The sequence below is a fragment of the Hyperoodon ampullatus genome, assembly GCF_949752795.1.
Source record: "Hyperoodon ampullatus genome assembly, chromosome: 19".
Taxonomy (NCBI): Eukaryota; Metazoa; Chordata; class Mammalia; order Artiodactyla; family Ziphiidae; genus Hyperoodon; species Hyperoodon ampullatus.
In genome coordinates, this window is record NC_136932.1 from 45,493,230 (window position 1) to 45,565,318 (window position 72,089).

The window sequence follows — 72,089 nt, forward strand, 5'->3', positions numbered from 1 at the left end:
AAAAATATTATAACCAGAGGTTTGTAGGAACCTTGTGTTTCCCTTAGGAGCAATGGTTTGATAGTCATTAATTCAGTGCTTGTGGCCACTTTATAGAATATAACTACCAAAAATAATGAGAATTGACTGTCTCATAGGGTTGTTATGGCAGGGCTTAACTGAAAACTATTGCGTGCAAGTGTTCAGCATTGTGCCCAGCACAAGGGACTTAGGGGACCAGTGCAGGGTTGGGGTGGGGGTGAGACTCTGGATATATTATTGTCAGTTTGACTCTGACACTTATCTAAGTACCACATGGTTCAAAGCAGGAGTATATTTGAGTGAAACACATGTTGATTTAGAGACTTCACAATGAAGCTCTGAGGCTAAGTCACTGGATTCCCCTTGAGAAGGCTTCAAATAGACCATCTTCTTGCAAATAACAGTTTACTTTCACAAAAACAGATGACCTAGCTGATGATCATAATTAGCCTTCTGGAATTAAATGACAATTGCAAATGAGTGAATATAGTTCTCTCTTTTCACTTTCCTAAACCAGCGGGTAGCTCCTACTCTTTTTCCTCAGAATGTGCATTTTAATAGTAAAAGTGCCACATTTTGTCAATTATTACATTACACATATGATTATGTAACATCATAAAAAGGGCAAGTATTTTACAGATGAAATATAATGAAATTTCACAAGAGGTTCAAGAAGGAACTCCATAATTCTCATTTCAAAGATGCTGAAAAAAGGCCTAGACATCAGGTTAAACAGCTAAGTGACAGATGTGATTAAGACCTGTGCTGCTGCCACCTGTGCGTTGTCTCATTGCATTGTGCTCTGTTCTCACTGGGATGAGGAAAAGTGGAGCCTAAACATGCCTTTCCATAGGAGATTGCACTGCTCTTGCAATTACTCCTAAGGCTTCAAGCTTTTTTCTGCCTCATGGCATTTGCATATGCCACTTTTGCTTCCTAGAATACTCTTCACCATTCTTCCCCTAACTCTTACTCATCTTTTGGCTGAAATGTCACTTACTCAGAGAGGTCATGTCTGACCACTCCCTTCTCCTACCCTAAAATACCCCTTCCCCCAATTCTCTTTCAAAACATTCTGAACTTTCCTCCATAGCACTCATCACAATTTGCAACTGCATGTCTATTAGTGTATGTATTTGTCTATCTTCTCCACTAGGCTCTCAGCCCTATGCAAGCAGAAATCTCACCTGTTTTGTTCTCCACTGTAAACCCAGTGCCTAGCACAGTGCTGCATGCATAATAGGCTCCTAAATAAATATTAACTGAAAGAATAAATGAATGAATGAAGTGTTGCTTATCGCATACTACTCTGGTAAAAGCTGAGGTGGAAATGGATGTTACTAACAATATTTAAAAGATTGGTGTTTGGTTTCATCATTCTGTACTCCCCACAACCTCTACCCTCAGCATCAAGGAGCATTTGTCTAAAACATCCGATCTCCTAGTGCCAGACCTAGACTCTCTAAGTTTGGAGACTGGTTTCTGGAACAGATACATGTACTAGGACTGATTCAATTTGTAGGATTTTAGGCTTAAAAGTTATTACTGAAATAAGGTTTGATTTCATATAATTTTGGAGTAACTCCAGGCATTCACCATTCAAAGTGAATAATTCAATATTATTCTGGAGTAACTCCAAGGCATTCACCATTCAGAGGAAAAGACATTTGTTTTGTTTTGCTAAAACTGAACCCAAGCTATATGAAAGACACTGCTGTATTTATAGATAATTTTGTGCCTTTTAGGTATCTAAGAATGGATACTGCTTTTGGAGTGTTATATTTTTCTATCTGTATTGCTATCCTACAAAATTTTACTATGTATTTTAATTTTAATTAATCTTTTTAATAATTGTAAAAGCAAGCATATTCTTTGTAGAAATTTTGGAAAATGCAGAAAAGCATGAGGGAGAAACAAAAAGTAGAAAGAAACAAACAAAAAAAATCACTCAAAATTCCACCACCTAGAGATAACCATAGTTGTTTTTTTTTTAATTTTATTATTTATTTATTTATTTATTTATTTTTGGCTGCATTGGGTCTTCACTGCTGCGCACGGGCTTTCTCTAGTTGTGGTGAGTGGGGGCTACTCTTCGTTGCAGTGCGCGGGCTTCTCATCACGGGGGCTTCTCTTGTTGCAGGGCACGGGCTCTAGGTGTGCGGACTTCAGTAGTTGTGGCACGTGGGCTCAGTAGTTGCGGCTCGCGTGCTCCAGAGGGCAGGCTCAGTGGTTGTGGCGCACGGGCTTAGTTGCTCCGCGGCATGTGGGATCTTCCCGGACCGGAGCTCGAACCCGTGTTTCCTGCATTGGCAGGCGGATTCTTAACCACTGTGCCACCAGGGAAGTCCCACCATAATTGTTTTTAATTGAAGTATAGTTGATTTACAAAGTTGTGTTAGTTTTAGAGATAACCGTTGTTAAAACTTCTGTATAGGGGCTTCCCTGGTGGCGCAGTGGTTGAGAGTCCGCCTGCCCGTGCAGGGGACACGGGTTCGTGCCCCGGTCCAGGAAGATCCCACATGCCACGGAGCGGCTAGGCCCGTGACCCATGGCCACTGAGCCTGTGCGTCCGGAGCCTGTGCTCCGCAACAGGAGAGGCCACAACAGTAAGAGGCCCACGTACCACCAAAAAAACCCAAAAAAACTTCTGTATAGTTTTTCTTGTCCCTATTTCTATGTGTATGTGTGCATAGGCACACATATACACGTTACATATGTATATTTGCATATATAATATGTATATGTAATATGTATGTATAATATATATTCTATGTGTATATACATATATATTATATATAAATAATATACACACATATATAATAGTTATCATTTACTGGGGTATGCCAGATATCTTGATTTCCTTTTTTTATACAGTTTTTCTCTTATAATCCTTTCAATAGTTCTATGAGAAGATACTATCATTCTTACTTTACAGATGAGCAAATTGAGGCTGAGAGTATTCATTTGTTTGCCTGAGGTCATTAGTTAGTAAATGGTAGATTTGAGATACAAACCTATATCCAATTCTAAAGTCTATCATCTCAACCATTATGACTGCCGGTACATTTCCATGTCTTAAATCAAATTGGAATTACTATAGAAATAATTTTGATTCTGCTTTTTGACTTTTTATTATATTTTCTATATAATATTTCACTATCCTCTACTAACCTAACTTTAATGGCTTTATGATATTCCATAAGATTATTGAAATAATCGATGAATGAATGAAATATTGTTTCTCACACACTGCTTTGGTAAAGAATGGATTGCTTAGATGCTCTGATGTTTCAGACTCTGTCATCTTATTTTCTTAATTCTTTTCATATTCTGAAACAATTTTCTCTTTTTCTTGTCTCTTACTATATGAACTATGTATTCTTTGCTTTTCAAATCCTGTGTCATGCTTTGGACGGTATACATCCTGTTTTTATTCTAAAAATGCTCACCTTTAGATTAAAGAAAAACACCTTATTTTCAATATCACAATGAAATTATATCTCTTCATTTCTCTTGTGCAAGATGGTGTGTTTAGCACACTATTTCTTTTTTTTTAAATTGGGGTATAGTTGTTTTACAATGCTGTGTTAGTTTCTACTGTACAGCGAAGTGAAGTAGAGTACCCTGTGCTACACAGCAGGTTCTCATTAGTTATCTACTTTATACATATTACGTCAATCCCAATCTACCAATTCATCCCACCTCCCCTTCCCCCCTTGGTATCCATTTGTTTGTTCTCTACATCTGTGTCTCTGTTTCTGCCTTGCAAACCAGTTCATCTGTACCATTTTTCTAGATTCCACATATATGTGTTAATATACAATATTTGTTTTTCTCTTTCTGGCTTACTTCATTCTGTATGACAGTCTCTAGGTCCATCCACGTCTCTGCAAATGACCCAATTTCGTTCCTTTTTATGGCTGAGTAATATTCCATTGTATATATGTACCACATCTTCTTTATCCATTCATCTGTCGATGGGCATTTAGGTTGCTCCCATGACCTGGCTATCGTAAATAGTGTTGCAATGAATATTGGGGTGCATGTGTCTTCTTGAATTATGGTTTTCTCTGGGTATATGCCCAGTAGTGGGATTGCTGGGTCATATGGTAATTCTATTTTTAGTTTTTTAAGGAACCTCCATACTGTTCTCCATAGTGGCTGTATCAATTTACATTCTCACCAACAATGCAGGAGGGTTTCCTTTTCTCCACACCCTCTCTAGCATTTATTGTTTGTAGATTTTTTGATGATGCCCATTCTAACTGGTGTGAGGTGATACCTCACTGTAGTTTTGATTTGCATTTCTCTAATAATTGTGATGTTGAGCATCTTTTCATGTGCCTCTTGGCCATCTGTATGTCTTCTTTGGAGAAATGTCTATTTAGGTCTTCCTCCCATTTTTTGATTGGGTTGTTTGTTTTTTTGATGTTGAGCTGCATGAGCTGTTTGTATATTTTGGAGATTAATCGTTTGTCCATTGATTCATTTGCAAATATTTTGTCCCATTTTGAGGGTTGTCTTCATCTTGTTTATGGTTTCCTTTGCTGTAGCACACTATTTCTCCTCATTCTTTACCACCCACTCCCCACATCCCCTCAGCTTGGTTTTTGTTTGTGCAATTTGGCCTTTTCTACCTTGATTATCCCTCTTGGAAAGATAAATTTCTTTTTCTACATTATGTATTTTCTCTTATGAGAGTTATTTTAGACAATTAAATAAAGTTCTTTTATGCATAAATTTTTTATGGTCTGACTTTCTTCTTCCTCACTCTTTTTTTTCGGCTGTGCCACACGGCGTATAAGATCCTAGTTCTCCGACCAGGGAATCAAACCCTCTCCCCCTGCAATGGAAGCATGGAGTCTCAGCCACTGGACCTCCAGGGAAGTCCCTTCTTCACTATTCTTGACTTCTCATTCAGCAGTACATGTTTGAGAAGTTTTTTCTTTCAGGGCAGATAACCTGGGTAGTGTCATTTTTGAGCCTTTGGATCTCAGTACTTATTTATGAGGCCTTCACAACTTCATGACAACTTTGCTGAGTGTAGAATTCTTAAATTATAAACATTTACTCTCAGAATTCTGAAGGATATACTTTATTGACTTGTGTCTTAGAGTGCTGAATTCTGAGGCCAGTTTGAGTTTAGTTCCTTTGGAGATAATCTGTTCCCTCCCACTCCCCTGCCTGGGTTCTCGAAGGCTTTTTGCTTTATCCCAGAAATATTAAAAAATGTCACCTGGCTAGTCTAGGTGTTGATTTCTTTTCATTCATTTTGCCAGTAGGCTTAAGTATTAGGAAAATTATTTAATTATTGCTTCTATTCCTATTCTGTTTCCGCCTTCTGAGATTCCTAATGTACTCAGTCAATTTATTCAACAACTATTCTATGCTAGGCACTAATTTAGGTACTGGGGATACATCATTAGGGAACATAAATGCTTACATTTTTGTTGATTGGATCTTCTGACTCTGCTCTCTATATCACCCACCTTTGTTCTGATTTTTCAAGGAAACCTCATCCTTTGAGCTGCAGCATATTTTCATAGTCCTATGGGTTTTTTCCGTTTGCTCATCTTAACATAGAGAGGTCTATATGTGTCCAGCTTTGGTTAATATTTAAGTAGGAATGGCAGAGGGTTCTGTCAGAGATTGAAGTGGGTCTGAGTGTGTGCCCTGACTAGCTCCCCATCTGCCTTCATCTAGTCTTTGACCTTGAGTAAGGGGATGCTCATGGAATTCTACTGGGGTGATAATATATTTTACAGAAGTGGAATATTGAACTGACCCTTCCTCCTAATTGAGCCCTTTTGCATTTTAACTAGAAGACATCCCTCCAAGTTTCTGGCATATGGAAGGTTTTTCCTCTATTTTTATTCCTTTGATCTTTTCTATGTGAATTTAGAATGAGGCAATTTAGAAGCCTGTCCTCACAAAGCCATTTTTATTTAAAAACGGCAAAGTAATATTTTTTCTCTATGTTAAGAAGGTTAAAAAAATGCTCAAGACTCATAATTATATGTAGTTTTGAAATTTTTCATAAAGGGTCTCAAACCCCTTGGGAAACTACATGGTCTAGAGAGAGTTGGGAGAATGGAGTCTGACTGTGATATGTAATTTCATTGTGGCTTTGAACAAACTATTTGAACTTCAGGTTCTCTAATCTCAGATCTTCTTACGTCATACCATGACAGGGAAAGAACCAGAAAAAAATAAATGTGGAAGCTCTTTGAACTGTTCAAAGATAGAAACTAAGGAAATCTGAGGACTTTTTGTTGTTGTTTGAATGCTATTATAGCTTTGAGTACTTTCAAGCTAGCCTAAAGAGTGTCTGCTTGAGGCGTAACAAATGAGGTCTGGTTGTTGGGAAGCCCAGGTATGCAAAGCAGTTCTGAAGTGTAGCCAAGAAGCGACACTGCTTTGGACACTGTCGTGTGGTGTAAGATGCAAGAGAGTGTTAACTGTGGACCCATTTTCCTGTTAGGTCAATTTACTATGCCTGGCTTATCTGAAATTAGTTTGCTTCTCCTCTTCATGGAAGTGAAGGCCTCTGGGTGGGTGAATCATGCCTTAATAAACAACTTTTGTACTTCTGGCCAGCATAGGCAGCAGATGTTGTCTATCTTTGTGAGATGACTTGGAAGTGTGCAAAAAAGAAACATCTGTATGGTTATTTCGGAAGCTTAAAGAAAATATCTTACTGCCTCAGGGCCAAATTTTCCAGGTTCTATCCCTTCCTACTATTAATCTTTCCTGTATTTTATGATTCAATTTCTTTTTGAAATTCCTATAAGATTCAATATTAAACTTCCCTAATCATGGGAAAAATATTGTCTATATTAAGATCCATGACACTGCAGCTGTTTCAGCACCGTGGAGATAAATAGCTCTCTATATCACTGGTCTCAGACAAGTGACTTTTTTTCAGTAATGGACATGAAATGGAGGAATAAGAATTTTTCCCTTTTGAGCAACGTAGTGCTAATGCATCATACTTATAACACATAGACCAAAACAGAATAGGGTACCTTAATTTAGTCAACAACTGATTAATCACCTGCTGTGTTTATGGGCAACACACTGCACAAGGAGCTAGATATACGTTAGTGAACAAGACACAGTTCCTGCCCTCATGTAGCCTCAAATCTAGTGGAGAAGACTAATCAAATATATTAATTGGGATAAGGTGTTATGAAGGAAATGTGTAGGATACAATAAATGCAAATAAGAGTAGGAGAGGAGATGATCAATTATATGAAAACAAATTGGACAACCTAGAAGAAATGGACAAGTTTCTAGAAACTTGCAGCCCACCAAGATCTCTTCTGAATCAAGAAGAAATAGATAATTTGAACAGAACAGTCACTAGAAGTGAAATAGAATCTGTAATTTAAAAAACCCCCTGCAAACAAAAGTCCAAGACCAGATGGCTTCACTGGGGAATTCTGCCAAACATACAAAGAACTTATACCAATCCTTATTAAACTCTTCCAAAAGATTGAAGAGGAGAGTACCCTCCCAAAGTCATTCTATGAAGCCACCATCACCCTGATACAAAAATCAGACAAAGAAATTATCAAAAAAGAAAATTACAGGCCAATATTTTTGATGAATGTAGATGCAAAAATTCTCAGCAAAGTATTAGCAAACCGCCAAGGCAGAGGGGGTTTTGGGGAGGGATGGACTGGAAGTTAGGAGTTAGTAGATGCAAACTATTACCTATAGAATGGAAAAACAACAAGGTCCTACTGTATAGCACAGGGAACTATATTCAATATCCTGGGATAAATCACAATGGAAAAGAATATAAAAAAGAATGCAGGGCTTCCCTGGTGGCACAGTGGTTGAGAGTCCACCTGCCGATGCAGGGGACATGGGTTTGTGCCCTGGTCCAGGAAGATCCCACATGCCACAGAGCGGCTGGGCCCGTGAGCCATGGCCGCTGAGCCTGCATGTCTGGAGCCTGTGCTCCGCAATGGGAGAGGCCACAACAGTGAGAGGCCCGCGTACCACAAAAAAAAAAAAAAAAAAAAGAATGTATATATGTGTATAACTGAGTCACTTTGCTGGACAGCAGAAATGAACATAACGTAAATCAACTATACTTCAATAAAAAATAAGTTTAAAAAATATTAGCAAAAAAAAAATATATATTAGCAAACCGAATCCAACAACACATAAAAAAGATCATATACCACGATCAAGTTGGATTCATCCCAGGATCACAAGGATGGTTCAACATACGCAAATCAATCAATGTGATACACCACATCAACAAAAGAAAAGGCAAAAACCACATGATCATCTCAACAGATGCAGAAAAAGCATTTGATAAAATCCAACATTCATTCATGATAAAAACTCTTACCAAAGTGGGTATAGAGGGCACATATCTCAACATAATAAAAGCTATGTTGTGACAAACCCGCAGCCAACATAATACTCAACAGCGGAAAGGTGGAAGCTTTCCCACTAACATCTGGAACAGGGATGCCCACTCTCACCTTTTCTATTCAACATAGTATTAGAAGTCCTAGCCACAGCAATCAGACAAGAAAAAGAAATAAAAGGTATCCAAATTGAAAGAGAAGAGGTAAAATTGTCATTATATGCAGATGAAATGATACTATATATAGAAAACCCTGAAGACTCCACACAAAAACTACTAGAACTGGTAAACAAATACATCAAGGTAGGAGGATACAAGATTAACATACAGAAATTGGCTGCATTTCTTTATACTAAGAAGGAAATATCAGGAAAAAAAATCTCTTTTAAAATCGCATTAAAAAACACACACACACACACAAAAACTTAGGAATAAACCTGACCAAAGAGGTGAAAAACTTATATGCTGAGAATTATAAAATGTTGATAAAGAAGATTGAAGATGATTCAAAGAAATGGAAAGACATTTTATGCTCTTGGATTGGAAGAATTAATATGTTAAAATGGCCACACTACCCAAAGCAATCTATAGATTTAATGCATCCCTATCAAACTACCCATGACATTTTTCACAGAACTAGAATAAATAATCCTAAAATTTATATGGAACCATAAAAGGCCCACCATTGCCAAAGCAATCCTGAGGAAAAAGAACAAAGCTGGAGGCATAACCCTCCCAGACTTCAGACAATACTACAAAGCTACAGTAATCAAAACAGTGTGGTATTGACACAAAAACAGACATATGGATCAATGGAACAGAATAGAGAGCCCAGAAATAAACCCACACACCTACAGTCAATTAATCTTCGACAAAGGAGACAAGAATATACAATGGAGAAAAGACAGTCTCTTCAGCAAGTGGTGTTGGGAAAACTGGACGCTACATGTAAAACAATGAAATTAGAACACATCCTCACACCACACACAGAGATAAATTCAAAATGGCTTAAAGACTTAAATATAAGACAGGACACCATAAAACTCCTAGAAGAGGGCTTTCCTGGTGGCACAGTGGTTAAGAATCTGCCTGTCAATGCAGGGGACATGGGCTCGAGCCCTGGTCCGGGAAGACCCCACATGTCGCAGAGCAACTAAGCCTGTGTGCCACAACTACTGAGTCTGCGCTCCAGAGCCCACGAGCCACAACTACTGAGCCCATGTGCTACAACTACTGAAGCCTGCGCGCCTAGAGCCTGAGCTCTTCAACAAGAGAAACCACCACAATGAGAACCTCGCACACCTCAATGAAGAGTAGCCCCCGCTCGCTGCAACTAGAGAAAGCCCACGCGCAGCAATGAAGACCCAATGCAGCCAAAAATAAATAAATAAATTTATTTTTTAAAAAACACAAACAGGGCTTCCCTGGTGGCGCACTGGTTGAGAGTCCGCCTGCCGATGCAGGGGACATGGGTTCGCGCCCCCGTCCAGGAAGATCTCACATGCTGCGGAGCGGCTAGGCCCGTGAGCCATGGCCACTGAGCCTGTGTGTCCGGAGCCTGTGCTCCGCAACGGGAGAGGCCACCACAGTGAGAGGCCCGCGTACCGCAAAAATAAAAATAAAAATAAAATAAACAAACAAAAATCTCCTAGAAGAGAACATAGGCAAACCATTCTCTGACATTAACTGTACCAATGTTTTCTTAGGTCAGGTCAGTCTCCCAAGGCAATAGAAATAAAAGTTAAAATAAACAAATGGAACCTAATCAAACTTATAAGCTTTTGCAGAGCAAAGGAAACCATAAACAAAATGAAAAGACAACCTATGGACTGGAAGAAAATATTTGCAAATGATGTGACCGACAAGGGCTTAACTTCCAAAATATATAAACAGCTCATGTGACTCAATAAAAAAACAAAAATAAACAAGCAACCCAATCAACAAATGGGCAGAAGACTTAAATAGACACTTCTCCAAAGAAGACATACAGATGGCCAATAGTCACATGGAAAGATGCTCAACATCACTAATTATTAGAGAAATGCAAATCAAAACTACAATGAGGTACCACTTCACACCAGTTATAATGGCCAACATTAAGAAGTCTACAAATAAATGCTGGAGAGGGTGTGGAGAAAAGGGAACCCTCCTACACTGCTAAATGGAATGTAAATTGGTGCAGCCACTTCGGAAAACAGTATGGAGTTTCCTTAAAAAACTAAAAATAGAGTTGCCATATGATCCTGCAATCCTACTCCTGGGCATATATCTGGAGAAAACTCTAATTCAACAAGGTACATGCACCCCAGTGTTCATAGCAGCACTATTTACAATAGCCAAGACACAGAAGCAACCTAAATGTCCATTGACAGATGAATGGATAAAGAAGATGTGATATATATATACACAATGGAATATTAGTCATAAAAAAGAATGAAATAATGCCATTTTCAGCAACATGGATGGACCTAGAGATTATCATACTAAGTGAAGTGAGTCAGACAGAGAAAGACAAATATCCTATGATATCACTTATATGTGGAATCTAAAATATGACACAAATGAACTTATTTACAAAACAGAAACAGACTCACAGACTTAGAAAACAAACTTATGGTTACCAAAGAGGAAAGGGGGGGGGAGGGGATAAATTAGGACTTCAGGATTAGCAGATACAAATTACTATATATAAATAAACAAGGCCCTATTGTACAGCACAGGGAACTATATTCAATATCTTGTAATAAGCCATAATGGAAAAGAATATGAAAAAGAATCACTTTTTCTGTACACCAGAAACTAACACAACATTGTAAATTAACTATACTTCGATCTTTAAAAAAAAGAGTAGGGCTTCCCTGGTGGCACAGTGGTTGGGAATCCGCCTGCCAGTGCAGGGGACACGGGTTCAAGCCCTGGTCCGGGAAGATACCACATGCCGCGGAGCAACTAAGCCCGTGCGCCACAACTACTGAGCCTGCGCTCTAGAGCCCGCGAGCCACAACTACTGAGCCCACGTGCTGCAACTACTGAAGCCCGTGCGCCTAGAGCCCGTGCTCTGCAACAAGAGAAGCCACCGCAACGAGAAGCCCACCCGCCGCAACGAAGAGTGGCCCCCGCTCGCCACAACCAGAGAAAGCCCGCGCGCAGCAACAAAGACCCAACGCAGCCTAAATAAATAAATAAATAAATTTATAAAAAAAAAAAAGAGTAGAAGTGGAGAGATCTACTTACTACATAGGGCAGGGAGGAAAAGAGTCTTTGAAGTGGCACTTACATTAAGTTTTTTTTTTTTACATTAAATTTTAAAATGAGAAGCAACATGCTTTGGAAAGAGCCGGGGAGAAGCATTACAGCAGAAGAAACAGAATGTGCTAAGGCTCGACTTGTACAGAGAACTGAAAGATACAGTGAATGGTTGTAACACAATGGTTGAGGAGAGGGTGACATGAAGTGAGTTTGGAGAGGAATGCCATGAAAGTAGAGAGACCAATAGCTTAGACTAGGAGGTAGTGGAGATGTAAAGAAGTCATCACAATTTGCATATATTTGTGGATACAGCTGATAGGACTTGTGAATGAAATAATTGTGGGGGATGAGAGAAAGAGGGGGGGTCCAAGAAGACTCCCAGGTTTCTGGATTAAGCCACTGGTGAATAGTAGTGTCATTGCAGACTGAGAAGATCAGGGAGAAAGAGGTTAGAAGAAAAACCAGTTTTGCTTTTGGGTATGATAAATCTGAAATGCCTATGATGTATCTAAGATAGAACAAGTAGGCAATTGAGAGTCTGGAGCTCAGAGGAGAGGACTGAGGACATATATTAGAAATAACACTGTAGGGATGATATTTTATTTAATTAATTTATTTATTATTTTATAAATTTATTTATTTACTAATTATTTAATTTTGGCTGTGTTGGGTCTTTGTTGCTGTGTGCCGGCCTTCTCTAGCTGCGGTGAGCAGGGGCCTCTCCCGTTGCGGAGCATGGGCTCTAGGCGTGCAGGTTCAGCAGTTGTGGCACACGGGGTTAGTTGCTTTGTGGCATGTGGGATCCCCTCAGACCAGGGATCAAACTCATGTCCCCTGCATTGGCGGGCAGATTCTCAACCACTGCGCCACCAGGGAAGTCCTGGGATAATATTTTAGACTTGGAGATGGGTTAGATCTCCTAGGAAGACAAAGTAAAGGGAGAAGAAAGGAGAGCTGAAGACTGAGCATGGAGAACTAGCCAGGTGAATAGTTGTGCCACTAAAAGAAATGCTGAAGGAAATTAAGAGGAGCATATGATTAGGAGAGGAAATTGATGATTTATCTTTGGAACTTGCTAAGTTTAAGGTACAGACTAGACTCGTGTCATTTCTAGTGTGATGCCTGGCAAAATGTATAGGTCCCCCTTCACAATGTTAATACCATACTTATATTTTATTTTGTGATGAGGCCTTACAATATCTCTATGAATTTTCAGGATAAAATATTCATGGTCATGTCCAAGTTGGAGTTTGGATCAGGAGAAACAATTCTACTAAGATCCATGACATTGCAGCTGTTTCTGAATTATGGAGATAAATGGTTCTCTATGTCACCAGTCCTAAACAACAAGTGGCTATTTCTTTTTGGGTAATGGACATGAGATGAAGAAAGACAAGTTTGTTCAATGTTGAGCCAATGTGCTTTACTGGTAGCACACAAGCTGAGAATGCAATGAAAATACACGTATTCTGAACATCTACCATGTGGCAGGCCCTGTGCTAGGTTCTGGGGATAACTCAGAGAACAAGATAGACAAGACTTGCACCTTACAAACAAGTAAAGGAGACGGGAAAAAATTAACCTACAAATAAAATAACTGCAAAGTGTGGCAAGTGCTATGAAAGAAACAAACAGATACAGGAAATAAGTGGGAGGGGTGGTATGGCACTTTGGGTTTAGAAAGGGTCTTTAGGGAAATTTTCCTTGGGTAAGTGACATTTACTTAAGTTGATTCCTGAAGGATGAGGGGTCAGTCATACCAAGATTAGGGGATGTGGCTGGCTATTGATGAAACACCAAACTGTTTTTTGCAGAATCTGACTGTGAAAAGTTAAGCCAGGCTGAATAGCTCATATTGGAATATTCAGTATGGGCACACTGAGAGTGGGGGAAGGTGTTGGAAGTGGTCTGCCCCCATGGGGAGTATTTTATCATTGACTCTGTTTAAAATTGCCTGCATAGGGTGATAATAAAAAGTGGACTGACATTTAGCCAATTTTACTATTATTTAAAAATTCTTTGCAGACAATGGCCCTGTCGTGGGCTCAATGATGGCCCTCAAAAAGATATGTCCAGGGCCTCCCTGGTGGCGCAGTGGTTGAGAGTCCGCCTGCCGATGCAGGGGATACGGGTTCGTGCCCCGGTCTGGGAGGATCCCATATGCCGCGGAGCGGCTGGGCCCGTGAGCCATGGCTGCTGAGCCTGCGCGTCCGGAGCCTGTGCTCCGCAACGGGAGAGGCCACAGCAGTGAGAGGCCCGCATACCACAAAAAAAAAAAAAAAAAAAAAAAAGATATGTCCATATCCCAAACACTGGAACCTGTGACTATTACCTTATACAGTAAAAGAGTAAATATTAACTTACGTGAAAAGATGTAACTAAGGATTTTGAGAGTATCAGATTATCTTTCTGTAAGCTGAAAGTAGATATTAGACTGAGACGTTAAGTTATCCAGTTCTTGAGGTAAATAGGCATATGTTTTAATAGAGCTATCACTGTAGAATTTGATGCTGTGTTGGGAGAAATGTTTCTTACATCCAAGTTTGCTTACAGCCAAGTAACTTAACCCAAGTTAAGTTAACCTGACTAGCCATGTAGGTGTTTTATATTGCCATTCCTATTGCATAAGGAGGCCTTGTGGTAGTTCAGGTGGGCCCTCTCAAGGCAGGACTACAACCCTGGGCCTGGTCACAAGTTTACGTTCATATACTTATCAGCATTAGGAAGACTGAATCACACTAGCCAAACTCACAAGGCTGGCAAGTGACAAAATTCAAGTGTTTAAAAATATTTATTAATTTAATAAATGATGAGGAACTTATGTGTGTTGATTAGTATACTCTCCTTATAAACAAGTCATATATAATGTGAGATTATATTCAGAATGTAGCTAGGTGATGACATATGAGCAAGCAGAAGAAGTTTAATAAATGGTTTTATACCTGCAGTAGGCAGGCTCTGAGAGAAACTTCAATGATCCCTTTAATGAAAGTGTAGTATTCATACCCTCCTGTGATCCCCTTCCCTTGTGTGTAGGTGTGTATTCACTTTTAACGAATAGAATGTAGCAGAAACGATGGGATTTCACTTCTGAGATTAGGTTACAAAAGGATTGTGGCTTCATCTTGAGAGCTCCCTCTTGTTCTATTGCTCACTCTGAGGAAAGACAATTGCTATGTTGTGAGCTGCCCTATAGAGAGGCCTCTGGCTAATGACCAGTGAGGAACTGAGGTCTTCACTCCAACATCTCACCAGGAACTGAGTTCCACCATCAACCACATGAGTAAGCTTGGAAGCAGATGCTCGCCAGAGGCACCCAGGTATGCAGCACCTGGATTCCTAACCCTCGGAGGCTGTGAGATAGTAAATGTTTGTTGTTTTAAGCAGTAAAGTTTGGCGTGAATTGTTACACAGCAATAATAACTATACAACAGCAATCATATAACTTTTGAAATACTAATTTAAAAACACTAAAAGACAATAAGGAGGGAAATAAAATTGAATAAAAACTACAACAGTAGTTTCCATGGTTACACTATTTATTTTAATAGCTTCTTAGGCATTCTAATCACACTGACTAGATTCCCTAGTAGTGGTTAATTTCATCCAGTTTATGTTGAGTCTTACTAGTTTTATTCCCAGGGAGTGACATTTTATCTAACTTCTAGATGAATCTAACTATGGACTCCAACAAACTGAGTATTATACACACTGACAACTAAATATTTATTGATTCATTCATACATAAATTCATTTTGTCTACTGGAGACTCAGAAAGGAATCCAAAATGGCATACTGATTCTGTTGGTCTTTTTTTTTTTTTTTTGGATTAATGTTCACAGGAGAGTTAGATGTTAAATTCATTCATTTTTTTTAAATACTTTTTTTAAACAAAAGGAATAAATGTTAAATGTACAACAACCAAAAAATAGAGAAGCAAAAAAGAAGAAAGTGAAAGTCAACTTTGAACCTGCTACTCAGAGAGGACTGCTACTGAATGCACTATTGATTTTAGTTGACAGCAGTTGCCTATTCTATTTTTTTTAAGCATCACAAATAAGACTTTTTCTTGTCACCATTAAATGTCTGAATTTTAAACAGATTCTTGGACTGGTGGCTCATATCCATAAGCTCATTCAACTTTAGCATTCAACTCATCCCCAGCAGCTTTTCCAAAACTACTACCTTCACCATGAAGCTCCATTAGTTTATCCAATTCAAATTTTTGCTTCTTAGGATTTTTACTTTTCTAACAAAGACATCAGAGAGAGGATAAAAAGATTGGCAAAGCCTTTTCTATGTCTTTCCCAGTGCTGTCTGGAATCAATTTATTGACCACTTTTTTCAAGTTATTTGTCTGCACCTCTCGGGTCATGACTCCTATCATCTTCTTTTGGATTTCTGACTATTGTGTTTTTTAGTAAAATCAACACAGAATTAGATGAAGCAAATAACCATTGGTAGTCTTGACATCAGCATGAGATTCGATTGTGGCCTGCCATTTTTTGACCATTCTGGAGCACAGTTTATCACAGGTACAATCCATGCCATGGAAGTTGGTCGGGCAGTTTTTGCCCTGAACATCCTCAGTAATTAGCTTGGATTTTCTAAATGCAACTTCATTATTCTGCAGATCAGCAAGGCTCACTTTAAAAACACGACCCTTGAGGCCATCAGATGCAATTTTGATTCCTTGAGTTTTCCTGACTAGTGTTTTTCCAATGTTTCATATACTGAACACAGCTGGTACTTTCACATCATACCAATCTTTCATAGAGAATGGATTAACCACTTTCTTCTTGGCAACCTTTTTGCCACTTTTCATAAGCACTTGTTCTTGCCCACTGCCATGGTGCTGCTCAGAGGGCCAAAGGCTCAAGGGCTATTTGCTTATTTTTTAAAAAATTGGGAAAATATTCTATTCTTGGTTAACTTGCTAATTGATTTTTCTGAAACTCAGTTTCCTTAATGAAATATCATATCTGAGATTTTAACTTTATGTATTAATATTTAATAATTTAGTATCACTAATATTTAATATCTAGTACCACTTACTAATGTTATAAACACTATACCCAACAACTTTATTTACATTATCTAATTTGACTTTCACTATACCTTGTGAGTTAGGCACTAATATTACTTCTATTTTTCAGATGAGTAAACTAAGGCTAGAGAGGTTAAATAATTTGCTCACACAGGGTCACAAAGCTAAGCAGTTTCAGAATAGAGATTCCATCCCAGTTCTGTCTGACTACAAAATTTATACTCATACCACTCTGCTATAGTTTCTCCCTCAAACTTGTTCCCATAATACTTTTCATAAAAGAAAAATGTCATTTTAAAAACTTTCATATTTAGAAAAGACATCATGTTTGTTATTAAAAGACTAACCTAATTTACCCATACCTCCGTTCAATTCCTTTGAAAGTTTTTTGAAGATAGTGTCTCAAGACAAAAATATTAAGATCTAAAGGAAATATACATGAATAAAATTCTTTCCCTGCCAAAATAAAACAGTGGATGTTACCAGTGATTTGCCTCGTTTGAAACTGGAACTATCATCAGAGAGCCAATTTCCATTTATATAAAACTACATAATTCTGTTTCTGATTATAATTTCTAAAGTTATAGTCAACTGTTACAGTTGAAAAGCTAGATTTTTATCAGCTACACTTCTGCTGCTGTAGAGTCTATTATAATGAAATAAAGTAGTAATATGGAAAGAAAGAGCAGTGATAGTGATTAAGGAATGTTACAGTAGGAAGAAATTTGGAGGCTACTTTGCCCATTCTCCATATTTTAGAGGGGAGAAAACTGAGGTCCAGAGAATTAAATATCTCTGTATCTCTTAAGCTGTCATAGTAGACAAAGTGTAAGAGTACAGGTGTGTGAAAAGTGACTTTCATCTGGTGATTAAGACAGTGTTGCAAATGTATTCACCCAAGTTCTAAAACTCTATCAATAAGAGAAACAGATTTTTTAAAAAACCCAAATAACAAAACGCATAAGACCTGGTACATAAAAAGTACCTAATAAATATTTGCAAATGAACAAATGAATAAAAAGATTTTATTGCTTTCATTTTCAAGTTCCCTCACAATCCTTGAATTCATATTTTATATGCAATCATAATGTATACATATAGTTTATTTTGCTTTTTGCCCTTGAGTTATAGCATAACATTTTTCCGTGTTATAAAATGACCAGAACCTTTTAAAGGACCTATTGAAGTTACAACACTTCTGAGTCAGATTCCCAAATGACTGTTAAAAATGACTATTAACAGGGGTGAATCCAGGTTTTGTAGGGAGGCCCTCATTAAGGAAAAAATACAAAAATATGTTACTTTAAAAAAAATTTTACAAAACAATGAAAAAATATCTATCTCTTTCAAGAGACCATTTCTAGGGCCCCTCTAGGGCTTGGAGGGGCCTGTGCATTGAGTGGCCCTGAACCTTCATTAGCTTCATAGTACATATGCCTCTGTTGGTAACCAGATACTACCTTCATGGTGGCTATGATACAGCTTGAATGTTTTTTTGAGGTTTACTAAAATTTTAGAAATGTACATCACACTTTGACAGTGTTAGAAATTCTTTCTATCTAGCTGACCTGGAATCTACTTCAGGCCCCACCATAAACTTGGTGGCTTTTAAATTATAAGCAAGTCTCTTAATTTCTTTAGGTCTCAAATTCCTCATCTGTAGAATGGGCTTAATATCTATCTCAAAGAATTGCAAATGAAAACAAAGATAAAATAGTTGGTACAGTTCTTGACACATCATAAATGCTCCATAAAGATTAGGTATTATGATTACAGTGATAGCTAAAACATTAGCCTACCTTATTTGGGAACCTCTTGTCTCTCCATTACAACTTTGTACATTGACTGTAGGTAAAATATGGTGTAAAATTAGTTTTAAGGATTGTGCACATTCAATTTTTTATTATTTTAATTTTTAAAAATAATGTTGTTATGGGGCTTCCCTGGTGGCGCAGTGGTTGAGAGTCCACCTGCCGATGCAGGTGACACGGGTTCCTGCCCCGGTCCGGGAAGATCCCACATGCCGTGGAGCGGCTGGGCCCATGAGCCATGGCCGCTGAGCCTGCGTGTCCGCAACCTGTGCTCCGCAACAGGAGAGGCCACAACAGTGAGAGGCCCGCGTACTGCAATAAATAAATAAATAAATAAATAAATAAATAAATAAATAAATAATGTTATTATGAAAAGTAGTAACTACATAACAGAACATTTGGAAAATAGAGAAAAGAAAAAAATAGCACCCATAATTTCTCCAGACTTATGCTGTATTTTCTTGTTGTGTTTTTTTCCTTAATGCAGGCTTCATTTAAAATATACAAATGCTTGAACTAAGTAGACCCAATTATTCTCTTTTTTTAAAATTTAATTATTTATTTGGCTGCACTGGGTCTTAGTTGCGGCACGCAGGATCTTTAGTTGCAGCATGCAAACTCTTAGTTGTGGCATGTGGAATCTAGTTCCCTGACCAGGGATCGACCCCGGAGCCCCTGCATTGAGAGCACAGTCTTAGCCACTGGACCACCAGGGAAGTCCCCCAATTATTCTCTTTTCAAGGGGGGTTGGTATTATGGAATTATTATTTTCAAATACATGGAAAATCTCAAAATATGTTTTATATACAACTATTTGAAAAAAATCAGGAGGAAGAAAAGGTACACATTCTACTGTTGTCTTTCCATAGTTACTCCCACAAGCCGTGCGGCGTGGCCAAAATAAATAAATAAGTAAATAAAGATTCATGTTTTTATAAGGTTATGACCTTACTGTATATATAATTTGATAGTCTGCATTTTTTTCCTACATTATATCACAAGTCTTTCTCCATACTACTACATACTACTACAGCAACATTCATAGTAACTAGAGCATCTGAGAGCAAGGCTTAGTTTCCTAAACTTCATATGACTGTGTGTGAAGAAACTAAGGCAGGCCAAAGTTTGAAAAGTCAGAAACTCGGAGTGAGTGCTTTTGGTTTGCCTGTAACTATAATGTGGAAAATGTAGAAAGAGAAGTTATGACTCAAGGATTCTTGATTTTCAACCAAACGTCCCAAGTCAGCAAAAGAATATAAAGCCCTATCAACATAATCCTAAATTCCATAAACACTTTTATTTCTTTAATAGATGGGAAAGTGGTGCAATACTATTCAACAGCAAGGACTTATTTGTCACAACATGTTATTATTAGGGTTTTAGCTCTCAAAATGGGGTAAATTTACTCCCCCACCACCCAAAGGGGTCTTTCTTTAAAATTCCGCAAGGCAACGCAAATCCTCACTATAAAGAACAAGTCAAGTCTGGACATGGTTGTCTGAATTCAGTGACATTTGCTCTTGGAAAAAGACTTTTACCTTTTAATTATGCTTTTGTGCTGATATTCATTGATTTCAAAGCACAAACTTTTTCTTTTAAGCTTCTTGTTCCTTTAACATTGTCCTGCTGTAGGAATTCAAGCCACATTTAAAAATTGGAAAATATACACTGAGGAAGCAATCCACATGTCCATTGCTGAATGAATGGAAAAACAAAATGTGGCATATGCATACAATGGAATATTATTCAGCCTTAAAAAGGAAGGAAATTCTGATATTGATACATACTACAGCATGGATGAACCTTGAAGACATTATGCTAAGTGAAATAAGCCAGACACAAAAGGACAAATATTGTATGATTCCACTTATATGAGGTATCATAGAGATAGAAAATAAAATAACGGTTACCAGGGCATGGGGGGGAGGAAGGAACAGGGAGTTATTGTTTAATGGGTACAGAGTTTCAGTTTCTGATGATGAAAAGTTCTGGAGATGGACAGTGGTGATGGTTGCTTAACAGTGTGAGTGTGCTTACTGACACTGGACTGCATACTTAAGAAGGAGTAAAATAGTAAATCTTATGTATTTTATGGTAAATTAAAAAAAATCCAGTGTATAACATACATTGAGAAAAATGTATTATACATACATACATATTCAGTTTAAGAAATAATTATACAGCAAATATATGTGTAATCACCAACTAGGTCAAGAAATAAAATATTATCAGAGTGCACCCCTGTGCCCCCATCACAACCGTTTTCTTCCTTCCTGAGTAACCACTGTCCTGACTAAACATTTAAAAATCAGGCTGTGATGTGATAATGCAGGATAAGTTAAATCAATATCACAAAATGCAACAGAGTATTTCTTTAAATTCCAATGTTTTCCATATATGCAAAAAAATTTTTTTAACTTTTAAAGTGCTCTTTCACCCTCTTTCTCTCTTGAAACTCTTCACATTCTAAAACCCTTCTTGGTTCCACCGTTGACCTCACCTGCAGCGTTAAAACAAAACAAAACAAAACAAAAAAACCTACTTCAGTGTAGATTTTAGATTTTCATTCCTCCCACTCTCCCTTGCCTCCAACTACAAAGAAACAATGATTTAAACCCTTTGTGCTCTTTTAGAAAATTACACAGATACCCCATTGTGGAATCCTATAATCCCTTCGTGGAAAGGAAGAGATTAGCATATGAATACAAAGCAAAATGAATCCAGAATACAAAATGATCTACTGGATTGCGAAGCTCTTGTATTTTTAAAAATGTATTTATTTCCTCTTTTTGTATTGCCCCTTTAGTGGTCTCAGGGTTAAGGGAATTGAGCTTCCCCTCTGGTTACCCGGAAAAGGATTTAGAAAAAAAAAAAAAAAAGCCAATAGATTCTAGGAGATGCAAAACCAACAGATGGCTCCCAGAGCCAGTGGAATCGCCAGTGGAATCTGCTGCCCTCAACATGAGCTAGCTTGCGGGCGAGAAGTGTAGAAAGTGCTGTTCGCAGACTGCGCGGTGAAGGAGAGAAAGCGACAGAAGAGAGAGCCATAGTGCTGACGTTGAAGGCCCGGCCCTGTGAGGTTGCATAGGGTAAGTGGCGTTGGCCAGCAGGCAGTGGCTAAGGGGAAGGAAAGAGGATTTGGGCTAGGGGCGGGGCCAGAGGCACAGCGTGGCTCCTGATTGCTGGGGTGCGGCTGCCAATCTCGCAGAATCGCTCGGTTAACCAGTGCGCTTGCGAGACGCGCTCAGATATACTGAGTGAGCCCTGAGAAGCAGTCTCAGATCCTGACGGTGCAGCAGCCCGCAGCCTCAGCTAGAGAGTCCCAGCCGCTTTCAATGGAGGAGAAGCCCAGCCAGCCACAGTCTCAGCACCATCACAGCCACCACCATCCGCACCATCACCCCCAGCAGCAACAGCAGCAGCAGTCGCACCACCACCACCATTATTATTTCTACAACCACAGCCACAACCACCATCACCACCACCATCACCAGCAGCCTCACCAATACCTGCAGCATGGAGCCGAGGGCAGCCCCAAGGCCCAGCCAAAGCCGCTGAAACATGAGCAGAAACACGCCCTCCAGCAGCACCAGGAAACGCCGAAGAAGAAAACAGGTCCGGGAGGGAGGACGAATGGGGGAAGGGGGATGGAGGTGGGGGGTAGGGGAGATGGGGGTGGGGCTGGATCGGGGAAGCGCGGACGGGGTCAGGCTGTGTGTGCGTGTGTGTCCCTGTCCTGCGGGTCTGGGGAAGCCCCCTTTCATTCTCCGAAAGCTCGGGCTGGGCCCCGGGGTTTGCAGCGCCCTCTTCTCAGCATGGGAGAGGCCCAACCAGGCCAGTGTGACCTTCCCGGCCCGGACTGGAGGGAGACCCGGAGGGTCGGCCTTGGAAGTCTAGCCTTATATTCCTTTCTCGTTTCCCTTCTTGCGGCCCCGGAGGGACCCTAATTTGGGGGCCCTGAGTTGGGGGTGAACCTCACCCCCCCAGGAAAGTCCTTCGGGTGTAACTCAGGAAGGCCTAACGAATTCCGACTCGGGTGGCGTCGCGAGACCCTTTTGCATACGGCGATGAGAGAGTAGGGGGGCAGAGTTGAGGAAGTGTCCTCCCTCACCCGCCACCCCAAGCCCACCTGTGGCCTTGGGGTTCCCCGTCTGGGGGGACGGATGGGACCCCTCGTCTCTCGGGTCATTTCCACCCCTAGACGCCCCTTTCGGGCACCGCACCTTGCAGTCTGTCCCCGCGGCTCCTCCCGAGGCCGGCGCCCCGGGCCCGCTCCCCCCAGAGCCGGCGCGGCTGGAATGTTCTCTCCTCCTCGCGGGGCCGCTTCCTGTCCGCCATGTTGGAAGCCGATTCCTGTCACCGACTCCGGCCCACTGAAGAGCGGAGGGGGAAGAGTGTCGAGGGGCGCACGGCTCGGCCGAGCCGGGTGGCTGGGGATCCCCCCCGGCGTCACCTCGCTTCCCGCCCTGCGGGGGCGCCGCCGCCCCTGGCCCGCGGCCGCCCCTCCCCCCGTCGCCGGCCGGGTTGTGTAACCCGGTGGCGGCCGCGCGGCCCCGGGCGGGTCCCTGGGGTGAGGGGCGGGGGCGGTTGGGGTGGGGGAGGGAAGCGGCCACGAGGGGAGCGGCCTGCGTCGGGCCCCGCGTGCTGGCGGCAGCGTTTCCCGCTCCCGGGTGCGGCGGGAGGCGCGGGCGGTCGGGGCGGGGAGCCGGCCTCGAAGCGGGGCCGAGGGAGAAGGAGGCCGCGGGCGGCGGCCGCGAGCGCTCCTGGGGCAGGAGGGCTTGGACGGGGGGGCGGGAGGGATACATTTTGGGTAGAGGCGGTGCCTGAAGACCGGGTGGGGTACCCAGCGGGAACCAGGCTCCCCGGTCACGAGTTTCTCTGCCACAGGAACCTCGTCTCCTGCCAGGTTCGCTCACGACTCCGCCTCTCAGGCTTTCACTTGGGCCCTTTCCTTCTAGCAGCTCATTTTTACAAAAAAAAAGGCTTGTTCTATCTCTCTCCAACCACCCCAACATTTATTTTCCGGGCTTGGGCAGGGGTTTTGAGGAGAGAGATTAGAAAAATGTTTGATTGAATGGTATAGAGGGCGACGTTTTTTTGACCCCTTTTTCTTGCCCTTAAGGGTGAACCGAGGTGGCTCATCCATGAGGTTGGTGCACTACCATCTTGCCTGGGAGGAGACTTTTTTTCCATGTTTGAAAGGAAAGGTGTTTTCCGATTTTAAAACCGATATGGATCCCCAAACTCTTCTTTTTAACAAATGTTAAATTGAGGGCAAAAGTCATTTTAGAAAACATTTGAAAAGAAATGAACTTAAAAGTTTATAACCACGCAGATTAAAAAAATTAATGGTTCTTTATAAATTGAAACGGTAGGAGAATGAATGTTAAATCCTGCGTGTCAAATTTGATATAAGCAGTTACTGAGAGCTGGAGAAAAACTGCTTTTCTATTGCAGATTTAATAGTACTTGAAGACTGAAACTGGAATGTCAGATTTTCCATTTTGGGGGGTGGTAGGGACTGATGGTATGCAGTAGAAATGAACATTAAATTTGTTGAGTATTTAATCCTAAGGATTTGGAACAGTTTAAAAACTGTTAGAAACTATATAATACTAGATCTTTTTAACGTTAGGTTTTTTTCAACTTCAGGTGAAAAAAATCTTACTATGGTTACTTGGACTATAAGGCAGTATTACAGTTCAGATTGGAAAATTCAGTTTTGTCTGTCAGGTATTAATATACTTCTGCAGGACTCCTCTCTACTTATGGAGGCAGCCCCTGAACCATTCAAGGTGGCATCCTTCAAATTATAATAGTTTGTCTTATCCTGAAAGGGAATAAATAGGGGAAACTGGGTTTAGCAGTTCTGAGAGAATGTAAACAATTTGGGGTGAGCAGCTTTTCTTGTGTGGCCTGGTCACACCACTCTTGCTTCAGCATGCATAGTGCTAATTTATTAAGAAAACTTGTGAGGATTTTTGAAATGTGTCTGTAACGTGTGGAGGTGGGCTTTTATGACCCATTACCTATAAACCTGTAAAGAGTAACAATTTTTCTTTATCCAGAAGAGGGAGCAAGAGAGGGACAAATGCAAATTCATTTGGTAATTTCAGATACTAATCCAAAAGCTAGATTTATCAGGACTCCAGTTCTGCCGAGTCCTTTTGAAGTAGGGTTAGATGCTTTAGCATGGCAACCCTAAATAATAAAAGCACTTGGAGACTTTTGATTTCTCTCAGTAATTCTATAGTGTTTACATTTTCTTTCAATACCTAAATTTTTAAAAGAAAATGTCTCTCCGGCAGACTTTTTGCAACCAACAAAGTTGCCATGGGAAAATTTTTATATGGTTAAATGAGAAATATTTTTTGTCGTTAAAACTTGGGGGGCGGAAGTATAGTGGCTTCTGGGTGGTTTTTAAATTGGTGATTTCTGATATCAGAGCCACTAAATAGGAAACATTCTAGTTATTTTAAAGTCTTGGCTTTGGTCCAACTAGTTTGGACTTTGGATTATTTATTTATTTATTTTTGTGTTTAAGACTGCTTATGTTTGAGATCTGAAAAGTTATGACTAATTGGCCCAAGGGTACAAGCCTTTGTTTTAGCCTGTTAGTATGTTAAATGGTATATATAGTTCTCATTGGTCTAGAGTTGTGCACCGGTAAACTTGTATCTGTTAAAAATGTTGAGAGTCTCTATCAAAATTTCTGCTTTTCTGGAGAAAAATAAGAACCTTTTAGAAAACATCCAAAGCAGTGATCTCTGCTGTTTCATAGAATTTTTCCACCAAAAGTTTGATTTGATTGGCTATCATAGCTTTTTTAGCCAGCCAAAAAATAAAATGTACCTTTACAGAAGTTAAGAACTTTTACAAAATATATTCTCTCATGAAACAAGTTCTGTGCCACTATATCTCAAGAATGATTATGCCTTAAGTATGTTTTCTTAAGTTATTTCCTGAAAGTTAATATAATATAATTTGCTCATTTCTCTGATGTGGAGTAAGTGACTTAAAATTATAGTAAACCGTGTTGTGAATCTTCTCAGTGTGTTCTGTTTCACATCAAGTTCTTTTAAAACAATGGTTCTCAAGCCTTAGAAAAAATCTTAGTGCCCCTTATACTCTTAAAGTATACAAAGAGCTTTTGATGTGGATTATGTCTATTGATATTTACCATATTGGAAATTAAAACAAATTTCAAAACAAGAATATACAAGCTCATGTGCCTTTTAGCCTTGACAGGCTAAAGGCCCAAGAGAATGAATGAGAGTGACAAATTATTTATTATTTATTCCTGTTGGAATACTAAATAAATACTAGGAATACTAAATACTATTGGATTTCCCCCCCCACCCCCTGAAAAGCTGCCTTAAATGAGTGTGAGTGTGTGTGTGTATCCATCCTTCTCTTTTATCATGTATCTGTTTCTAATGACTTGACCTCAAGATGCTTTAGGGAACATTTCACAGTAAGGTAGATAAGTAGTAACGCTATTTTACTAGTAAGGAAGTGAGAAAAGTTGTTGACCCGGCTGAATCACCTATAGTAATAAACTGATTCTGGTGACTGAAGTTTTTAAATTAAACTTGAATACCATAACACTTTTTAAAATTAGGTACCTTTCATTGTAGTTTTGTTAGTATCTTCTTACTGAATCATTTGGTTAGGCAGTATGACATACAGTGATAGGAAACCATGTTCCAGACAGACTGGAATTCAGCTTTCCCAGTTCTTCCACTTTGTGACTTGGGCAAGTCACTTAATTTCTCTGAGAGTCTGTTTACCCAAATATAAAATGAAGAAAATATATCTTATAAGAGTTAGCACATAGGTGTTTGGGTTTCATACAATAGCAGTATGATTTAATGTCTGGGAAGTGTCAATGAATTTAAGACCACTTTTTTTTTTTTTTTTTTTTTTTTTTTTTTGCGGTACGTGGGCCTCTCACTGTTGTGGCCTCTCCTGTTGCGGAGCACAGGCTCCGGACGCGCAGGCTCAGCGGCCATGGCTCACGGGCCTAGCCGTTCTGCGGCATGTGGGATCTTCCCGGACTGGGGCACGAACCCGTGTCCCCTGCATCGTTAGGCGGACTCTCAACCACTGCGCCACCAGGGAAGCCCAAGACCACTTTTGAAAAAGTTCACAAGTGTTAGATTTTTGTTTCACAGAATGCAATAGGAACTGCTTATGGTGACCACCAGCCATTTATGGTTTCATAGAAGTGCAATCTTTAATTTTGTTGTAATACTTAGATTTACTGTATCAGTATAACTTGATTTTGCCCAGAAGGTAGCTCTGTTCTTAATTGTAAAAAAATTTTATTTACTTATTTGTTTATATTTAAATTGTTTATTTATTTAGGCTGCACTGGGTCTTCGTTGCAGTGCGCAGGGTTTAGTTACGGTATGTGGGATCTTAGTTCCCCCACCAGGGATTGAACCTGGGCCCCTTGCATTGGGAGCATGGAGTCTTAACCCCTGGACCACCAGGGAAGTCCCTATAAAGGAAATTTTCTAACAGCCTTGTGAGAATGATGGGAAGGTTGATCCTGTTAGGTGAGAGATATTATGCTTAAGAGGTCATCTTCTTTCTGACCTTAGACTCTGGTTTGATACCAGTCAGTTCTGTCTCTTGCTTAGTAAACTTCCTAATCTGTGAAATGGGTCTACCAAGTGTTTTCTCATAGAGTTATGAAATAATAACATAAAGCTGAAGTCATAGTATAGTGTCTAGTATGTTGTAAATGAATAGTTGTTAAGTGTTATGTACATATTGTAATTTTTTTAACCTTTTTTTCCTAGGCTATGGTGAACTAAATGGTAATGCTGGAGAAAGAGAAATATCTTTAAAGAGCCTGGGTTCTGATGAAGCCACCAACCCTATTTCCAGGGTCCTCAATGGCAACCAACAAGTTGTAGACACTAATCTGAAGCAGACTGTAAAGTCCAGCACCTTTGGGAAAGCAGGAATTAAAACCAGGAATTTCATTCAGAAAAACAGTATGGACAAAAAGAATGGGAAGTCTTATGAAAATAAATCTGGAGAGAACCAATCTGTAGACAAGACTGATACCGTGGCAATTCCAAATGGTGTTGTAACAAATAATTCTGGCTATATTGCTAATGGTTATATGGGCAAAGGAGCAGATAATGATGGTAGTGGATCTGAGAGCGGATATACCACTCCTAAAAAAAGGAAAGCTAGGCGCAATAGTGCCAAGGGTTGTGAAAACCTTAATTTAGTGCAGGACAAAATAATGCAACAAGAGACCAATGTCCCAACCTTAAAACAGGGACTTGAAACTTTCAAGCCTGACTACAGTGAACAAAAGGGAAATCGAGTAGATGGTTCAAAGCCCATTTGGAAGTATGAAACTGGGCCTGGAGGAACAAGTCGAGGAAAACCTGCTGTGGGTGATATGCTGAGGAAAAGCTCTGATATTAAGCCTGGTGTGAGCAGCAAAAAGTTTGATGATCGGCCCAAAGGAAAGCATACTTCTGCTGTTGCCTCCAAAGAGGACTCGTGGACCCTATTTAAACCACCCCCAGTTTTTCCAGTGGACAATAGCAGTGCTAAAATAGTTCCTAAAATAAGTTATGCAAGCAAAGTTAAGGAAAACCTCAACAAAACTGTACAGAACTCTTCCGTGTCACCATCTTCATCTTCATCCTCTTCGTCATCTACTGGGGAAACTCAGACCCAATCTTCAAGTCGATTATCCCAGGTCCCTATGTCAGCGCTGAAATCTGTTACTTCGGCCAGCTTCTCTAATGGGCCAGTTTTAGCAGGGACTGATGCAAGTGTGTATTCTCCTGGGGGTCAGCCACTGCTAACTACTGCTGCTAATACGCTAACACCCATCTCTTCTGGGACTGATTCAGTTCTCCAAGACATGAGTCTGACTTCAGCAGCTGTTGAACAAATTAAGTCCAGCCTTTTTATCTACCCTTCAAATATGCAAACTGTGCTGTTGAGCACAGCACAAGTGGATCTACCCTCTCAGACAGATCAGCAAAACCTGGGGGATATCTTCCAGAATCAGTGGGGTTTATCATTTATCAATGAGCCCAGTGCTGGCCCTGAGACTGTTATTGGGAAATCATCAGATCATAAAGTGATGGAGGTGACATTTCAAGGGGAATATCCTGCCACTTTGGTTTCACAGGGTGCTGAAATAATCCCCTCAGGAACTGAGCATCCTGTGTTTCCCAAGGCTTATGAGCTGGAAAAACGGACTAGTCCTCAAGTTCTGGGTAGCATTCTAAAATCTGGGACTACTAGTGAGAGTGGAGCCTTATCCTTGGAACCCAGTCATATAGGTGACCTGCAAAAAGCAGACACCAGTAGTCAAGGTGCTTTAGTGTTTCTCTCAAAGGACTATGAGATAGAAAATCAAAATCCTCTGGCGTCTCCTACGAACACTTTGTTAGGCTCCGCCAAAGAACAGAAATACCAGAGAGGCCTAGAAAGGAATGATAGCTGGGGTTCTTTTGACCTGAGGGCTGCTATTGTATATCACACTAAAGGTAACTTATTTGTTTCCTATATGAAGGTTCTTACTGGTCATTTTAATATACATTTATTGGCTGTTGTATTAAGAGTGAAATTTGGAAGCTACTATGAGATTCTTTAAGAATTCCAGAGCTTAGTTGAGAATAACAATGTGGATAAGCAGCTGATATCAGACTCTAATTCAGGGTCTTTGAAAACAGTATGGTTAAAGTTTAGAAGGAATGTTCACTTTTCCAACTTAAAAGCGTTTCTTTTTATATAGACAAGGATAATTGACCTCCTGCCTTTTGTTCAAGGAATATTAAATTTTTTCTTTGAACAGGTGTTGCCTCTGCTTTTTATATCATATGCTTCTTTATTAGTGAGCTCACTTGTTTGTTCTCATTTGCTTAAAATGAGTAGGAGCAGTGTTTTGGAGGAGTCCAAAAAGGTGGAGTGTCAACTAATTTTTTCTCTTATAAGAAGGAATAACAGGTGCTAAAAGGTAACTAGAAGATAATCAAACTACAATGGTAGGGACCAGGCTCTTGGGAGTCTGCACCTGTCACAGCCCCAAAGCCCATGTTAAAAAAGAACCAGATATCTTTCAAGCGCCATGTTAATAACCTTCTTAGGATATGGCTTATTTGTGTCTTAAGGAAAAATTTGCTATGTGGCATAACTAATTTAAATCCTTAAAATAATGTTTATTTGGTGTGTTTGTTTTTGCAGTATTTTTGTAGCCGTTTTTTTAAATTTATTTTTTATTGAAGTATAGTTGAATTACAGTGTTGTGTTAATTACTGCTGTACAGCAAAGTGACTCAGTTATACATATATATTCTTTTTCATATTCTTTTCCATTGTGGCTTATCACAGGATATTGAGTATAGTTCCCTATGCTATACAGTAGGACCTTATTGTTTATCCATTCTATATATACCAGTTTGCATATGCTAATCCCAAACTCCCACTTAAAACAATGTTTCTTGTTTCATGAATGATGTTTACAAATGATGTTACAAGTACCTCTGTGCTTTGGAGAACAGTGGTTTTCAGTTTTCCTTTTCTACCTCCCCCACCTCCCCTAACAGAAATCCATACCCCATGCATGCATGCACACACCTAATATATACTGCACAGTCCCATTTTTAACAGTAGCTCATTTAGGCAATGATTTGCAACTGCAGGGGAGAGATAGCATATCAGATAATAGGGATAAGGTAATTACCATATTCTCCCTGGAAGAATCACTGCCTCATAGATGAATAACAAAGCTATTTACGTGACTTCTAAGCCAATTACCTAGTCTCCATACTTTTCTTTAGCTGCAGATTGTAAGACATTAGTAAAATAAGCATGTCCTTTTAAATTTTTCTTCCTTTAAAAAATAGTAAATACTAGAATTGCCTCCTAGGAGTTAAGGAGTAGAAATCCTGGCAGATAAAATTACCTGTTTTCACTTTTCTCCAGCACTGCTCTTCGGAAGTAAATACGCGTTAACCAAGAGCTGGATGTTTTTAGGAAAGTTAGGGTAAAAGAAATACTTATTTTCTTAAGACATTGGTTAATTATATGTTAAATTCTGCCAGGGGAGTTGGGTGTTTTTGATATTTTCTGTGCCATCTGCCCTCCAGAGACCACTGTACTTGGAAAATCTTTACCAAAGTATTTTATACTGGTGGTGGTTGTGTGAGCCTGAGAAGATATCTGGTTGTGTTATGTTCTCCCACAACCTGGGAAAATTCTGGGACAAGTTGTTCCATTGGGAGCTTGGTTGTTGGTATTATGTATGATGTTTATTATGGAGAAATGCAGGCCTTTTAAATGGGAGTATTAACTCCTGTTTATTCTTAGGTGTTCTGTGTATGCACTTGTCCTATAGATGGGCTAACTATGAAATCCATGGTATTTAGATAAGCTAAATACCCCTACATGGATGCAGTTGTACTTACTTTTGCTGATGTAACTGAAAGATTTGCTTTAGTAAAGTGCATCAGTTTGAGTTTTGTAATTGGACATTATTGAGATGAAATTGGTATTGATTTTTTTTTTTTTTCCTCCCTAGAACAAACAGGTAATATTCAGTTCAGTTAGGTCCCAAAGTGGCAGGTGCTTTGAATTCCTGCCAAATCCATTAGGTCACTAATTTTTCTTTTATTTGAATTTGTTTTGGTCACAACCTTTTGAAGATATGAAGATCTTTTTCTTAAACGAAGACTTGCCCTTTTTTCAAGTGTTCTAAAATTCTAAAAGAGGCAATAATCAGTGGGGCTTATTGGACTATCCTTTAAAAGAGCACTTGTATTATTTTCTTGATCCTTTAGTATGATCTTTAAATGTTCAAAAGTAACCTATTACTGAGTAAGTTGAATGAAGTTAGACTTAGGATTGGAAGTTCTGTGCATACTTCCTAACTTCAAAAATAAGCCCTTCAGCAACTTTATTTGGAAATAGTAGGTAGGAGGGTGCATTATGTCAGTTCAACAGGAATGGCACATTTTTGAGATTAAATATTAATTACCTGTGGTCTTAAACATTAGTTACTGCAGATTTTAAAAATCTGAATGTTTAGTTGAGGGATGTGAAATGAAGATACAGTGAGGCAGGGCTTCCCTGGTGGCGCAGTGGTTGAGAGTCCGCCTGCTGATGCAGGGGACACGGGTTCGTGCCCCGGTCCAGGAAGATCCCACATGCCACGGAGTGGCATGGCCGCTGAGCCTGCGCGTCTGGAGCCTGTGCTCCGCAACGGGAGAGGCCACAGCAGTGAGAGGCCTGCATACCACAAAAAAAAAAAAAAAAAAGATACAGTGAGGCATAAAAAAGGAATTCATAGGAATTCTTGTTGTTGGGATTTTTCTTACAGCTTTTGATATAAATATGCTACTAACTTCTTAAGAAATAAGACTGTTAATCTTTGTGGTTTTGGGGGGAATATTGTACCATGACATAGCAGTACCAGTATTTAAGTTAAGAGGTAGGCCTCTTTTCCTATTTATTTCAAGTGACACTTGAATTAAAACTTCAAAGTGATAATTTTTAATTGATTATGAAAAATTTAAGTATATATAAGTATATAAATATATTTATGTATATTTAAAAATGGAGCCAAATACTACAGTGAACCCCAATGTGCCTATCATCCAGCTTGAACATTTAGAAAACATTGTCATTCTTATTTCATCTACCCACCTTCACACTCTTAGGAGTTTTTAAAAGCAAATTCCAGGTATCAGCATTTTAGTCGTTGATACTTTGAGTATGTTAGAGTGATGGCTTTTAATGCACATACTCAAGACATATAACCATTGCCACCTTCAAAGTAATTACTCAGAATGCTTAGTTAGTAGAACTCTTTGATTTGTTGTCAAAGGCTTAGAATACTAGATCCTAACTTTCTGAGGTGATATCTTTAGTTTTGAAATGGTCTAAAGTCATTTGAAGCCAAGAAGTAACATTGATTGGTGTGAGTTGTGTGGTTAATGTGTTAATTTAAACCAGTTAATTTATCTTGCCTGGCTAATACTGCACTAAAGGATATTAAGCATTCAAAATGCTGACATTTTGGAGTATTCACTAAATAATTTGATTTGATAAAATTTACCCATCACATAGAGACTCAGGGGAGATAAATAGTGTAAGATTTAATTTTTGATGGTTGGGGTGAGTCAAAATGAAAGCTGTCTAGTATAAAATATTCCTAAGGCAGCTCTAGGCTATTGCATGAAATTTAAAAAATTTGTTTCTGTATTACCTCCACAGGTGGCAGGTTATTGGCATAAGTGGTTTGATCCACTCGAGTTGGGTCCTGGATTGAAAAAAAATTTTAACTCACTGGGTGGTTCTAATTGCCGACTAGGATTGGGACTCTAGGTCTATAGAGAACTTCCCCCAGCTTAATTCTTTTTTTTTTTTTCTTTTCTGTCACAGTTTTCTGTACTACTAAGGAGTTGTGCAATAATTTGTTTTGCTCTTAATGTTGTACCTACCATAGGCCTAGTTGTGGAAAACTTGCTTTCACAGGGTGAGTCTTTTCCTTTAAAGAACTTCAGTAGAGGAGAAAACACAATACACAAGTTTTAAGGCAAGGATTTTAAATGTCATAAGAAGGATAAAAATAAGAGATTTTAGTTGGGGGAGAGAGAGTTTCTTAATGGAGTAAATGCAGGGTATGTTTTCCTGGAGGCTGTGGCATTTAAACTGGATTTTTGATGGATGGGGGTAAGATTTTTGACTTAATGGAAATACAGAGAACAGAAAGATAAAGAACAGAAAAGTTGGAAAACAAGTAAAGTAGGAAGATATCCACTTTGGATGTGGTGAGGGGATATAAAAGAGAAGGAAGGTAAATAGCTGCCAGATCATGGAAGTTTTTAATTTCCATCTGGAGGCAGGGGGAGCCACTGAATATCTGGGAGATAGGCTGGTAGAATGGAAGTGACTTAAACTGACAAAAGACAGGGGTTTTAATGCTATTCCTAATTCCTATGTACTTGGGCAAATCATTTATCATTTTTAAGCCTGGGTTTTCTAATTTTATAAAATAAGTATATCAGCCTTTGTTCTGTGTTACCAGATTGTACTCAGCTGCTGTAATAACTGGGCTGGTATTAAACAATTGACTTGTAGATCTGTGTTCAGGTAGATAAATGTGGCACCAATTTGTAGGGTAGATTAGAAGCCATTTTTCTGGTGACTAGAAGTAAAAGATCAGTCAGACTCTTGGAATAGTCCCGGCAGAGAAATAACAAAGATTTCCCCCTTTGTATTTGTAGTCATGTGAATGTATTATTTATCCAAAAATGAACAAACGTTTATTTTTTTAAAGTTTTTAGATTGGGTAAGGGCAAGAGGGAGCTGATAAATATTTCTACGTCTGCAGGATAATGGGAAACAGGATTTTTTTTTTAATTTTATGTTTTTTTTTTTTTTGTTTTTTGTTTTTTTTTGCGGTACGCGGGCCTCTCACTGTTGTGGCCTCTCCCGTTGCGGAGCACAGGCTCCGGACGCGCAGGCTCAGCGGCCATGGCTCATGGGCCCAGCCGCTCCGCGGCATGTGGGATCCTCCCGCACCGGGGCACAAACCCGTATCCCCTGCATCGGCAGGTGGACTCTCAACCACTGCGCCACCAGGGAGGCCCTAGAATTAGAAGATTAATCTATTTGGTTGAACCATATGAAATTGCTGTTTTTTGTAGGTCAAAACAGGTTGAATAATAGCAGTTTCAAATGGGTCTACCTAAAACTACTTTTCTATATTATTACTTTGACTGATTTATGAGTAGTATTCCGTTCAAATCAATAGATATTTATTTATTTATTATGTCAAGCACTGTGTGTGGTGATAAGCAGATGAAAAGAGAGGGTTCATGTTATTAAGGAACTCAGTCTGATGGGGAAACATGGGAAGAAATTTATTACTAGTGTGATTACTCTATAGAAAAATGCATTTAGAATATAGAGAAACCGCTAAGGTGAGTGGGTGGGGTCGGGATGAGGGTAGTCAGGATTCAAAAAAGAAGTGAACGTTGGCTTATTTGTAGAAGGAGAGTCAGAATATTTTAGGTGGAAGTGAAATAGTGTTTGAAGATTGCCAGTTATTCAGTTTGTTTCAAGGAAGGTGAATGGTGCAAGTTAAATCTTTAACTTAGTCATTGAGTTTATTTATTAATGTATCAGCCACTGTGTCAAATGCTAGAAATAAATTTATTTTTTATTTCATTTCTTATTTTTGGCTGCATTGGGTCTTTGTTGCTGCGTGCAGGCTTTCTCTAGTTGCAGAGAGCAGGGGCTTCTCTTTGTCGCGGTGCGTGGGCTTCTCATTGTGGTGGCTTCTCTTGTTGCGGAGCACCAGCTCTAGGCGCAGGCTTCAGTAGTTGTGGCACGTGGGCTCAGTAGTTGTGGCTCGTGGGCTCAGTAGTTGTGGCACATGGGCTTAGTTGTTCCGTGGCCTGTGGGATCTTCCCGGACCAGGGCTTGAACCTGCGTCCCCTGCATTGGCAGGCAGATTCTTAACCACTGCGTCACCAAAGAAGCCCTACAAATAAATTTTATATGAGACATACACAGAACCAATCTCCATGTAGGCAAGTGGGAATCCATTGAAATGTTTTGAGCAGTGTGGTCACTTTCAGATTTATATTTTTAAAGGAAGAGAATTATAACCATGGCGTAGAAAATAGAAAGTGAGGCTCAGTTAACTTCATAAGAGAGCAGTTAAAAGACAACTTCAGAAATGTGCATAGGATACCACTGCTTGAACTGGGCTAGAGAAAAGGGGATAGGGATAGGTAACTAGAAAGTTACAAATGTCTTAACTTTGGGTAAGAGTTGCAGTAGTTGAACACTCCCTCCCTGCATTCTCTAGTTTCCATTTCCTTAACTCGACCCACTCTTCCTACTTCCTATATGTTTGATATAACCTTCCTGGTATCATTCTCTTTTTCTTAAATGTTGGTGCTCCTTCAGTCCCCTTTTCATGCTTTTGAACTCCTGGGTAATCTCATCTAATTCTCTTGCTGTGAATTAAGCTCAAGACTTCTTCAGCTGCTTTTATGCTGAGTTCAGACCACGTATGTTCAATTCAACATCACTCCAATTCTGTGTTTGTAAAACTGAATTCATTTTTTCCCCAAAACCTGCTCGCTCTTTCTTGCCTTCCCTCTCAGTGAATTAGCATACAATACAACCCTTATCTTTAGGTTTATATGGATCCTCTCGAACATCTCCATTCTTTTCTATCTCTAATACAACTGTCCTAAATTCTTTACTTCTGCAGTAACATTTACTGGGCTCTTTTTCTGTATTGTCATTTCATCCATTCTCTTCAGCTGCCCTGAGGAATCATTCCTAATATTTGGTTAATAACCTCATATTTCTTCAGTAGCTTCCCTTCACCGATGTAATTAAATAACAAACTTTTCTTTATGAGTGCTTTGTGCTCTTTCCCCAAAATAGCAAAAAGGCATTTTTCTTTGTCTAAATCTTTCCTTCTTGGTGACTTTCAGCTTTATTCCCTGAATAGTGGTGTTCTTTGTCTAAATCTTTTCCTCTTAGCGACTTACTAAATTACCTGTGACTGCTAAAGCCTGGGTCAGGAAACTTGTTTTATAAAGGACCAGATAGTAAATATTTTAGGCTTTGTGAGCCAGAGTCTCTGTTGTTATTTGGTTCAGCCTTGCACACAAAAGCAGTGGGCGTGGCTCTGTTCCAGTAAAACTTTATTTGCAAAAACAAGTGGTATGTAGAACCCAGTTGGCTGACTGCTTTAAATTAGCACACCTTGTTTAATAGCATCAGGCTTTGATTGTGCTGATGCTTCTTCTACCTAGAAAAGCTACGTACCTACTCTACTAAGCTCACAGAGGCAGAGCATTTCTTTCTGTTTTTGCATCTCTATCCCTATCCCTAAATAGTGCTTTTTAATCCACTTGGAATTAAGAACTTGTAGGTAATTGGACATTTACTACAGGAAGCCTTGAGATAGGGAACTACATAGAAGGTAGTCTGCTTTAGAAAATTGAATGTTACATTTTCTTCATTTGAGTGGCATTACTAAATATTTGAATTTTAAAATTTTGATACAGTAAAATTTCAGATTTGAGTGGTGGTGGTTTAAATGATAGAATCATGACAAAATTGCCTACCAAGTTTGGCCCTGTGGCTGTTTCTCAATAACTGTTTGCATAATTGGATAGTGTGATTCCTGTTTTAAAAGAACTGGGAAGTTAGACGTGTGTGTGTGTGTGTGTGTGTGAGTGAGTGCATGCGTGTAGAAGAGGGCAGTGTTAAAAGGAAAAAGATTAATGTTATGCTATGTTATGATTCTGTATAGTTGAAGGTGCCTTCTGTAGGCTTCTTTATACTTGTTCAGCTTCTCTTGTTATAAAGTTAAACAGAAACTCATTTCATATTTAACGTCTGAATCCAAACTTTTGTAACCTAAAAGAGGGCAAAATGTCATTCACTTCTTTCCCATGTATTCTCTGTCACTAGCTTCTTGTTAGTCTTTTTAGAGTGGTTGAAGCATGGCATATAATCCTGCAAACAATATTTGATTTATTTTCCCTTCTTTTTCATCTTAACTTGGAGTTTCATGGAAACATTAAATTCTAATCAAGGAAATCAAGTTGCTACTAGTTATAGAAGTAATTGAGGGCTTCCCTGGTGGCGCAGTGGTTGGGAGTCCGTCTGCCGATGCAGAGGACACGGGTTCGTGCCCCGGTCCGGGAAGATCCCACATGCCGCGGAGCGGCTGGGCCCGTGAGCCATGGCCGCTGAGCCTGTGCGTCCGGAGCCTGTGCTCCGCAACGGGAGGCCACAACAGTGAGAGGCCCGCATACCAAAAAAAAAAAAAAAAAAAAAAAGAAGTAATTGATATTAAATAGCAGGAAGGGGAATCGCATTCATTTCTCAGTACAACACTGCAGATAGTGCTGATTTCCTGGCTGGAAGCTAGGCTGGCCCATGACTAATTTTTTAGCTAGGTCAGCATCCCTTTTCCCTCCTCAGAAGTCATAGTCAAATTCACTACTCCAGAGCCCATATTTGAGGGTAATAAAATTTTCTTGCCAGAAATAATTTAAAATCATTAGAGTAGAATGTAAAACTGAATGTCCTAGTTGAAGCTAAGGAAATGTCTTCAATCCACTAAAGAAATGGGATGTTTGCAAATAGTTATTTTTGTCTTTATTCTAAATGTGTATGTTTACTCTGCTTTAAAAGTACAATAGTATGCTGCTACTGTGACTCTTGAATGTAGTGCCTTTCTCCCCCCACCCCCCAAAAAAAGGGTGGGGCAGCGGCAGGTTGAGGTTTTCGGCTGGGAAAAGAAAGGAAAATGTTATAGCATAGGCGGGCTATAACAATGAAAAGTTCTGTTGTTCTTTTCTTTTCTCGACATACAACTAAATATAGATTTATCTTTGCACTAAGCAAACTTTAAATAATGAGCATCAAGTAATCTGTGTATACAGAACTCAGGAATTTATCTGTTGCAAAATGTGAGATTTCTGTACTTTAAAAGGGGGAAAGGTGGTCGGATTAATTTTTTCTGTAGTGAGGTCAACCAAGGAAAGGCTTCTCTTTGGACTTCTTAAAGTAAGCCATTCTGAGATCCAGAAGTTTGTAGATAACAGCTCTAATGACTATTGCAGCTACTCCTAATTGCCTGAAACTAATGGGATTAGAAATTATATTGAAGTGATAGATACATGAGTGCCATGACTAGAATTCCTTTCCTGATATATCTTCTTTTTTTCCCCAGATTAGACTGGTTGCAGTTCTCTCTCCTTAGACCTCCTAGGAGATGGGAATTTTCCTGCCAATCTTTAGATGGGCATCTGCTCAGCAATTTAAAGGCCATAGCATCCATCTAAGCTCTTGGACCAAGTGGCAAGCAGTGCATTATTCCCAGTCTTTGTTTAATCAGGGAATTGCTGTGATACCTTGAATGGGATTTTATCTGGATAATTCTTTGGTCATTTTGAATAATTAACCCATTACTCCAAACATCCAATTCTGACAAATTTTCAAAAAATCTTAGCAGGTTTTTTAGAAGTGAGTTTGATGGGGTGGGGGCAGGGAGAATGTGATTGTACCATTCCCTGACCCCATCCATTCACATAAAACAAAAAGTAATAATTTTAGATCTAGACACTTACTTCCTTTTAGCCCTGGGGAGCTATTATGTTGTACCTTAACTATAACCTATGTTCAGATATATCTGATCTTAATGAGCTCCAGTTTTATTTTTCCTTAACTATAATTGGTTGCTGATAAATTATAAAATACAATTACAGACAGTCCAGTTATACAGAATAAAAATCACCTTTTTGTCTTTTCAAAATGGTAGTTATAGGGCCGTGGAAAAGCACTTATTCTCAGTGTTAGTTATAGGTCATTCCTATTACTAAGTACTTTTTGTTTACATTAATCTCCTTTCAAGGAACAGTTCTTAGGTTCTTGTGGTGTAATAGTCGTCTACTGTCTTATTCCTCAAGACTTCAAATATCCCTTCTGTGAAGCTTTTTCTTATGCTTCCAGGTGGAGTTTTTCTTGCCCTCTCTCTGTATGTCACTACAGTTTGGTTATGTACCTACTTCCCTTATTCTAAGATACCAAAATAGGCACATTGTAAATGATCACATTTGAATGGAATTGGAACAGATAAGGGTTGTGTGTTATTAATAAATAGGTATGGATTGACATTTTGACCTTATGGGTTAAGAATAGTAGGTTGGGTTTGTAGGAGAGAACTACTTACCTATAACACAGAGTTAAGTAAAATTTTAATAAGGCATTTTAAGTGTCAAGCTTAATTAAATTTGATGAATGCTTCATTCAAAAGACATTGGCACCTTGTTGAAGGATGATGGGTTGCCAAAAAATACTTGGTGTTTTTTAATAACAATGAGCTATTACAAAAAATCATTTTATCTATAGCATGCATGTGCATATCTTTACTGTTTGTGCAAACAGAGTTGTTCTCTTGGCAATTTGGTTTCAGGTAATAATTGATTTTCTGTAATCAACATTTAAGGACATCTCAATGACACTCTCAAGAATTAAAGGAAAATTTGAATATTTTGTCTGGGTTTCTTAGAACCCAGCCCAGCAATAATCCGTCTAGGTTTTTTAGGTTTAAAGTGAAAAGCATAGCTTTAAACTTTGCTCTTGGTGTAAAGCTTAAAACTTGGTGTATAAAAATAATCCTTTTTTTTCTTCTTTGCAGAAATGGAATCTGTTTGGAATTTGCAGAAGCAAGGTAAGAATGGTTAGGTTACCTAAAATGTCCTTATGGCCAGTCTTTATCTGTATTTGTGTGATAGACAAAGGGTAGCCTAAGAACTGAAATTCATAGTTCATAAAAATATTAGCTGTTGTAAAAACCTTATTTGGGCTGTATATTCTCTGAAAAGAAGGTTAGAAATCTACAGAATAGCAGATTAGCTTCCTTCACTCCCGTAAACAAGATGTGAGTAGCAGGAGGGCAGAGGGACTGGATAATCCACATCTGGATAATTTGGAATTTTCAAAAAACTGAAAATTGCTTATCTTAATTATTGAGTGCGTTCTTTCCAAATACAATAAAATATGTTAGTTGTGGGATACCTGAAATAAAGTGAGTATTGGTTTGGAGAGTCAGTCACTAGTAATAGATTTTGGCTTTCAGAGCCCTGTAAGCCCACTTACAGGGCTGGATCCCACTTGCCATCCAGCTTGCTAGTTAAAATAAGTGAATTTCAGATGAATGTGAAAGTCCTAGAATTTCAGAACTTGAAGGCATTAGAAATTCTGTTTTCTTACTACAAATTAGGAAACTGAGGCACAGAGGGGTTACTATATAAACTAGAAAGTGTCCGGACTAGAAAGTAAGATTCCCCGATTTTCCAGCATTGCTTCTTCTTCCATCCTCTCTCTTATTCTTAGGCCAGGTCTTTTTCGTCTAACACAGCCATGACCTGAAAATAGCTGGCAAGCTCTTAAACTATTTTGAATTGCTTTCTGTGTACCTCCTTATTCAAACACACATTTAAAACATAGACTAGAAAATATACCCTGCAGAAGTAGACCTACCTGTTTTTTACTCTAAAATGGTTATTAACTATTAAGAATTGAGCATTGCCTTCCTGGCAAGCTGCTAATGGATGTCCCTTGGAGTTCTAGAAAGGATATTGTTTCTGGACTAAATTAGATTGATTCTTAGCCTCAGGTGAGCTTGAATTCTTCTATATTATTTTCAGGCCTTTATACTTTTCTATTAGGTTGACAAGTTTTATTTTTATTAAAGCATGTGTACTTCAAAAAGTTCTTAGGGTAGATAGACGTAGTATGTAATAAAAACATTGCTCTCCAGAAGAGGGGGGCATACAGATAAATAATGGGAATTTAAAATAACACTGGAGTCTGCCCAGACACATTCTGACTGTTTTATACTTCAACCTAGGATATCCACAGGTTTTTGCTGTTGCTGAGAATAAAGTCTGGTGGTGCTATGGGAAATTAGAGGGAAGAAATAAGTCATAATTAGGACTGAACCGGTAGTTTTGCTTTAATTTAACCTGAAATTTTTGGTGCTAGGTGTTTCTTGAACAGTTCCTTAATAGACAATCCACATTGCTTAAATAAATTTTAACTTCATTTTGCTGAGAAGAACAAAAGAAAATAAATCTAAGTGTTTACTTTAGTGTTAGATTATTGATGACTTAATAACCTTTGTCTGCTTTTTTCAAATGTGCTACTTTTATAATCAGGAGAAGCATATTGTCTCCCGGTTAACTGAACTCAACCCTCTTAACCTGTAGGCGTTGAGGCCCCTCACTGGCTCGAGGACCTTTATGCTGGGAATCCATTGAGGTGGATTTATTTGGTTGAGACGAAGTGGATCACACATGTGTTGATACAAAGAGGAAATGGTCTTTAAATTGTGTTTTCATAAAAGGAGTTTACATGATGATGGTTATTTGGAATTTGTTTTTTGAACATGGGCATTTGGGGATTTCAGACCTTGTTTTTATTTATGTGTTTATTTTTTAAACTTCCCTCCAGATCCCAAAAGGATAATCACTTACAATGAAGCCATGGATAGTCCAGATCAATGAAGGACCAGACTGCCTATTTGTAACCTTTCTGCAGCATTAGAGCCACCGTTCATGGGGGATACAAGGCTTTTATGCTCCTAGATCTTCAACGCAGCAGAGGAACCATAAGTAGAATCACAGGATAATATATACAAATATATATATATATACATATATATATATAGTTATTTAAAAAAAAGGCACCTGAAAGTAATTAGACTTCTTAAGGAATCAAATTTATTTCAAGAGACTACACATGGTTATTTAATCTCTGGTACTGAATAGTTTTTTTTTCTTTTTTCTTTTGTTAGTTTTCGTTTTTAAGTGTGAATGCAAGTGATTAATGAATATGGACTTATTAACAAGCGTGGTTCTAAAGTTCCTGCTGTCATCAACTTGGGCAACAAGTGACCCACTGGAAAGGCAAATCCACTTAAAAGATCTCTGTATCTTGTTCTGTGACTAAAGTGATACACTAATCACGGGGAACCCAGAATGATTCAACATTTTCCCCCACTCCTCCCTTGATCTTTTGGTTATACTATGAGCCCTGCGAGAATGCTGGATAAAATGCCTTGAAGTTTGCAGGGGTGTATTTTTTTAGCGAATATGATTTGCATGTCTTGCCAGGAGTTAAGCAGCCTCTGTGGGGTGTTGGGGAAATATTTTCTTTCTTTCCTTTTATTTTTTTGTGGGGTGGGGATGGGGAGGGCATTGAAGTTCTACAGTTCTGGAATAGTTGGTACATAGTTCACTTGGCTTTGGTTACATATTGGACTCTAATAAGTAAAGAATCCATGAGTGTCATTTAAAGAAAAGTTACAGAACAAACAATTGGCTTTAGATATTTAATATGGAAAAATACTCCTGTGCCCATATTTTAATGTAATTGTGTAAGTGGGAGCAAAAATATATTCTGCTTTTCAACTGTAGGTGCTCCGGACTTGCTCTCTGTCACTAACACTAAATGTGCTGTTTTTCTTGTTTTTCATCAAACATCTGAAGAGAAACTTCTGTACCTTTCTGTAAATTCTCTTTTAATTTCTCAGAAATAATCTAAAGGGGGAAGAAAAAAGTCCATGGAAATATGAAACTTCATGTTTTTAGCCAGTGAGGAGGTAATAAACCCTGCCTATAGAAGGTGTGTTTCCATTCAGACTATACTTCTGAGCTTATTAGCTTCTAATTATATCTTAATAAATATATTTTAATACTAGAGCAAATGGGTTTTTTAAAGAAAATAATGTGAAGTTCTGGAAATTTTCTTTTGGGCAGAGAAGAGCATTAGCCCTGTCTTATCATCACATTACCATCCTGTTGCACTGCAGCTTGTATATAGCATGCTAAAATAAATTTTTTTGTGTGTGCAGAAACTAAGGGTCCAACTTAAGATTGGGTGGTGTTAGTGGCGTAAAAACAAGTTCTCTGGCCTGACATAGCATTGCGTCACACACACACAGAAATTAGTATATCCATGTATGTCAAATACAGGTTAAAATAGCAGGGCATTTATATAGAGAGATGTAGTCTTCTAATAAAAGTAGACTGGATCCCCAGGGGTATTTGGGGAGAAAGTAACTACTTTGGCTCAACCCTTTTGCTTAAGAAATGTCCAGTTTTGGGCGACCGTAGTATGGATGAGTTTTCTTGTTTTGTTGATTATTTGAGGCTTTTAACAAGTAGTTTGTGAAAGAAGCTGTTGGACTCAGCATAGAGTAGAGAAAATATCTTTATAGTCTGGATTTCTGCCCTGCTTAGATTTTAAAAGTATAAGCATGGATTGCCAATTCCACTTGATGTAAACAAAACTTTTATACATAATATATATATATAATAACTTATTGTATCAGTCCAGGTTCAGAAACTTGTGGTAGGCCAGTTCCAGATAGTTTCATTTCCCCTGTAAACTGTATCACTTTTACAGATATTGTAATTTTCAAATGTATAATATGTTTACAGATGTGCCCTGCATTTAGTCTGCCTTGTTCTATTTTGATTTTTGTTGAGTCTCCTGCCTGCTTGCCAAAAGCTAGGATGCTTCAGGCCCATGTACAATTGAAAGCAGAGGCATCCTTGAGCTTTAAAGCATTGAACAAACTGGAAAATGCATCATACCACATACTGAAGTGAAAGAAGTCTGTGTTTTTGTGTTTTTTTTTAAATAAAAATTTTCAAAAGGTTAAAAAAAAAGATACAAGGTTGATTAAAGGAAAAAAAAAGGCTCCAGTTTGTTTTACAGGTTTTAAAGTTCTGCTGTGTGTTCAATTGCCTTGTGTAACCACTTGTCGCCTTAGGGCCAGATTCTCTCCCTCTCCCCTTGTCGCCCTCCTTTTTTTAAACATCCATTTTGCTTACCTGGAATTTGAAAGCTCTTCTGTGTCACAACTCACAAGAAACTTTCTGGGTTTGTGATATACAGAGGTTGAATGAATATATATTTTAAAAGGAAAAAAAAAAAAACAGCCCGCATCTGAATTTTTAATTTAGAAGCAACACTTACTTGAAAATACCTTTTGAAAGTTGTCATTGCTTTCCTACTTCCTTTCCATATCCCTCAGGCCTCCATGTTTAGAGAAGCCAAAAAGAGAATGTACCCCATCTCTGTGTTTGTCCAAAGGTTTTTGAGTCTCACTTCTAAATGAAACAATGCAACATTTCACTTTGATTTCCCCACTGAAATTTCCTTGATTATATGGTTAGAGGTATAGAGTTAGGGATGTCTCTTAACCTTCTGGAACCCTAGTGCCCCATCATTAACTGTCAGTATTTTGGGAGCATTGGGTTAATGGACTTACTTGCCTAGGTACAAGCAGGACTTTGAGACATGTCTCCTTTGTGCTGTTTGGTAACACTTAACTCTACTTGTCGCAATCTTTCTTAGGTCCTCACACAATTCCTTACAGAGCACTTATTAAAAAAAAAAAATCTTAAGAGTTGATGTTTTCTGATTATTTTGTGTAAGCTTCAGCTGTGATTAATTTAGCACATTTAAATAACATTGATGTGTTATTGTTCGGTATAAAGAATTTTTCTTCAACTCAGAGTATTAGTACTGTAGCATAAACCAAATACAGTCTAGAGGGGATTTTTAACATCCCTCCATTGTAAAGACTGAAAAGGTGTGTGTCTGTGTGTGTGTCTGTTGAGTGCTTGTGTGTGTGAGAGAGAAGGAGATATTAAAAATTAGTAGATGAATGTGTGTAAGACATTATATTAGTATTCAGAGAATGAACTTGTATTTATTTTGTGCCATTTGTTTTCATTACACAGAATAAAGTCAGGTGGTTTTAATCCTTAAAAGGGTAGTATTTGAAAAATGGCACTACGAATGAAATCATGACCTATTTTTTTAATAGCTATGAAGATACTAACTAAGGGTGGAGATTTCTTTTTAAATCTGTCTTGATTGTAGGTGTCTGTGTCACATACCACTCTCTTGTAGATGTCTTGAATAATTCCCCTTCCCCACAAAAGACAGGGTGTATTTATCTTTCTCTTCATTCACCCCACTTTGCTGAACTGAAGTTAATTCCATAGCCTTTCCTCTGACTTCAGTAATAATGAGCTTTCACATACAATGTATTTACAGCATCTGTAGCTAGCCCTTCCTCCTCCTCTTTCTAGGAGGGGATAGACAATAACTAGGAATTTGTTAATGGCAGTTTGTTTTTCCTTAAAGTAAACGGCTGGAGAGGTTTAGAATTTTGCTGTTTTCCTTAATCATCTGCTTACCCTAATCATCACAGAATCTGCAAAAACTTTATAAAGGAAAAAAGTGCTGCATTGTTCTTTCAAATAACAGTTTCTAGGATGACAAACCTCAATGAGTGTTGTCCACAGTACAAAATGTGTTTCTTTCACAAAACATTACATAGCAGTGGTAGTTCTGTGCTTGGTTTTTAGGCTTGTTGCTAACCCATTTGGAGGCATCTAATGGTTTATTTTTTGCTGTAAACTTTTTTAGTGAAGTTGTATGTCATGTACCAAATGGCCACAGTCAAGGAAATTTAGAAGAGGACTTTGATTTTAAATTCCTCTAAATAAGGAGGAAGTCATTCTTTCAAGGCTTTCTTCCTCAAGTTCTAGAAATAGATTAAAAGTCCACACTTTCCAAGGATTATGAGAATAGTTATGCCACTGAGCCATATCCTCAAATAACACATGATCCCTCGTATACCTGTGCTAACTGTGTAAAACAGACACTATAGTGGGACAAATACATATTATGATCAGGTCTGTTAATGCTGCACCAGTTGTAGATTCTGATCAGGCAGTGTCTTTTAATAATCCTACCCATAATTTTACTGTTGAATTTTTAAAAGAAAGGGTAGAATTTGCTCAGCTTTTTCCCCCCCAAAATGTTGATATTTGTTTAAAGGGGAGGGGCAGAGGATAAGACTAAAAGAATAATAGCTGCTTTATGTTTTCAGAGATGCATTAGGTTATCATTAGTTCTTAATATTGATGTTATTTTCATTAATGTAATTAATTGACAGAGCACCAGGATTCTTTTATTTTGAGAAAGATGGGCTTCTGCTTTAAGTATCTTAAAATGTTTCTTTTTAAATATCCATCAATCTGTTCAGATGTGTGAGAACCAGGACCACCCTGGGTTGGTTTAAAGAATGATGAATCATTGGCTTCACTCAAAAGCAAAATTTCACTTCACTCAAAATTTACCGAGTTTTAAATTAAATTTCACACCATTTTGCTACTCAAGAAGGGTCTTACGAATAAATAGAGTTTTAAGTTGTCTACACAATAAAAACACCCAGTGAAGCATGAATGGTATATTGCTTTTGCATTACTGGGAGTGTCAAATAGCAGTTATGTGCTAGAAACCTATGGAACAGCCATCCTCACAAGTGGGTTTGCTGATTCAGACTTCCCTATTTATCCATAAGATTTTGTTTATGTCCAGAGTTCTAAAGCCATTTTATAGTACTGCAGTATCCCTTTTCTGCAGCCTTATTAAAATAGCTACAGACATTTATTTTCCAGTTCAGTTTCACTTTGATTGCATATCAAAATTTTACTCTGTAGACCAACAAAACCAACTTGAGGTAAATTGCAGAGCTTTCCATAAATCCTTTTCTCCTCAGGTGCTAAACAAAGGCTCCAAAAATGGATACTGCTTTAGTAATGTCTGCTTTATTCTTAAATATTTCTTTTGCTAGGTGTAAAGATTTGGTGTTAACAAAAGTGGTTTAATATGTAAATATGAATGAATGCCTTTAGTTTACCCCTGTTTGTCTGTTTCCTTTATCCTCCGTGGAGGAGGATCCTTTCATGATACTGAATACATTTCATTAGGTATTGTTGCATTTTTAGGATGAGAATACAACTATTTTCTGTCTTGGATTAATCCTGCTGCTGCTATGAGAAACTGAAAAATCAAGAATGTGATGCACTTTTTACATTACTATATACCATACCTTTATAGGTTGCTTTGATACCTTTCCTGTAGCACAGCCACTAACAAAAGTGAATGAATTTAAAAATTCTCTTTGGGAGGGAATCAGTACAAATTATTTATGGTATTGGCCTATGAAGGACATTAACTTAGGAAAATACAAATTCTGTTAGTATTACACGTTTTGGCCTTAAAATGTCTTCTACTACTGAAAATCTTTTAAATCTTAATTTTGCTTCTGTTATTCCCTCTGCCTCAAAAAGAGGAGTTGGGAAGAATGGCTTAAAGGAAGTAGTATCATTGGTTTGTTGCTGGTCTTTTGGAAAGAAAACAGTTGTCTACTATATATACTGGGAGCTTATTTTTGTTTGTATACAGAGGAGAAATAATGTTGCCCCAAGCCAATCCGATTTAGTTTAATCAAATCAATCAAAACCAACTATTCTGCTTCTCTAGCGTACTTTTACTTAGGAAAGATAAACTTATGCTACTTGACAAGAGGAAAAGTCATTTCTCAAGCACATAGTCAAACTTGAAGGAGATTGAACCCAATATGATGGAGGAAAAACACCAAATGGGGTGGAAGAATATGAGAGAGAGATGTGGTCCAAAGCTATCTGATTATATTTTGATGTTGCCAATATTGCAAAGCCAAAATTTTAATTTGCTTATTTAATATATTTGTTGGCCAGAGATCTATTTTTATATCAATGTGCCTTGCATGTATATTAAAAAAAAAATTGGAAAGGCCATGTTACAATGCCTGAGATAGTTGATGGTTCTTACCACCTCACTAATTTTTATGCAGTATGAAATGCTCATTCTATCGCCCAACTGGTGCTCTCTGTTTAAAGTTACAGATCTCGTCACAAACTGGAACTATTTTATAAACTGGGAAGTGATTTGATTTACTTTTTTGGTTGTTTCTTTCTTTTTCTTTTTTTTTTTTTTTTTTAGTTCTTAGTCTGTTAGTGGCTGTTCTGTAGTGGGAAATAGTAAAAGGATTCTTCACTTCCTTTCCCTCCCCGCTCAGCACCTTCTTCAAGTAATGTGATGACACCATTTCTTGTGTGCTTTGAAAGACGTTTCAGCTTGCTGTTTCCTTTAGTGTTATAAAAAGCATTGTTTGCAAAATCTAGGGAGATGATGGAGTCCACTTTCATTTGGAATTCTATGTGAGCTATGATCCAAGTTATTGGCTCTTTCCAACTTAAAATTTTTTTATTGTTAAAGCACCTTGCTTAGAAAATTTTAAATATTTATGTCTGCAACAATTGTCTCAAAATAATGAACTGTGCAATTCTGTCATTAAAAAAAAAAAAAAAAAGATCTGAACTCTCCCTACTGTGACTTGTTAGTTTCTCTGTATTTCCTGCCAGTGTAAATGTGAAAATCTTTGCTTGCATTACGTTTTAGAAATGCATTTTGCACACTCGAATTTTGCCGAAGCTCCATGAAAAGGTTAGATCTAAGTAGATGAATAAAGCTATGCACATGTTTTGAAAGTTTAATTTGTGTGTCATTACCAAAAGTGACCTATCCTTATTACTTTGCTGCTCTTAGCTTTACCATGTTTAGAAACATGGCTCAAAGTTAGAGTTCTGGGCTAGCTCATCAGTGGAACTAGAAGAGAGGAAAATTGGCACCTATTTTAATAACAGGTTTAAAATGAGAGCTTGACTCATGTCTACTAAAGGGCTTTTTTTTTTTAAACAGGGCAGTTTTATCAGCTTTACAAACTGTTGGATACTCTTCAATGAAATTTTCGTTTATTTGATCAAATAGAAATGGGAAGTAATTGAAACTGAAGTGAAGGAAGGACCTTTGCCACATGGAGTTCTGTGACAATTCTATGTTAAACCTCTAAACCTGGTTTAAAGGTAGGATAGCCTTTTTACCTTTGCTTTAGCATAAATTTGGTTTACTGAATGAATGACTGACTTGCGATAAGAATCATTTAGTTCTTTAAAGATCAAAGCACAGATTAAAGATGATGTGTATCTTTTTAAAACTGCCCAAGCTGATTAGAACAAGTTAGAAACTGAGCTGATTTGGTTTAATTGCTGCAGTCTGCATGTACTAAATAGCTTTACTTCACATGTATGTGTACTTAAAGGTTGTGTAGATGTACTGGCCAGGTTTTGTCAAATCATCTTCTAAAAGATTGTTTTATATTCTCTTCCGGACCTTTGTAGAAGAGGCTAATATGTTTAAGTAGAGATAATACTAATGGTATTTTCCCCTTGCTCCTAGATATAAAAGAAATATTTCTGTTTTATAGCTTTTTCCTATGTATAGAAGAATATTACTTCTCTATCAGCAAGTGTGCTCTTAATGTATGTTGTTGTCTTTGAAAACACAGCAAAACTCTTCTATACCTTCACTGAAAGTGACAGTTAAAATCTAAGTCTACTAGTCAAGATGTGAAAGGTGGCCCATAATGCATGGCCTTAAAAGGCATGAATGCAGGAGTATAGCATCATCTTTGATGGCTATGGCTACTCCTCAGCATCTGTCAGTGGTTCACATGTTCAGTCTTAGAACGTTATTGGAGGAGCAAAGTAATTTCTGTGTCTTGTGTGCATCAGCACTTAGGAGCTGAGTTACCTCTTAATCTGGGGGAAAGGACAATTAATGGGCTACAATTATGTTAGAGGATTTTTTTCCTTCCATCTCCCAATTTAAAAAATGTTTTTTCAGTGTTTATTTTGACCAGTCAGAATGATAGGCCTTTTCTAGATACAAGAACAGTGGCCAGAAATTTACCCTTTTGCTAAATGCTTAGGTATTTGCCATAGCTGTTTCTGATGTCATGGATTCTGAGGAAGTGTCAGTTACGTGATGCTCTTCCTTTATTGGTGTCTTACTTCATGTTCAGTGTTTTAAAAATACAAATTACAAACACTCTACATCCATACCCAGATTTACTTATTTTATCAGGAAAAAAAACGAGAAATTTGTAGATCAAATTAAGAGACAATAAGTGTACATTGTTGAATAAAAAATTTTAAAGTTTCTGAGGTGTTTGTGTTATCATCTTTTGTGTGCTTTAATTCAAAAAAACTACTGAAAACTAAGTTAAGATCGTGACATTGATAATATTTTTTTCAAAGTATCAAATGTACAAATAATTTAAGTCTTAAATATAGCATGGTCATAGGTCATGGTTTTTTTTCTAATCATACAGGTTATTAAGGTACTTAAGAATTGGCATGTGTATGGAAAAATCGGTTGTGAGAGCAGCTATCCTGCCTTTTGTCATGACACTGAGCCTTATGTTCTTCCAGTTGAAATAAGAAACCGAAATTGAGCTAAGCAATTAAGCAATATGGCAATGCATATTTGAGAAACTTCCTAAGTTTGTTTAGCATTGATTTGTCACAAGTGAAAAAAAACAGTGCTAACATCAACATTAGAGTGGGGGTTAGAAAAGATGAAAAAACATTTACCAAGAGTGTGTCTGTCACTATATAGACTGATACATTTGGGTTATATGCTTTCATGTTCTTTGAAATAGGGAATCATTGTCCTTGGCCAGGTAAGTGACTTGCAAGGACACAAAAGGGAACTTGGGGTTTTATTGAAGCTTGTCTTTTAAGATTCTCAGGCATGTAAATGTGATTTCTATAAAGCATGGTAGTTAATTCAGTCTACAAAGTTGTTGGGTTTTTTTTAATGACATTTATTGTGGATTTCAGCAGCTAACATTTGGAAGCAATATCTGAGCAGAACATAAAATTCATTCTAGATTGCTTAGCAAGGTCTCATGCTTGGGGAATTGTTACTTGGAGCTTTTAATCCACTACTGTTGGATACGGCGAATTGATTGAATCTGGGAAGTCTGGGCATGAGAACCCCACTCTCTCCAGTGTTTATAGTCTCCTCCATGATGGTCACATTCCAAGATATACTGATAGCCACGGTATCCAGGATACTGGTAGCAAACCCAGCTATAAAAGCCAAAGCAGATTGGATTATTAAAACTAGTTAGGAACCTGGTCAAGACCCCCAAACCTGAGCCTCTTTCCTCAACACAACGATATGGAAGGCTTTTAGGCTTAGAAAACAAGAGCCATCCTAAATACGCCAGGCACCATTCGTGAGCAGATACCTACAACCAGCTGAAAATTAACCTTGATTATGAAAACAGGTATGAGAGTAGTCAACATAAATCCTTCCATACAGGAATGTCGGGGGAAGGAAAAACTGAGATGCACTTACGCTCCACATTGTATCTTCATGGAACCAACTTCATTGTTGAACCAACCCATGGCTTGCAAGGAAGGGTAGTCATCACAGATTTCCCATTGTCGTCCAATAAAGTTTTCTTTCTCAAAGATGGTCATCTTAGACTCCTTATGATTCTGTAATGCAGAAATTTTTTTTTTTAAGTTTAGTACCAGTGTTAAGGCTGTCATTGTAATTCTTTACCACATTTATCAAATTCAAAACTCTCCTGGTTTACAGGAGGAAGTACATGATCATTAATGGTAAAAATATTTCACACAATACAGAGATTTTAAATGGGTAATCCTGTTTAATCCAATTTCATACCATAACAATTAAGGTTTTTTTTAAGTTCTTTATTTTTGGCTGCGTTGGGTCTTCGTTGCTGTGCGTGGGCTTTCTCTAGTTGCGGCGAGTGGGGGCTACCCTTCGTTGCGGTGCGCGGGCTTCTCATTGCGGTGGCTTCTCTTGTTGCAGAGCACGGGCTCTAGGCACGCGGGCTCAGTAGTTGTGGCTTGTGGGCTCTAGAGCGCAGGCTCAGTAGTTGTGGCGCGCGGGCTTAGTTGCTCCACGGCATGTAGCATCTTCCTGGACCAGGGCTCGAACCCATTTCCCCTGCATTGGCAGGCGGATTCTTAACCACTGCGCCACCGGGGAAGTCCCAATACCATAGCATTTAAAATGTACAAATAACTGATATACTTTGGAACAACGAAAGACCAATGAAAGAAAATTATGACAGCAGGAAAAATATTTGAAACACATAGCCAACCAAAGGATTAATTGTAATGTGGAAAAGATCCCACAAATTGATAGGAAAAGTAAGTCCATGTGTGCCTAAGTGTTTGTGTGTGTGCATGGCATTGGAAACAATGTAAATGTCCAGTAGGGGATATGAAGACTACACAAGCATTAAGAAGGCAGAGACTAACCTTTATGAAGTTCAAAAGCAGGTAAAACTAGCCTTAGTGATAGCAAGTGGAAAGGAGCAATTGATTGGAAAGGGACACCAGGTAATTTTATGGGGCAATGGAATTGTTCTCTATCTGATTAGGGTGTTGGTTATGTGGGTATACATGTTTTTCAAAACTCATAAGAATATACACTTAGGATTTGTGCATTTTACTATGTGTAAATTATATCAATACATTAGAGGGAAAAAATCAGAGTTAAAGTGGGATGAAAACACATCCAGATAGGGAAATACCTTTTAGTTCTAGAGCAGTTCAGTTTACCATTTCCACTACTTGAATTTTGGTAGGACTTTGAGATCATTAACAGCTAAAATCATGAGAAAATCACATGATATAGATGAACATTTGAAAAGCTTTTAGCCTAGCCTTACTCCCAATGTAGGGATCATTTTTCCACACACCCCTCAAGGTCATCCTGCTTCTGCTTGAATTCTCCAAAAGACTAAAATCATCCCATTTGATGCATAATTGAATATTGCTTAGTGTTAGAAACAAGAAAGTTAGGAATCAAAGATAAGAGGTGCTGGAGCTCTTGCCTACTTCAGTCATCCCACTGTACTAAAAGGTTACTTCAGCATTTCCCTGTTTCTAGGTAAAATGATACACAGATTGAAATTTTTTTTTTTTTGCGGTACGCGCCTCTCACTGTTGTGGCCTCTCCCGTTGCGGAGCACAGGCTCCGGACGCACAGGCTCAGCGGCCATGGCTCACGGGCCCAGCCGCTCCGCGGCACATGGGATCTTCCTGGACCGGGGCACGAACCTGCGTCCCCTGCATCGGCAGGCGGACTCTCAACCACTGCGCCACCAGGGAAGCCCCACAGGTTGAAATTTAATTGGCCCAGGATTTACTTTTATTACATGGTAAGTGCTCTCACTAATTATCCTATTGCACTTCTGAAGATCTGGGCTCCTGAGAATCCGCTTCCTGCCACCTATAAGAAGCCCTTACTTTTAGCTTAATAAAAATACCATCTAGGAGAGAAAAAAATCAAATGGTAAACTTAGAAACTAAGGGAGCAGAGTTTTTCTTTTCTCTTTATACTTTTATCCTTCCTGCCACATTTCAGTATAACTGATGGGAAGTAACATAAGTGTCAGTCCATATGCACCCTCTCTTATCCATCCCCCACATGCACAGAAATGAACATTTCAGGGACTCACAGCTGAACAGATGGGGCGGAAGGACATGAGGCGCTCAATGTGGTAGGCATTACTCCCACTCCAGGCATCCCAGCGAGGGTACTCTCCTCTCTCCAGGACAAACTGTTGCCCGCAGAAGCTGGTATGCTCATAACCAACCCAGCTGCCAAAGACAAGCAATGGTGTTTGTTCATGGTGTTCAGAGCTTACATGGCCTCATGGAGAAGGCATCTTTTGTTTTAGATGTTAACAGTGGGGTGAAATATCCAATTAAAGCCATACAAAGTAATACTTTTATCGTGAGAGGTGGAGAATGGCAGCTGCACTCTGTGGGTTTGTAAATATATTTGTTTGGGGTTATCCACTGAAGAGGTGTACTTCACTGGCCTGAATAATGAGTATTGGCAAAGTCAGTCTAAAATTATATTTCCTTTCCAAGTTACCTTATTCTCTACTTGGAGCTCCAGGTTCAGGATCTAGTGACTGACTATTGCTTTGGCTCCAGCCAAACCTATTGACTTCTTTGTAAGGAAGCAAAGGGATGAACAGGCAGCGGATGAATGACTAGTCTCTTGTTTCCTTGTCCCGTTGTGGGTTCTTCTGCATACCTATATATACCTGTACCTTATTTATTAAAACACCTCAGATTGATTTTTCACAACCAGGTCTGAGTTACTGATGACACCTTAAAGAATTTTACTTTAAGGGTGGAAGAGCTCAATTTTGGGGGTTAGCAACTTGTGGAGACCTATCTACATGCACGGCCAGTTCTGCCTAGGCCAAAGTAGAGTCCTTCCCTTTGTGTTTTCAGGCTGATGATCAAGGCCTCAACTAACTTGCCAAGAGTAAGAAGACAAAACAAGAGAGGGTCTTCCTTGCCAGGGAGATTAACCACCACCAAGAAACTCCTGAAAGACTAGCTAGGAACTAATATTACCCTCTGGAGTTGAGTTCCTTTTTACAAAGAGAAATTAGCTAACAGTGTCTGCTCTGGGACATGGAGGGGAGTTAGCTGTGAAGCTGTAGCTTGATAGTTTCCTCTCTATTTTCTGTAGAAAAGAAAAACTCAAGGGGCTTGTGGCTATTCTGAGGGAATCCCAGGCAGAAGCCTATGGGCTCCAGAAGCACAGAACTGATTACCATCACTGCCCCACCCCATGGTATATATTTCTTTAACCCCCCCCCCAAATCTAATACCAAGCCACTAAGAACCTCATGTTCCTTCCAGCTTTGAGTTACTAAATTACGCATGTAGTGACTTTTGGGTTTTTTTGAGATTACTTAAGTATGGAGGCTTCTCTCCCAGAAACGATTAGAGTTTGGGGGAACATCTTTCTTCCCTGATCTCCACCTTTATGGTCACATGTCTGAAGGGACCAGAAATAAGGGGCCTGATGTTCTGCTGAGGTGTATACTCACGCGCCACATTCCACCTTGAGAGACCGGACATTGTCAAAACTGCGCTCAGAGACATTTGGGCAGGAGCTGGTGAACTCCATTCTCTTGCCCTGGAAGTTCTCCTGGTCATAGATGGTTATCTGAAGTGGGATTAAAATGGGAAAACAGAGCTAGAAAGTGGTACATCAGGAAGAACAGAGGCCCAGGCCAACATCTTAACCTGTGTCTGACCCTATGTTTTCCATCACTAGCTGCAGCCCAGGAGGCCTGATGAGGTCTCTTCTAGTGTAGACTGGGTTAAGAAGGGGTTTGAACTAATAGCACTGGTTGGCGGTGTTCACATGCCCAGTCGGGATGAGGCGTGGGGATTGGTTTCTGATAGGAATTGTCCTCCAGGGATGATAGCTGGCCTAGTGGACATACCAATGATTTGTGGACTCTTACTCCACCATGCTTCCTGCATAAGTGTGGCCCAGAAGCCAGGAATCTGGGAGACCCAGGGGCTCCCTGTGAATTATTTCTTAGCTTCTCCAGCCACACCTTCTATAGAAACCTAAAGAGTAAAGGGAGAGTTGTGATAAACCCCTTTCATACCTTGAACTAGAACTTGGCTCTTGAACCTGGCTAGAGGACAACTCCCAAAGCTGTGAACAGGACTCAAGAGTTGACCCAGTGAGGGAGGTAAGGGTGTTGAGGGAAACAGTGGCTGAGGATCAGCCGCTTCAGGCAGTGGTTACGACCAGCCTCACGCTGGGAGTCAGGAGACCATAGTCCAACCATTTATTTGGGATCTGGTGGCAAATCTGTCCTCATTTCTGGGCCCTCAGTTTTTCCATGTCATAATCCACTCGGGCTGCTCTATTTTAAGATGATTTTAGCAGTGTGGAGGAGAATTGACCTAGAGAACTAGGTATCATTTCCAACCCATCATGGGCTTCCGGGGTCATCCTTCTTCTGTCCAAATGGGGCACCCTGAGAAGAACCTTCCTGAGACAGCATCTGGATTTTGGGTTGAACCCTTCCCCTACAAGCTGGTGTTTTATTGGTCGGTCACTGTCCCTGCTCTGAGGTGGTATTATACCCCCTGCCCTGATGGAGTCCTCAATTTTCCATGTGATAGGGGCGGGCTTACCTTCCATGGCCCCACAGACCCCGGCATGGGGTTAGTTTGAGCCATCTTGGTGGTTGGAAGGGATTCTGGAAGACAGAACACACACCAATGACATGGCCTCTGGGGTGAGGGAAGAGGAGCACAGGCGGAAGTAAAAGAGGCTTGAAGTCCAGTGAACAGACTTTGGTCGGGACGCTGGCTCTGCCGCTCACTAGCTGAGCCTCAGTTGTTTTCCATCAGTAAAACTTCCACGCGCAGAGTTATTGTAAGGATTAGAAGCAATAACGCAGGTAGAGCACTGAACAGATGCCATGACCACTTGATAAACGTGGCTCTTGTCCTCTTGCCTGCCTCCAGGCACCCGCTGCTGGTGGCAGCATCGCCTCAGTCTTACATACCCCAATATAAACCCCTTGGCAGCCATCTAGTCCAGACTCTTCATATTACTAGCGTGTGGTCTCACTGTCACCTGGCTTCTCACAGCCCTCAAACTGACCAGCTGTGCACAGCCATGCACCATCCCCTCCCTACTTCTCTGCCTTCTAGACCTACCCAGCCTTGGTCTTGCCTCCTGAGACTTTGCTGCTTTCCCCAGCCTATGGCGACTTGCTTTCTTTCCTCATTTCCAGCGCTCATCACAGTACTGATCTGTGTTCCTATTGAATATGTCCTGGGTGAACATCTCCATGGCAGGGCCTGGGTCTCCAGAGTGACTGATGTAGCACCATGCTGAACCCATGTTGGAGTGGTGCGTGTTTGAGGAGGGGGACGGGCAGCATTGAAAGACTTATCGAAGGAAAGTGCGGAAGAAAAGAGGATGATAATAATAGCTAACACTTAACAATGGCCCACCCTATGCCAGGCCCTGTCCTATATGCTTTACACGCATTAATACATTTAATCTTCACAATGAGCCTATGAGGGAAGCACTATCATTATCCCCATTTTACAGATGAGGAGGCTCATAGAGGTGAGGTAGATAGAAAAAGATGATAGGAAGAGTAAAGGAGGGAAGGACGGGGGGGAGAGGGCAAGGAGGGAGGGAAGAAAGAAGACAGGCAGGTGTACATCAGTTTTCTTTTTTTCTTTTTTTTGCGGTACGCGGGCCTCTCACTGTTGTGGCCTCTCCCGTTGCGGAGCACAGGCTCCGGACACGCAGGCTCAGCGGCCATGGCTCACGGGCCCAGCCGCTCCACGGCATGTGGGATCTTCCCAGACCGGGACACGAACCCGTGTCCCCTGCATCGGCAGGCGGACTCTCCACCACTGCGCCACCAGGGAAGCCCTACATCAGTTTTCTTAACTCAGAACAGCCATTCATAGCTTTTCCCTCTGGCTGGTATTGGCCCAGGGACTGATGCATATGAACTCTGTGACGTAACTTTCCGTTCTGAACCTCTGAACAAGCACTTCCTAGCTCTTGCCCCCCTACCTTCTCCCTATGCCCCAGGAGCCTGTCATTTCTTGGGGCCCCATGCCCCCTCCCAGCCATGGTTGCTAGGGCAGTGGTTATTGTCAGGTAAGTGACCTCTTGAGGTGGCAAGAGAAGACGACCTCCCCCAGAGTTCCCCAGTCTTCTCCAGCCATCTTCAGAGGCTCTGACCACAAGGCAGGAAGACGGGGTCCCCCTTCTGGGCATGTCTCTGCAGGGGAAGGAAAGAAAGGACCAGAGCACCCCTCAGGGCCTTACTCACCCAGCTCCTGCTGCACAGTCTGGGTCTCCATCTGGTGCCACTTCCTCTATGGCCCTGCTCTTTATAGCCCTGCGGCTGATGCCCTCCGGCCCTGTCAGCACTCTGCTTTCCCTCTGCTTTTGTTCCCCCTGATCCCAGAGCTTTGGTGGCTCAGCCTGCTGGGCGGGCATCCCTCAGGGCTTTGTTTAAACCTGGGATACAGAAATCCAGAGAGGCCCTGCTGCTGTGGGCAAGGCTGGCTGTGCAGGCCTTGGCTGCTGTGGACTTGCTCTCAGAGCAGCGGGGAGGTGAGGACAGGTCTCTGCGTGCGTCCTTGTCCCCTGCTCTTCTCCAGATTCCTTTCCTCTCGCCACCCCAGGACCTTCTAAGACCCCATGTCATAACAAACACATCAAAACGCACCTCCCTTCTCATACAGGATATACATTTTGGTGGTTGTTGTTTAAAAATGTAAAGGATTATTACAATTCTGAACTCTAAAAAATGGTTCAGTGTGTGCTTGGAAATCTTTATTATACCATATTTATATGTATAACTGTGTTAGAGTTGAATTCAGTTATGGTCAGCTAGTAGGACTCTCTCTGTAGCTCTGTTATTAAATATTCATTTTAATTTCGCAGCTTTCTTTTTCAAATTTGGAGCCAATAAATCTTTTGAGGTTTTTAAAAAATATATTGCTTTAGGCCCTTAGCAGTCTCACAGGCCCAAGGTACCCTAACAGGTAAAATGATTTCTCCCTGGAATTTCAGGGCTCTTGGTGAGAATAGTGTGTGGTAATTGGGGGCCTCCCCAGGAGCCCTGAAGGGGAGGATGTGTTGTTCAAGCATCATAGCTACTGTGAGAAGGAGGAGGGTGCCATGGGTGGAGGGTGCCATGGGTGAGCCTGGCGGATGTGAGTTCAGATCCCAACTCCCCCTGGGTGGGTGACTGGGCAAGTTATTCAGCTTCTCTCAACCCCCAAAAAGGAGATACTATCTGCCTAACACATCGTAGGTTTATTATTACATATTATCCTACTCTCTTTCTGGTGACAGATCCTGTAGAAAATCTCATAGCAGCTTGGAGAGAGGAAGAAACTTTTCCTAGTAAAGTTCTCCCAATCCCTCTGCCAATCTCTCTGGCCTGTAACTCAGGTTTGTCTGAGCCCCCTTTTCTCAGAACCAAAAATCCAGGGGCTAGTTCTGGTATACACACAAGTATTTGCAGGTCAGGCAGAACATTCCAAATCTACTGGTCTGATGATAAGCATGATGTGCCACCCTAGGACGTTTCTGCTGCTTGATCAACTGATGGCATCTGGATCGACGGCTAGCGAGAACAGACTCGCCTTGGGGATCGTGGCCAGCTGGTGGCTGTGCAAGGGCTTAAGGCACCAGCTGTCCATGCTGGTGATTCTTCCTCAACTGTCCTTTTCTTTCTCCTCAGAACTGGGGTCTTGGGAAAACACTTATTTGTTCATTTGTTCATTCATTCATTCCTTAACCCCTGGACTGGCTTAGGTACCCCCACCAAGTGCTCTCATGACACCCTGCACTTACCAATGATTGCATGGATCACACTTAGAAATTGTTTTAGAAACTAGAAATATTGGGCTCCAAGGAGGGAAACTGGGCACTTGGGGTTCGGGTATAGGACAAAACTTTTCATGGTATATTTTTCTGTACTTTTTGAGTTTTGAACAATGTGGACATATTTCTATCAAAACAAAGTTATTTTTGAAGATAAAGAAACTGTTTGCTTAATTATCTGCTTCTTCTGCTAGACGCCATTCTCTATGATGGCCGGGGCTCAGTTTTGTTCATTGTTATATCTTTGGCTCTGGGCAAAACTCTTAGCTCAGTAAATATGTTTTTGTTTTGTTTTGTTTTGTTTTTTAAAAGAAGATGTTGAGGGTAGGAGCTTATTAATTAATTTATTTATTGTTGCTGTGTTGCGTCTTCGTTTCTGTGCGAGGGCTTTCTCTAGTTGTGGCAAGCGGGGGCCACTCTTCATCGTGGTGCACGGGCCTCTCACTATTGCAGCCTCTCTTGTTGCGGAGCCCAGGCTCCAGACGCGCAGGCTCAGTAGTTGTGGCTCACGGGCCTAGTTGCTCCGCGACATGTGGGATCCTCCCAGACCAGGGCTCGAACCCGTGTCCCCTGCATTAGCAGGCAGATTCTCAACCACTGCGCCACCAGGGAAGCCCAGTAAATATGTTTTGAATGAATGAACAACATCCTATGATGGGGTTTTGTGACTCTGGGGGCAGAGGTGAAACTGATGTAGTCCTCACCACCCTAGCCACAACCGACCTGCTTGTGTTGTGTTTGTGCTTCATACACGCTCAGCATCTCAATTTGGGAGCTTTACACACTACTGGAGTATTAGAACCATGCAGGCTGATTGAGCCAATTTTTAATTTTTGCAGAAAAGTGGGGCTTTTACGTTTGATTGAAAAGCCCAAACCCATGAACAAAACCACTGTAAGGGGGAAGATCAAGGCCACTGTGCAAACAATTTACCAATATCCATCCAATTTTCCTGGGGTCATAAGCATCCCCAGCCTGTCCTCTATCCTCTTTCCTCAATTACCTTAAGTCCAAGGATGCCAGAGAAGGAGTACCAAATCTCCAGGGCAGCCATCATGCTTTCCAAATAGCACCTCAATATGTTTTTTTAAAAATATTTATTTATTTATTTGGCTGCACTGGGTCTTAGTTGCGGCACATGGGATCGTTGCCGCATGTGGGCTCCTTTAGTTGCGGCACGCGGGATCTTTTTTTTTTATAAATTTATTTATTTTTATTTATTTATTTTTGGCTGCATTGGGTCTGCGTTGCTGCACGCGGGCTTTCTCTAGTTGTGGCGAGCGCGGGCTACTCTTCGTTGCGGTGCTCGGGCTTCTCCTTGCAGTGGCTTCTCTGTTGTGGAGCACAGGCTCTAGGCGCCTGGGCTTCAGTCGTTGTGGCACGTGGGCTCAGTAGTTGTGGCTCGCGGGCTCTAGAGCGCAGGCTCAGTAGTTGTGGCGCACGGGCTTTGTTGTTCCATGGCATGTGGGATCTTCCCGGACCAGGGCTCCAACCCACGTCCCCTGCATTGGCAGGCGGATTCTTAACCACTGCGCCACCAGGGAAGCCCTGGGATCATCTTAGTTGTGGCATGCATGTGGGATCTAGTTCCCCGACCAGTGATTGAACCCGAGCCCCTTCCATTGGGAGCATGGTGTCTTAGCCACTGGACCACCAGGGAAGTCCCCTCAATATGGTTTTTAACCAAGTTCTACAGGATTCCCCCCCCTTGACATTGTTTGGAACTCCTGCTTCACCTGCCCCATGATGGTTATGGCCTCAGAGCTCCAACTCCCTCTGCTGTCTCTTTCCAGGAAAGTCAGGGCAGAGGCACTCCAGAAGTGGGAACCAAGAGAGCAACCAGCTTGCATTCCCTTCGCCCAAGCTGGGTTTGGGTCTCTCCTCTTCATCCTTAATAACAATAACTACAGTGTACAGAGCATTTACTGTGAACCAGACACTACCTTCTTTGTTCTCAAAACAACCCCATGAAGTAGATCATTATGATACCCATTTTACCAGTGACTTAACTAAAGATCTGAGGGGCCAAGTTCTGGGCCAGAGAACCCAACAGGGACTTGAATGCATATCTCGCTGATTCGAAAGCACAGAGTTTTTCCTCCTGGCAACCCTGCCTCTCTGGCGTAAAGTCAGATGATAATACCTACCTGACCCACGGCTGTCAGATGAAGGGAAATGAAGGTGTTTGGGGCAGCCTTTGGGACCCAGTACCATCAATAAATGGTAACTCTATTATAGCTTGTTCCAAGTCAGATACTATCGTGTGCCAGATTCTAATAGAGATGAGTGGGAACAAGCAACAAAGTTTTAGAAACATTTATCAGATAAAAAATATTGTCTTTGAATTTCAAAAAGACCACATTCATTCCGTTTGGTTTTTTTTTTTCCCAATAGTTTTCTCTATTCCATTTTAACAGCGCATTCTGTCAGTCTAATCTTCTGCAGGGCATTGATCTATGGGGGATAGGGATTGTGAAGTCTGTTCTCAGTCCACACACTCATCACATGAACAGGTGGGGCAACTGTCTATCCAGTGGGATGGGCTTTTAGATGTGGAGGTGATGACAGACGTTGAGGAGAATGAGACAATCCCCAAATGTAATGAGGTCGATTTGAACCTTGGGTTCCCCAGCACTAAGGCCACATGACAATCATGGTAGATGCTCAGAAGAATTTTATGGATGGCTTGGACACCCTGACCTTGACTCTGGGCCCAGGGAGCCTCACAGGATGAGGCCCAGGGTGAGAGGGGTGAGGTCATGGGGCCAGGGCAGCCCCTGGACTCAGCACTTTTTGGCAAGCGCATAATGGGGCTGACCAGGCGGCTGAGCAGCACTTCTGTTGTTTGGGAATAAGCAGGATGAGTACAAAGCAAAGGGCCCAGTCAGCGTTCAGCCAGCACCTACCTCCCCCATGAGGGGCTGCTTCGGGGGGACCTTTTTTGCCCTAGTCCTTGCTACACCTTTAAACAAGTAGGAGAGCCAGGGCCTGGCTGGGCCTGAGAAGGCGCAAGCACTAGGAGAGAACTTGGGAGGCATCTCAAGCCTCTGGTTCTTTCTGAGCTCTTTCTGTGTTCATCTATCCCTTTGCTTCCATGCTAGGGAGTGCTGTTGTCCTAAGGGCCCAGCCTCTTAGCCTGCTTCTTCTGTGTGTAACTAGCTGGAGGGCATCTCAACCCCATTCGCTCTTACTGAATTTCTCAATACTGCAGCTTGTCATTTCCTCCCAATTGGAACCCCATGAAACTATTAGAAAAATAGGAACGAAGATGGGACTTATCCTATTGGTGGCACTCAGCCCATTCTCTCAACTACAGCCAAGTAGTTCAACTCTGTGTCTCATTTAGGGCGGTCAGATTTAGCAGATAAAAATATAGGACACCCAGGTTAATTCGAATTCCAGATAACCAATTAATATTTTGAAGTATAAATAGGTCCTAAACATTTTTTATTCTAAAAAATTATTTGTTGTTTATCTGAAATTTAAATTGAACGGAGTGTCCTGCTTTTGATCTGCCGACACCGGTCTCCTTCCACCTTTGTCTGGATCCAGAGGTGATACCCCTCTGCCAATCTGCTTCTCTGTTGTCCTTTGGAGAAGACAGTGTAAAAAAGTCACCATCCTCATGATCACTTCCCTGGCATAGCCCGTCCCACCAGCCACCCTACAACATCCTTTGATAGAGTGGAGAACGGGAGAGAATCTATATGTTTTTAAGTGTTTTCCCAAATGTTAGCTTATTTAATCCTCCCAATTAACCCTGAAAGATATGCTTAGTTAACCCCATTTTACAGTAGAAGAATCAGACTCAGAGAGCTTATGTTACTTGCCCAAGGTCACAATGCTGGGAAGTGGCAGAATCAGATTTCAAACTTGATTCTCTTCGGTCCCAAAATCTATATTCTTTACCATGTTGTTTATAGGAATCCCTCACCCTTCATTTGTTTGAACAGCATGACTCAGAGAGAGTAGCCATAAAAGCATATTTATTTTCATCTCCTCTGCCTCATTATGTTTTTCCATTGGGGCTAATTTCTTTCCCTTGCCCTGGATGTAAACCTGGGCATTCCCAAGACTTTTTGTGGCCATTTTTAGGTAATAAAAAGTTGGATGTACTTTAAATCATAAAAGACAGTCTCAATTTAAAGTGAGAATGTTCTATCCACTATAGTAACCAAAACGTCAATCTCCATTCAAAGGTGTCTTCTCCTTGCTACCCCAGATAGGACCTGCGTTAGGCAGAAAGCCTGAGCCCAGGTTAAGGGCACTCTTTTTTCTTTCTCCTGCTTACTCACTGGTTTCTGATCTTTCTAGGATTGGAGGGAATGGGAGAAGGAGAACAGAACATTCCTTACTTGATGGTCCTGTGATAAGATGGCTTCACATTCTGTGCCCAGCAAATCTTCAAAACTGCCCGTCTTGTGGGCATTTACTGGTTCTTGGGAGACGCCCACCTCCCCACCCCTACCCGCCCGCCACCACCACCACCACCACCACCACCACCACCACCACCTGCAGTAACCTTGACCCAGGTCTGTGCATCTCCGCTCTGGCTATTGTTCCTTCTACAGCCCCTAGGCCCCTGGTGGTCTACGTCTAGCTTTACTCTGCTGAGGACCCATCAATCCTCCAAGAGTTCTGCTGGACTAAATCTGCTCCAGCCCCATCCCAGTTCCTTCTGAGGCATGACCCACGCCATGCCTCAGGAAACACTACATGTACTTTACCACAGCAAATTCTAGAATGTAGGCTGATTCTTACTTAGCCTCCTCTGCTTTGCCTCATCCCTCAGCAACTGCCCAGCTCAACTTCTGACCTTTAGATTTCTAACTGCAGGGACACATAACAGGCTTTCTAAGTGGAGACCCTGGAGCCTTCACCTAAGGTGAAGCTCTTTCACTCCTCTCCTGAAGGATGATGGGGTTCACGGCACAGCTTCTCAAAACACTCTCTCCATAGTCTGTCTCTAATCTCTCCAACTGTACAACCTCGGTGTCAGAAGGAAGTGTTAAGAGCCATCAAATCAGTTCTCAAACACCTCCTTTGAAATTTCTGCATAGTGTTCTGTCACATAACTCACTTTGGTTTCTTTTTTTTTTAAGATTTTTTTTTAACGTGGACCATTTTTAAAGTGTTTATTGAATTTTGTTACAATATTGCTTCTGTTTTATGTTTTGGTTTTTTGGCTGTGGGGCATGTGGGATCTTATCTCCCCCCAACCAGGGATCGAACCCACACCCCCTGCATTGGAAGGTGAAGTCCTAACCACGAGACTGCCAGGGAAGTCCCCTCACTATGGTTTCAAACATCTAATGTCTCAGCCAAAACGTCCATGTTCACATCCTGTAACATGGGTGTGTTACTTCACTGCTGTCTTCATGCTGCTCACCCACCTGTGCTCCCTTTACCCCCAGCAGGAGAACTTACATCCTGTTTCATCAGGCATGGATTTCCCCAACTTCCTGCCCCTGGAACCTACAGTACCTGCAGCACTATCTACTTCCACACCCACCCTCACCTCTTCACCTCCAGTCCCAGATGTTCACTACTTCCTGTCCTAGATAACATACCATTCTGTCTTCTTAGGAATTTTATTTAATCGATTAGCCCTCTCTTGTCTAGTATTTTAAAAAAATAATGTCTATATTCTACTACAAAAGTATATGTAACTGAAGAAGTCATATATTAACTGTACAATAAATATTTTTTACAAACCCAGGAGTTCTGCTTTTCAAAGGTTACCATTTTCAACTCTTTAGCTTTTCCTTTGGTATTCATTGATTTTTAGACATTATATACTGATTTCTTATCTTGGCAGACAGGATTTTAGCTCTCTTCCCCTCCCCACCGTCCTATAGATCCATTACAAATTTTGCTTAAATCCATATTCAGTGAATTAGTTTCTATGACTTTGTAAATATTATTTACTACTGGACCAAGTAATGCATGATAACTTTTCCTTTCTTGAACCGTGTTTTGTTTTCCCTGGAGTTAAACATTCCCTAGTTTTGTCATAGGTTCAGTTTTCTTGCATCTTCATGAAATACCTCTTAATACAATGTCCTACATGCTCAACCTATCAGAACCTCCTATTGGCTGCATCTTTTCCCCTTGGAGACTTCCATCTAGAAGCCTCTGTTCTCCTGCTCCAGACCGAAGAAGTTTCTGTCTATGCTACTGCATAGGTATTGCCCAGAGACCTCTCTTGGCTGACATCCTGGGAACTCCCTTGTCAGTGCTCCAGGGTTGAATCCGTGTCCTCTTTCATAGTTTACCCTCCTGTGTTAGTAAAACACATTCTCTAACAGTGTCCTGAGAAATGGCACATGAACATAAATATCTAAAAATGTATTTTTGTATGGTCACATTTGATTGAAGGTTTGGCTGCGTATAGAGCGCTAGTACCCTACAAATTGGGAAGGCGGTTTCCCTTTGTCTTCTACGTGCAATGTTGCTATTGAGACGTATAATGCCATTTTGATTCCTCATCCTTTGTATGAGACATTTTTTCATTCTTTCTAGAAGTTTTTTTTTTTTAATTCCCAGTGATCTGAATTTCCCGAGGCTGTGCCTTGGTAAAATCTCTTTTTCCCTTTATTTCTGTGGGCATTTAGTAGACTCTTTCAACTTTCAGAAAAGACAGGTCCTTCAATTCTCTGAAATGTTCCTGTATTACTTCTTTGATCATTTTCTCACCTCTGTTTAATGTATTTCTTTTTCTGCAGCTATTATTCATTGGACATTGGACCTCCTGAACTGATACTCTAGTTTTTTTTATATTCCTATTCTATTTTTATGTCTCTTTGTCTTTTTGTTCTGACATCTAAGAGATTTCCTTGATCTTAGCTTTTATAATCCTATATTAGTGTCCTACTGCTGCTATAGCATATACTAGCCCAAACATAGTGACTTAAACAACACAAACGTATGATCCTACAGTCTGGAGGCAGAACTGCACTCCTTCTGGAGGCTCTCAGGGAGAATCTCTTTCTTTGCCTTTTCCAGCTTCTAGAGGCTGGTTGCCTGCATTTCTTGGCTGATGGCCCCTTCCTTCAAGCCAACAGCATGACATCTTCGAATCTCTCTCTGTGTGACGCTGGTCTTCCTGCCTGCCTCCCTCAAAAGGACCCTTGTGATTATATACCCAGATAATCCAGCATAATGTCCCCCATCTCAAGTTCCTTAATCATATCTGCAAAGTCCCTTTGCCATGTAAGATCATTTCCACAAGCTGTGGAGATTAGGATGTGGACGTATCTTTGGAGGGCCGTTATTCTGTCTACCACAAATTTTTTACCAAATTTGTTATTTTAACTATCACATTGTTAATGTCCAAGAGTCCAGTTTTGTTTTCTGATTGTTTCATTTTTAAAGCATCCCATTCTTATTTCATAGATGCAGTATTTTCTTTTATCTCCCTGTGGATATTTTTGCTTCTTTGAAGTTTCTACATCTCCCTACATTATCTCTATTCTCTTCAGGTTCCTTTACTTCTGTTTGTTTATTACTACTCTTATTTTATGTTGGAGACTTTTCCTACATGTGTCATGATCTGTGGATGTCCTTTCTTATTGAAGAAAAAGTGCACTGGGAAAAACTGATTGGAAAGTCTGGATGGCTGGGTGAACACTGTCAACTGTAGATTTCATTATATGACAAAAGGTGGTCAGCCAGCTTTTTTGGTTGGGAATTATTAAAAATCATTAACTGTAGGTGTTTTGCTTGGGTTGGTTCAATTTCCCCTCCTGGAAGTCATACTGCACTCTTTGTGTCATTGTGCACAGCCCAAACACAGGGACTGGTGAGTTATACTCCACCTCCTTAAAGGCTCCTGTTCACTTTTTGCTTTAAAGATCTGATTGGAAGTTACATATGTCTGCTGGTTGCATCAGTGATGGGGTTTGTTTCTGTTTTTTGGTCTCCATGTCATGTTCCTGTAATTTTTAACCTCTCTCCTACTGACTCTTTTTCCTCAGCCTATAAACATGCTTAAGCCTCCTCGTCTGAAAACAAAACCCCAACCTACCCCCTCCAACACTCTGCTTCCCCTTCTGGACGTCACCTACTCTCTCTCTGCCTTCATAACCACAGGCCTTAAAAAAAAGTAACTATTTCAACTTCCTCACCTCCCTCTCTGTCTTCAAAAACAGCAATCTTATTTCTGTCCTTGCCTTTCTTCCAAAACTGCTTTGGCAAGGGAGACCAGTGATTTCCATACTGCCACATCCGACGGACCCTTTTTTTTCTCTCTTTACAATATTTGACTCATTGAACGTGTCCTTCTTTAGAAACACTCTTTTCCCTTGACCTCCGTCTGAGTGACCGCTCTCTGCTGCTTCTCAGTCTTCTCAGTCTCCTCAGTCTCTTCCCTTTCCCCTTCCTGCTCCTTCTAGGTCAGTCTTCCTGAGTCTGTTCTTGGCCTCCTTTTCTTCTCATTCTAGACTCTCCTTAGGTGATCTCGTCTACTCCCAAGACTTCAACAACCACTTTATTCTGATAACCCTCAGAGCTATATTTCAAATTCAGACATCTCTCTGTATATTTGTTTCCTAGGGCTACTGTACAAATAACCACAAACTTGGCTTAAAACAACAGAAATGTATTCTCTCACAGTTCCAGAGGCCAGAAGTTTTAATCATGGTGTCAGCAGAGTTGGTTCCTTCTGGAGGCTCTGCGGCAGAAACTGTCCCATGCCTCTCTCGTAACTTCCAGTAGTTGCCAGCAATTCTCAGACTTCCTTGGCTTGTAGATGCATCACTCCAGTCTCTGCCTTCATCTTCACGTGCTGTTCTCCCCATGTGTCTCTCTGTCTTCACATGGATTTCTGATGACACCAATCATTGGATTTGGGGTCCACTCTAATCCAGTAGGACCACATCTAAGTTCATCTAATTTCATCTGCAATGACTGTATTCCCAAATAAGGTCACATTCTGAGGTTCTAGGTGGACATGAAGTTTGGAGAGACACTGCTCACTCTTCAACTCCAGTGTTGAGTATTCAGCTTCCTCCTGGACATCTGCAGTTAGATGGCTTCCAACAGACTCCTCAAACCCAACAGAGCCAAGCTGTTCAGATGATCTCCGCTGTCACTCCTACCCCTCAACCTGATCTTCCTCTGATTTTCGCTGTCTCAGAGATGGTGTCACCATCCACCTAGTTATCCAAGCCAGAAACTGGGACCAATCTTGACTCCTCTCTCTTTCTCACCATCGTATCCAACCTTTGGCTGAATCTTGCTAATTCTACCTCCTTAATAGTTCTATATGTCCCCAGTTCTGCAACCCCATTTATCAGTTATTATAAGTTTGGCTGCAAGTAACAGAAAACCTAATGCAAACTGGCTTAGACACTAAGAAAATTATTTAGTTCATTTAACAGACAATAATGCAGTAAGGGGACTTCCTTGGTGGCTCAGTGGTTAAAAATCCGCCTGCCAGTGCAGGGGACATGGGTTCGAGCCCTGGTCTGGGCAGATCCCACATGACGCGGAGCAACTAAGCTCATGTGCCACAACTACTGAGCCTGCGTGCCACAACTACTGAAGCCTGTTTTCTTAACAAGAGAAGCCACTGCAGTGAGAAGCCCACACACCGCAACGAAGAATAGCCCTGGCTCACCACAAGTAGAGAAAGCCCGCTCACAGCAGCGAAGACCCAACACAGCCAAAAATAAATATATATATAAATAAATAAATAAAGTTAAAAATAATAATAATAATGCAGTAAGGTAAGCTTCAATGACCTGGGCTTTTTAAAAATGTATTTATTTATTTATTTTTGGCTGCATTGAGTCTTCGTTGCTGTGCGCAGGCTTTCTCTAGTGGCGGGGGGCTACTCTTTGTTGCGGTGCGCGGGCTTCTCATTGTGGTGGCTTCTCTTGTTGTGGAGCACGGGCTCTAGGCTCACGGGCTTCAGTAGTTGTGGCATGCGGGCTCAGTAGTTGTGGCTTGTGGGCTCTAGAGTGCAGGCTCAGTAGTTGTGGTTCACAGGCTTAGTTGCTCCATGGCATGTGGGATCTTCCTGGACCAGGGCTCGAACCCATGTCCCCTGCATTGGCAGGCAGATTCTTAACCACTGCGCCACCAGGGAAGCCTTTATTTCTAGAATTTCTATTTGGTATTTTTCAAACCCACCTTTTGCCCCACAATATCTCACTTATCATATGGATTTTACTTCTCCCTTTATGTATTTGGACATTTTAGAGATATTTATTTTAAATTAGCTTTCATGTTTCATGAATGGAAACATTTTTCAGATTGTTCTTTTACCTGTAAATCCAGGGGTATAAATTTTCTCTAACATGATATTTTCTTCTGTATTTATTTGTTTCTTCAGGGATCAGCGCTTTGCTCATTCTCTAGGTTTTGGAGGATTCCTGTAGGAGTTATTTTGTCTTTCTCTATGCTAGTACTCTATGAGTTTCACTATTTCCAGACCAATGTTTGCTAGTTTCTTGGAACCAGGGCACTCAAACAGCAAATCTAGCATATGCCCTGGTTTTGTGATTGGTACCATGTCAGAGTCTGATTTGTCCACTCACAGACTCCAAGCAGATACCAAGCTCTCTTGCTCTGTTCCATGGCCCAGTGGTGCAGTTTTTCTAGAACCTGTTTTATCTATAAGAAAGCCTTTTTTTTCTTGGCTCTGAGCAGGAAACCTGGTTCCAGCTCATGGGGCCTGAGGCCTCATCTCCCATTCTTAGAGGGGCATTAAGTTCCTGATTCTGATACCCTCTAGGACTCTGGGCTTCAGCTTGTGATAAGTGAGGTCTGAGCATATCCTGTGACTTGTCATGAGGGACCTATCAAGAGTTTATTAGATAAACTTTTTATTGAAATCTAGCATACTTATAGAAAAATGCACAAATCATGAGTGAACAGTCTGATGAGTTTTTGTAAAGTGAACACACTTGTGTAACATCCACACAGATCAACTAGTGGCAGCCTTGCAGAAGCCTCCTCACACCCCATCCAGGCACAACAGCACTCTGCTCTGAAGGGTAACTACTATTCCAATTCCCAACAGCATTAGATTCATTTTGACCATTTTGTACATTATTTGTTTGTTTGTTTGTTTTTGCTGCTCCGTGTGGCTTGTGGGATCTTAGTTCCCCGACCAGGGATCAAACCTGTGCCCCCTGCTATGGAAGCGCTGAATCCTAACCACTGGACCGCCAGGGAATTCCCCATTTTGTACTTTATATACGTGGAACCGTACGGTACCTCTTCCTCAGTGTCTGGCTTCTTTCTCGCAACATCATGTTTGTGAGACTCTCCCATTTCATTGTGTTTATGCCTAGTTTGTTCCTTCTCATTGCTGTATGTTATTCTATTCTATGAAAACACCAGTTTTTAAATCCTTTGTACTATGGATGGAGACTTGGGTAGTTCCCACTTTGGGACTATTATAAATAGTATTATAATATAGTATAAATAGTATTGCTGTGAACATACTTATACATGTTTTTGGTTAAGATCTAAAAGCATTGCTTTTGGGAAGATACCTAGGGGTGGAATTGCTGGGTCATACACACGCTCAGTTTTAGCAGACATCGTCAAACGATTTTCCAACGTTGTTGTACTAATTTACACTCCCACCAACAGTGTGGAGCAGTTTTCACATCTGTGGGCACATATTAGAGGATTCGGCACTAGAGTAGATCTTTTCCCTCAGTTACACGGGATTGAGAATTACTGCCACTCCTTTTCAAGGAGAATAAATCAAGATTGATATCAGGAGCCCTGGTTTATCTCTTTTATACTTTATGATATATAACTACAAAGTATATCAAAAACACTACAGTTTGTCAGGCTTCTACCATGTGCCAGACACTGCTCCAGGAAGCCGTTTCCTCCTTGTCACAACCCTATGAGGTAGGCATTGTTATTGCTTCATGTTTTAGGTGAGGCAGCTGCAACTCAGGAAGATGAAAGAACTGTCCCAGGACCCCAGAGCCTGAAGCAGCAGAGCCGCAGCAGCCTAACTCCGAAGCCTGGCCCCTTCACTCTGAACGGTGAATACGCTCCTGCATCCTCCTGCCAGAGTGTGGGCTCAGCTTTTTTCAAAAACCTCTTTTGCACCTCCCTAAAGACCTAAAATACAGAGCCATGTACTGTCAGATATGACTACCTGGAGCAGATGAAATTTGCACAACTGCAGCCAGGAATCCATGCCTTTGTATCAGCGGGTGAAAACAAGTGAGCGGTCACCGTGAAGAATTCTGCTCCCAGAAATCTTGCTTCAGTCGAGTGTACCATGGGTTACACTGGCTCAGTGCTGGCACATAGTGGCACCTCAGGAACATTGGCTGAACAGAACTGTAGAAAAATCCACATTTGTGATGTTGACCCAGGGCCCTCTTGGCTGCAGCTCCTGGCCTCTAATCTTTGACCACCAGGGGGCACACTTCTGTCCCTAGAGCACCCTCATTCTCCCAAAGCCAGTTCCCTGGGGAAGAGAGGGGTCTGTCAGAAAACTCTGAATTTAGAAAAAAGATAAAAGAGAATTGGGTTTTTCCAGGTGTGGTCCAAGGACCACCAAATCATAATCACCTAGAGGGCATGGCTAAAATGCAGGCTCCAGCTTATTCACCTTAGACCCATAGAATTAGACTTTCCACGGGTAGGACTTAGGAATTGTACCTTAAGCAAGGTCACCAGGTGATTTGTTTTTTCATGCACATAGCTCTGTGTTCAGACTACCCGTGTTCAAATATTGACTTTTTCACATGTTAACTGGGTGACTTTGAGCAAGTCAATTAACCTGAGACTCAATATTATCATAAAAGGGGGTCATAAAAACAGACTTAACTCTTAGAGTTGCTGTGAGTAATAAATGAGACAATTCATGTAGAGAGCTTAGCATGGTGCCGGACAGTGCCTTAGCACTTATAAAGCTTAAAATATCATTACTGGAGCTTCCCTGGTGGCTCAGTAGTTAAGAATCTGCCTGCCAATGCAGGGGACACGGG

General features: G+C 40.4%; 2 protein-coding genes and 1 pseudogene across 3 annotated transcripts; 1 reads left to right on the plus strand and 2 right to left on the minus strand.

Annotated features, from left to right (window-relative positions):
* Positions 1 to 15,749: 15,749 nt before the first annotated feature.
* LOC307068112 (small ribosomal subunit protein eS1-like) lies at positions 15,750 to 16,522 on the minus strand (annotated as a pseudogene). The gene has a single exon. The product of its transcript is annotated as a small ribosomal subunit protein eS1-like (transcript).
* A 5,279-nt stretch (positions 16,523 to 21,801) lies between these two features.
* On the plus strand, positions 21,802 to 41,612 carry NUFIP2 (nuclear FMR1 interacting protein 2; the record flags this gene model as incomplete). The annotated part of the gene is made up of 4 exons (XM_079724718.1): positions 21,802 to 22,129; positions 27,322 to 29,046; positions 39,743 to 39,775; positions 41,560 to 41,612. Exons 1-4 carry the CDS (start codon positions 21,850 to 21,852, stop codon positions 41,610 to 41,612), a joined length of 2,091 nt encoding a protein of 696 aa, XP_079580844.1. The 5' UTR covers positions 21,802 to 21,849.
* Positions 41,613 to 50,806: 9,194 nt separating this feature from the next.
* Positions 50,807 to 57,581, minus strand: CRYBA1 (crystallin beta A1; the record flags this gene model as incomplete). The annotated part of the gene is made up of 6 exons (XM_079725361.1): positions 50,807 to 50,954; positions 51,226 to 51,368; positions 53,369 to 53,510; positions 54,767 to 54,885; positions 55,878 to 55,942; positions 57,551 to 57,581. 6 exons carry the CDS (start codon positions 57,579 to 57,581, stop codon positions 50,807 to 50,809), a joined length of 648 nt encoding a protein of 215 aa, XP_079581487.1.
* Positions 57,582 to 72,089: the final 14,508 nt, after the last annotated feature.